This window comes from Magallana gigas, chromosome 9 (genome assembly GCF_963853765.1).
Source record: "Magallana gigas chromosome 9, xbMagGiga1.1, whole genome shotgun sequence".
Taxonomy (NCBI): domain Eukaryota; kingdom Metazoa; phylum Mollusca; class Bivalvia; order Ostreida; family Ostreidae; genus Magallana; species Magallana gigas.
Window position 1 is genome coordinate 39,588,079 of NC_088861.1, and position 69,445 is coordinate 39,657,523.

At 33.1% G+C, this 69,445-nt stretch overlaps 1 protein-coding gene across 1 annotated transcript; it reads right to left on the reverse strand.

Annotated features, from left to right (window-relative positions):
• Positions 1-2,228: 2,228 nt before the first annotated feature.
• On the reverse strand, positions 2,229-55,637 carry LOC136271185 (uncharacterized). The gene is made up of 6 exons (XM_066070612.1): positions 55,420-55,637; positions 54,043-54,141; positions 53,396-53,621; positions 52,260-52,379; positions 23,202-23,265; positions 2,229-2,341 (listed from the first exon to the last, which is right to left on the reverse strand). The coding sequence occupies exons 2-6, from the start codon at positions 54,112-54,114 to the stop codon at positions 2,236-2,238; spliced, it is 588 nt and encodes a 195-aa protein (XP_065926684.1). The 5' UTR covers positions 54,115-54,141; positions 55,420-55,637; the 3' UTR covers positions 2,229-2,235.
• Positions 55,638-69,445: the final 13,808 nt, after the last annotated feature.

The following is a 69,445-nucleotide window of genomic DNA, read 5'->3' on the forward strand; positions in this document are numbered from 1 at the left end:
AAAATAGCAGTCCTTCCATCTTTAAACCATTGTCTCAAACACATGTGGGCCATCAGCAGCATCTCAGAACCTTCTGGTCTCCATCGGAGGTTTTTCCTGCTTGCACACACAATTTAATGACGGACCGGTGCTCCAAGACGTACATTGACCATAACATTTTAAACATAATTTCCAAGCGTTAGGCGTCCATATTCGGCAATAAAACGGCTAGTAGTGCTTCAATTTAATTGAAACTTTCACACAATGACGTTTTGTAGTTATTGTGATGTTATATGAAATATACTCAGAAGTGCATTTTATGCGCATAAACGGTACATTTACTTAATAAATAATAACGCATACAACATATAACACAATAAAAAAACCTGACATGCTCCGTAAAGCATATCTTATCGTATTAATCAACCTGTTTATATTTATGGTGCTTTAAAAAAACAGCAAATCGTTACATACTTATTAAAACATACATCAAGTTTTAATCTGAAAAGTTTTGCTGGTATCATGCAAATAGTCCACTCATAATTAAACTTGTCTTGATTAGCTTTTCTATCAACACTCGTACACCCCTGCAAATGTGTTCGGAATGTTTTCTTTATCGTAGCTAAATATGTAATATATCCAGAGGTACTCGAATGAAAGTTCAAGAGAATTCATCGAGACTTGCTTAGTTCCTGTGAGATTTCGAGTGGAAGTAAAAGTGTTCGGATAATATTACTGTAAATTCCTTATATTACGTGAGTAATTAATTCCGCGACCCGCTGGTTTGTATCAATTGGCGAGAATATAAAATCGCGAACGCTGAACTTTTCTCCTTATTTCTTTTAGTTTTCAACTCTCAGAAAATAATGGCAAGATTTTTAAATCCGCGAAGGATGCTTGTCGCGATTTTACGCAGATATTAATTCCTTGCGTTTAATTAGGAATTTACATTATCAGAATATGTAAGTACTGGTCGTTTTTCCTATCATATCCTACTTTTATTAATGTCAAAACATGAAAATCTATTATGATATATGTCTTATTTTATCATCTAGAGGTGATTAAAACTAAACGATGACATTCAGAGCAGAGTTATCGTTCGTGTTCATCCACTTTACACGTAGATGAAAGTATAAACATTGGATTGCCTAATTAAATCATCGCCATGTTTGAGGATTTTGGCGGGGAAAACCATGCATTTTTATAAAAGGATTGGGTGTCTGTTTTGTACAAAAACTTAGTATATCGAGCTATTTTCAAGGAACATTCTCCATAAAATATTATAGTGTGTTTCGCTACTGATGCTATTACTAGGTCAGGCGCGAAACAAAAATTATTCCTGAAAAGGGAACTGCTACTTAGCATGTTGATGGTTGCAAGAGCAGAAAAAACCCTATAAATTCTATAATTATATTTATTTCTAAAACTCATTTTATCCCCCAATTACTGAAGATAAAGTTTAAAATCAATAAAAGATGTCTTTCTATTTGACTACAAGTACGTATAGATTCTATGAAATAGACTATAAACACGAAGCACGATTTTTACTGCGAAACTCAAAGGGTCAAATAAAACCACGTGGTCTAAATTTAAACAACAATAACATTCGCAGGGGTGTCGTATATTTACACAGGATGAGTCTCTGCCATTCAGTCAATTGAAATATGACTGAATGGTAACTGAAATGTGACTGAAGGGCATAAATATGCCATTCAGTCACCTTTCCAGACCATTCAGCTACCATTCAGTTGACTGAATGGCAGATATTCATCATGTGTTAAGAAAAAATGATAAAAACAAGGTTCCTAAATAACTACAAAAGCAATACCCAAAGCAATTTAACCCCAACAGATGCCTTACTTTTCAAGAGATTGGTAAATTTCTTTTTTTCATCAGTACCTCAGTATTTTTTTCTACTTCTTTTTTTATAGTAAACATACCGATTGAAATTTTTTTTTAGACCAAAATGTTTCGCTTTTGGAACGTAAGTGTCATTAAAAAATAACAATGTATCTGTACCCTTCTCTATAGTTTTAGCATAAATAATCTAGTCATACAGTTATAACAATTAAACTTTTAGGAAATATCTGAAAATGTCCGAATGTTAACGCGGGACGAACGAGGCGGGACGAAGGGCAAAAACAACATAGTCTAGGTAGGTGACTGAGTGTCCAAAGATGACTTAATGTTGGTTTTCAATTTTAAAGACTCACATTTGATTGCTTTAAGTTTTTTATTTTCATATTATTCCTTGTTTTATAATACTACTAAAGTCACAGTCACATCTGCAATTAAAAGTGCCATGACATTAACACTGATTTGTTTTCGAGACGCACTTCTGTCCATAGCTTTTCCGTTTGTCCTACAATTATAAAATACATGTTCACACTATTCAAACGTTTAAAAATAAAAGAGACAATATCTAAACATTACAACTTGTGGTAGAATTTTATAATAAATCTTATTTGTTAAGAGCATGTCTACGAGAAAACCATGCAAATATGGAAAAAAGCTGTGGCAGCAATTATCAAGAATGAATAGGATTTTATCATATATTTGAAGGATACCCATCTAGAGTCAGATATATGATGTTTGTTTTTTCACTGGTTGTTTCTATTTATAGTAACGGCCAGTATTGCATTCTGGTTAATTAGTCTAAAAAAATCCAAAAACGTTAAGAGAAAAATTGTCAAATTCAGTAATTACATGTAATTATAAAATGTATAAACAATATTTTTAAAAAAAATATGACTATATACTTAAAGAAGAAAATTCAAATCTTTAATTGTTGCATTTTTTTTCTTCATAATTTTATATATATCACGAAGTCCCAAGGGTGCAAATTTTGGTAGGATGCCAAGAAATGATAATTATACACTATTGCACATTTCTGAAAAAAGAATTTCTCAGAAAGTGGCGCATTATCTTTTGAAATTTTGTGTTAATAAGAAACTGTCGTATGTTTTGTTTCGCGAGCATGTTAAGGCTTCCCGATTGATTTTACAGCGATATGTAGAAAGTCACTTGTCTGTACTTCATACGTTATGATGTCATAATTAACTTTGACGTCACGACTTGCATTCCTGTCGATAGTTCTCAAGAAATGTATCCATACGTTAAAAGTGAACTACATGTATATCAATCCAGAATAAAAACCGCATGTTTCCGTTACATAGATGCTGCTGTTAATGCTAGACATACACAATTCATTCATATTAAATACTAGTATCAAATAATCTGCAGTTTTAACGCATCATTTTAAGTAAAAGACTTTTTATAAACTAGTGGTTTGGAGACTCTCCCTGCTACGTGTGAAGAAGTGAATGAGGAAATTTTAATGCATGTAAAAACCAGCTTGGAGCAGGTGAAAGATCAACACAATTTTAAAATATTTTACGTAAAATTGGTAGAAAATATAAGTACCAATGTGAATCGTGCTTGGGGAACCTACGAATTTACCCTATTTCTTTTTAAATCGCTTTTGATTAGTAAAAATGTGCAATATTTTGATGCTTTTGTGGAATGTTTCAACAATATCTTCCATAAACAAAATTTCTATTTCGAACCCAAGCAAGAACCTCAAAGGATTTTTCTTAAAATTATTTATGATTCAAAGTCATTAATCACCTGCGCCGAAGCGATTGAAATAGATCATTTGCAAAATTAAAATTCGACCGTTATGTGATTACCAAGTACATATGACGTCACAAAATGCATCAAATACAATGTTTAACATCGTTGTCAATTAATGTAACATACATTTTAAGAAAACCCCCGGACAAAGTATTAGTATTTTAGCGATGATTCAAATAATATAGTTTTCCAGCCGTATTTTAGCACTGGGACGCCTTAAAATTGCTGCAAATATATAAATTCCACCTTTGGACTCTCAAGAACTAAAAAGTAATAAATTAACAAAAACATTCCATTTATAAGTAAAATGAAAATTTGTTTATTTTTAAAATTTTATTTTACAAGCTATATCAATTTACTAAAGTCAATAATTTTATTTTATTTTAAGAAAAAAAAAATAGTTGTTATCATTGTTTCTCAAAGAATTTTTATTCATTACATTTGCATTTCATTACTACTGTTAGAATTGTCTCCCCTGTTCCGCTCTTTTTTTGAGAAGGTCAACTAGTAAAAATGTTGACAAAGCTATAGAAATTCAAGTTGGAGGCAAATATTTGAAAAATGCTGTGAGTTTTGTTAATATATATTATGATATTGAGTGATCTTAATTGCTCAAAAAATGCCCCATCTTGTGAGTGTTATTCAGTATATATAACATATTTTAGTTTGAAGAAGACTTGTATATAGTCTAAACTGCTATTTTCTGTCCCAAGATATTTAAGCAGCACATTTGGACGACCTTTAATCAAATTATACATACCTGTGTTAGAAGTGCAATTAAAATAAATGAAGGGGAAATTTTCCAGGATAATTTCATTCACGCATGGTCATATTTTATTTGAAAAAATCCTCAGAAGCGAGAACTGATTTCTTAAGAAGATTTATCATGGGGTACATGTATGATGACATCATTTCATCATTCGGAATTCACTTGGAATGCCTCGTGCAATTTTTGCTTATCTGAGCTGAGAGCTCAAGTGAGCTATTCTGATCACATTTTGTCCGTCGTCCATCTGTCTGTCCGTCTGTTCGTCTGTCTGTCTGTCTGTCTGTCTGTCTGTCTGTCTGTCTGTCCGTCTGTAAACTTTTTACAAGTTGAACTTCTTCTCTAAAACCACTGGGCCAATTTCAATCAAATTTGGCACTATGCTCCCCTAAAGAAAGGTGATTATAAATTGCAGAAATGAAAGTCAGATCTTTTTTTAAAACGGAGAAAACCTCGAAACAGTAGAAAAAGGGGGTGCATTTTTAAAAATATTCTTCTCAAGAAATACTGAGTCAAATTCAACGTTTTTTTGCAAAAATAATCCTTATGGAAAGGAACATATAAATTGCAAAAATTATTGGCGAATTCTGTTTCAAATTTGAGTAATTTACGAAAATAAAAATAAAGAGATAATCGCGGTCAATCAGTTTATAACTTCGGGTTCGGTATTCCATATCGAAAAAGAAAGTTCTTTGTATAAAGCAGCCATGTTTGAATATTGATGCATGACAAACGGGTCAAACTGACAAAGATGTATTTGCTTGTTTTGCAACAGTTTACGTGCGAAGGGATACTTGAAACATGCTAAACAAATCTGGGCCGATTTCGTGCTTTTACATTTTCACTCGTGACCGTGGCTTTACGTTGTTTTGAATTTCGTTTATGCTTTTTAACTTGAGGGGAAATATCGCCTGTATTTTGAAATTTTTACGTATCGAATCAAATATAGACTTCAGTTAATAAGTTAATTGTTTACCTGCGCAAAATGAGCAAAATCTGATGCACTAACAACATATTATATTATAAATAATATACCTTCTATTGGTAATTCGGTACGATCTCTACGTATAGATTGATTATAATGCAACGTGCTTTGTTAAGATGCTGTGCATTTTCAGTCTAAACGGAGATTGTTTTTGCTGCTAGAAATATAAATGTGTATATTATGAAAAATAAATTGTGCTCTTTTTTTTTGTTTTAGTGCATGTTTCTTCTGTTTTAATTGTTTATAATTCTCTCTTTACAATCCATTTTCAGCGGTGTCAAGTTTCGAATTGTAAGCAAGATACAGAGCTTTACTCACAGAACTGAGGCCATGCTTTTGTTCATTCTGAATAGGAAATACCAAGGTCAAAAATCTTAACTTGAATGTGATTAACTCTTGTAAACAAAAACTGACTCAAACCAAGCAGAATTGTGAGTTCTGTATCTTGTTTATAATTCTGCGATTGACGCTGAAACAATTTATCACTAGAAATGTCTCACTAATCGTTAAATACTTGTACAGAAAAATTAAAAGGATGATATGCTGTAACAACTTTTTTGGGGCCTCTCCTTATACGATGAATCTTCGCAAATTTTGTAGATTTTCAGACACAATTAAATAAAAACGAGTTCTTTAAAACAGTTTAAAACATTACTGTTATAGGGATAAATGTATTGTCGCTATTCTTAAGAAAAAAAATTACAGCGGAAAAGCATTCTGAATTGTATCAATTTCTTAATGTTGATTTTGAATAAAGATGAAAGAAAAGAATGGGCCTTAGTAAAATAGAGCGATATGCCTGTCAATACATTGCAGTCTGAGGCTCATTGAGAGGGGGGGGGGCGCTAGACATTATCAGAAATCTTGACAAGCAAAACAGAAAAAAGATTTTGAATACGGGTATGTCTGCCAAAAAAGTGGGGGGGGGGGGGCCTCCACCTAGTTCCGACGCCTATGCATTGATTATACATGTAATAGCTCTTTAACATATCACATGATTACATTTTTCATACAAGTGTATTCATCTATCAGGTAAGGTTATAAAACGCCGCACGAGTTCACGCCTGGTAAACAACAATCGTTTATAATGTGGAAGACCAATCAAATTTTTGAATATTCTTAATATGAGCGCCTTGAGGTACACTTTTCTTCTTTCACATGTAGGAATTTTTCTTAATAAAATACAATAACTAGCTAGTACAATGTAGTTGAAGATGAATATGTACCTATATATATGCATATTCTCATATACAATTTGATCGTTTTAAAAAGTGAGGGGGCATAACTTAAATAAAGGGAATTTGAGTTAACTGTGTACCCCTACCAAAAATTTAGTTATATATCTTGAATAGGATCTTATATTTGGTAAAAATGGTATTTCATAAGGGTACATAGCAACGATTAAGTATAGGAAAATAAATGTAAAATTAGGATACAGTTTATTTTATGGTATTCTTTTTTATTTTTCTACCGAGTGGCCATATGGCACTATCCTTTGTACACCCATATAAAGCCATTGTTGCTCAGGTGAGCGATGTGGCCCAATGGGCCTCTTGTTCATCGTTATGACCGGGTCCGTTGCAATACAAAATCCCGTAGACATCACATTTCTTAAGTGTATATTTCATTGACCATCTACAAACCACCCTGCAGGTGGTAAGGTGAGACTCCTATAAGCATTAATTTTGACTGTTTGAATATATTAAGTAAACAAATACATGTACATGTAATTGTAAAAGTGACTTTACTTCTCTTGCATACCTTTTGTATATGATTGGCGTTTAAATTTTAAAATCAAAATTCACTTTTATCAGTTATAACTGATAACTGTACGCTGTATCATTGAAAGTTTTGATCTGCCAAAAGAACGAATTTAATGTTAGCTATAGTTCATTTCTCCGATCCTTCTTTTTACATATTTTTTTATAGATCAGACTTAAAAAGAAATTCCAAATATTAAAGCTGCTTGGTCCGATTTGATATCAAATTTTATGCACGCTTTTAAACGATGGTTATGCTAAGTATATGTATTATAATCGACATTGCAGTAGTTTTCCAAGTCAATTTAGCCAACTTTTAATGAAGAAGAATACGTACAAAACTTGCTAACAAAACAACCGACATACCGCGTTATTTCGCCTCATGTTAAATTTAACCCCTGACGAGACGGGTATGGTTGAATTACGATTTTGACATCGATTTAAATTAAGGTCGAAATGATCAGACAAATTACAAATAAACATGTGAACGTTTTGTTTGCTAATATTTCTGAAGTTTGCTTTCTTTAGCATAGCATGCGGGTTGAATAAGCCTAATCATTCGGGGGATGAAACCAAACGGTTTCCTTTTGTAAACATTCCTGTGATGCATTTTGGTTTGTTTTTTGTTTGCCCAAAAAGAAATTATTTTTATTAAGTTTGTATATTTCTATCTTTGAAAGGAGACTGATTCTGCTGGTGTAAATAGGGGAAAGTCCATAACTTTCTAAAATAATTGGTTTGTATGGAAAAAATTGTGATACTCTATTAACAAAAAAATCGGACCAAGTAGCTTTAATATAGAAATTATAACTTGTTTTTGTGGGATTATTATTTGGGATGTTTTTTAATCATAATTCATCATAAAAAGACCTGGTCCCAGAATTATGAAGCAGTTTAATAAAATATGTTTACACTCTCTTATTGTCTTGTGATTAAAACAAAATGAAAAAATGAAATGCTAATAAAATGTGTCTCTATATTACGCTGATAGTATGCTGATATTTACAAATTTAAGGTAAATTTATGATGCATTATATTTTTATTAAGGGTTTTTCAGGCTTGATAGCAGGTGAGGCACCACTCAAACAATAAAAGTTCAATAATTTATACAAAAATAAATACCAATTCTTCCTTATTCTATAATTTCTTAAAAAATTTTTTTGTAATGGACATTCATTGGCAATGGCATGGGTTTCACATCACTTCCTCATTTTAAATCAAAGTACTGAAAGCAATATGAGCTGCAATTTTCATGATTAATTTTTTTTTAAACTAAAATGTTATTTTCTACTAAAATGACAAAAAGGTCATGGTTTTTAAATTTCTTTTCGCCAATTTTTTGTAAAAAGGACCGTTAAGTAGCCTTTATTGGAGCGAAATTGAATTATTGTCATCCTGTACAAAAATGCTTTGATATATGTTCCTTAGAAGATATATCTTTCTTGTTACAAAAAATTAATGATTTTTTTCAACCTTATTTATCATAAAAGTTTAAGTTGCATGCAGACATAGCTCACTAGCTGGTTTTTACAGCAAAATGAAATTCTAAAAAAATACTGACGGGAGTTGATTTGGTCGATTTTTATTTATTTTAGAATCAACGATAATGTTATTTTGCATGGCAAGTGGTTTTTATATGTATTTGATTTACGCTCATTTTTCATAATATAAATACTCGAACTCTTCTGAAAAGAATTTCGAGAAAACCCCATATGAATCATGTCGTGTAATATTTAAAGATACTATTAACTAGTTGGTATTTTTTTTAACAAAAAAAAAACAAAAAAAAAACACGTCTCCCATTCTCACCAAGGATTGTAATATGGGAAAAATTTATTAAGTAAAAAAGCTATGTGTTATATATCATCCATATATGATACAAGTCATTATTGTAAGGAATATTTTCATGATAATTGACCCCGAGATCCAAATAGGTCAAGGTCAAGAAGTTGGGTTTGGTTCACTTTTTCGCTAGATCATCAAACTATGTTTTAAGTTTAAAGTCTCCCTGTCAAAGAATTTTGAAGTAATGGAATGGAAACAAAATTAATTTTTTTCTAAAATTGACCTTTAGTAGGAAAGGAATCACGGTAAAAAAACAGTATGCCTCATGGTATTTTAGTTCTTCGTTTACAGTTCGAAATCCTTCTGTCAACGTATATTCAGAAGATGAACAAAGAAGTTTTTTTTTCCAATTTGACCTTAAAATAAATATTTTAGGTCAAGGTCAAAAATTTGTAAAGTGTTCAGCTAGGTTATATACCATCAATCTATGATACACGTTAAAAGTCTGTATGTTGATGGAGTCTGGTGTTATGGTCCGGAAAATATTTTTCATAAAATCATTGACATTGAGGAACAAACATAGGTCAATGTCAAAAGTTTTGGTGACGTGCACTCCTTCTTAACATTATCTACCGATGTTCCAACAAGGTTGAAGTCTTAATGTCAAAGGGTATTTAAGTTACGACCCAGACAAAATTTTATTATTTTGTCTTAATGTGACATTGAGTAAAATCAAGGTTACATATTAGTCAATAGTACACCTTCGTTTATTAATATTGTTCTTTGTTCAAAGTCAAGGTAAAAAACAGTATGTCTCTTGGTATTTTATTTCTTTGTTTACAGTTTGAAATCATTCTGTCAAAGTTTATTCAGGAGATGAACAAAGAAGTTTTTTTCCAATTTGACCTTGAAATAAATATTCTCGGTCAAGGTCAAAAATGTTGGTATGGTTCAGCTTGCTTATATACCATCTATCTATGACACAAGTTAAAAGTCTGTATGTTGATGGAGTCTTGTGTTATGGTCCGGACAATATTTTTTTAATAAAATGCTCAACCTTAAAAAACAAAATAGAAAGTCAAATTTTTGGTGGCGTTTACTCCTTCTCAATACTATCTACCTATGTTCCAAGTTTGAAGTCTTATGTCAAAGGGTATTTAAGTTACGACCTGGACAAAATTTGGATGAAAAATAAGGTCTTCCGTACGATTTTTCGAAGGAAATATGACATCATCGGCTTTGTTTTTCGACAACAAAACATGTGATGGAAAATGGAGTGAATTGAAGTACTAAGGCTTTTTTGTATCGCTGTTTATAAGTTCTCTGACATTGCTTTTTTTAAATACTTGCATTTCTTCCAATTAAAATAGAAAAGATTAAACTTGTTTACCTCTGGTCCCTAAAAACCCTAATTGGGTAACGCAAGAGAAAATCATTATATCGTTAGGATATATAAACGTATTATACCAAATCTAGCTTTAATAACCTTTCACAAAATGGTTTTTATTAAAGAGCTACAGTAAAAAGATTTTAGAGCTCTTTGATCCCCTAATTTAAGGGGCCAGTCCCTTTTTCTTGGAATCAAATGAAAGGCCTTTTAATTGTAAACACATTTTGTCAACAAGTCTGGAGATATATGAGAAAGAAGGTTTTAGGGACCGATCCCTTATCTCCTTATACGGACCTTTTGACAAAATTTTGAAGGTTGCATATTGTTAAAAGCATGTCTACGAGAAATCCATGCAAAAGGTGGTGGGAGCAAGGTTGAAAAAATAGAAAAATAATAATAACTAGAGCAAAGCTCGTTGCAAAGCAACGAGTGGGTCTTCCTTTAATGTCAAGAGTAACGCTTGATGTTCCTGTAAGAAGCAGAGTTCTTAAACCAATTACAAGAGTAATTAAATCAAACATTTAAAGAAATCGAATAATTCTTGGTACGACTTAACAATTAACGAATGATTTTAAGTAGGAATTAACAAAAACCTTAACAATTTCAAGAACGACTTAACAAAAAAAATTCCGAATGTGTCAAAGTATGACTTAACAGAAATCAAATTATTTTTGGTACAAGTTATTTTCACTTTTCAAGGATGCATGGGTGACTGTATAACATTTGACTGTGTATTGTTTATAGCGTTTATGGTTGAAAACCATTTCGGCATTAGTCATGTTCATCTCTAAATGCAATTCATATACTAGTACCTGTATAAGAATAGATATATATTTAAAAATACGATAATTTAGACACTTACTTGTTGAAACTTATTTTTTGCTCAATATCGTACACGTAAGATATAATACTCAGTACTCCTCAATTGATATTTATCCATAAATAAATAATTAAAATCATTCTTCAAGCCAATTTATACGAAGTTTTACCCGTAATTTAAAATACGCATGTCTTAAAAAGAGCTTTTACTTTTTATGTAGTGTTATTTTACCTGTTTTGTTTGTTTGTTTGTTTGTTTGTTTTTTTTTTTTGGGGGGGGGGGGCTGTTGATGTTTTAGAATATGGAAAAATTATCACCCGCCTTAACAGAAATATGCCTCATAAATTTTGGATAGGACTTAGTCAATAAAAATAAAACTTTTGGGAGCCGAAGCCAATATTTTTCATTATCACAACAAAAAGTGCGTGTGTACAGATCACTGAACTTTAAGTCAAGTACGAGCTAAAGTTTCTTCTTTATTCCGAAAAGATTTTTTTCATGTAATTAATTCCATGTAGCTATATCGATTTATCATGCAATGTATATGTAACTATTGCCATTTATTGCGAAGGTGTTTTAGTGTTGGGTAGTATACATGTACATTGTACTTACTGTACACGTATATACGTATAAATGGTTGGCTAAACTAAACAGCACTTTCATGCTATCGTTATTGTCTCTTATTTTAAATTTAATTCAACTCATTGCTGTTGTAGCTTACGTCAACCCTGTTATTGTTTTCATGTGTATAACCTTCTTGATCGAGTTGCTCAGTATAAAAAATTGAAAAAAACTATTAGCACGCAATGACAATATTTATTTGCGCCATTTTACAAGTGCTTTGATTTTCGGTGGAATGTAACGAACTATAGTTTGCTCAGCAAAACAAGCTGTCAAATAATGATAGCCATTTTATCTGAATCGTTACGAAAAACTCATTATTTATTCGCACGTTTTTATATATCTATGACATCAAACATTTAAACTTTTCTTTCTTATTCTTATTCATAATCAAAATTCTTTCATAACTTAAGAAGTGATTGCATAATCAACTTGACGTCATTTGTCGTACCTCGTTTTTTTTAGCTAAATAAAACATAAATCAAAGTCCAATATTGTTCGCTTTTGAGAAATAATGATAAACATTACAAATTAAGGTTCGAATGAAATTAATACAAAGTTCTTCCGATGAACATGATATTGTAACATCATATTCGCACTATACCCTCGCTACAGAACAAAAATCAACCTCGGGCATTCTACATGTATGTAACATTATAGAAAAAAGAATTACCCATAGTAATACAATTCTTCTATCTGTATTAATTGCCTGCATCAAGTCAACTAACCATCTTTGTATATAAAATTAAATGTTCGTGGCTTAATCACAACCGGAAATATATATCTTTTGTTTTCTATACATAATCGTTGGTTATGCATGCGATCGATTACATGTAGCAGCCGTGATTCAAAGACTTTCAAAATCAGAAAGTTCTTTTTTGTTTTTTCTTACAAATGTTGACGTTGTTTTATTAAATAAAATATGCACCTCTAGATTAAGTCGGACAAGTGTCGTTGCGTTTAATGCATTCATATCAGATAACTATGAGTATATTCCGCCTTCATCAAACTGGAGACAACACTACTGAATTCAAAATCCACTGATATTCCCAAAAATTGACTGATATTGTCTGACATCTACTGTATAACCACTGTACCCTACTGTAAATCCACTGTACACCCACTGTACAGAGCTACTGTACCACACTGTTTCCCATTGTACCCCTCTGTACAGAGCCACTGTACTCCACTGTACTTCACTGGACAGCACAGTACCTACCCACTGACCAGCACTGTACCTCACTGTACACCACTGTACGGGGCACTGACCAGCACTGTACCCCACTGTACACCACTGTACGGGGCACTGACCAGCACTGTACCCCACTGTACACCACTGTACAGGGTACTGACAAATACTGTACACCACTGTAACCCACTGTACCTAGTTTTTATTTTATAAGTTATTATGTTTAAACAATGAATTGAATATTTACTTTATTTGAGACCAAAATCTGGATTTGTTTTGCTTCTTTCCTATTGCTTACAAGAGAGAAAATGGGCTTCTATTTCTTTAAGTTCATATATAATTACATGCGCGGTCAGAATTCTTTCCAGGGAAAGGGCAGGGATACTTGTTTTCTGGGGGAGCTTAGACATATTTTGGATAGTTGTACTATGTAAGTTTAAAAAAATTAAATTATCCTCTGAAACCCCCCCCCCCCATCCTCCGATCCACGCATGTATTTATCTAAAAACTCGGAATCCAATTATCATACAAAATATAGCAACTTATTCAATAAAAAGGGGAAAATATTTTTATATATTTCAAAATCAATGTTTTAGTAACTAAATATCTATTTGATTTTTTTTTCGATGAATTTCATTTAATCAATATTGTCAAATAAATATTAGTATATATGTTACATTAAAGTTTTAAAATTAAGAGAATTTAAAACTATGAATTACAATTTATAGATAGTTTTAAATTATCTGAATCATAAAACGTTAATGTAACATATATGTGGAGGAGGGACAACTTTTTAAACGATAAAAAAAAAATCCACCATATTGCTCAACATACTGAGTTTTTTTTCAAAAGAGGGAAGATAACTGGTCTGGACTTTAAAATGTCTTTGAAGTTTTACTTCACAGGAAGATCAGCGAGTCAGTATCTGTGTATAGTATACATACTTTCAGTAGATCAAAAGGTGTGAATGTCCCAATATTCAACCTTGTAAATTGTCAGTCTGACACCTTGTTCAAGATATTATGTAATTCCCTTATAAGGATATTTGTGGTCTTTAGATTATTAAATCCATTTGAAATATATTTTTTTAAAAACATACCATGTATGAGTAAACGAAATACTCTCTATATTAATCATTTTAGATGCGTTTTTTTTATTATTTAAATCAAGTCGGATATTAAATATGTTAAACATTTATAAATCCCCCCCCCCGCACCAGTCGCTGATATCAAAATAAGTATTGTGTTAAATTAAAAATGAAATATGGTGATAGCGAACAGTGTTCAAATAATATTTCACCCTATTACGGTACTTTTAATTATATACTTTTGAATTTGAACACTGTTCATTATCAACACATGTAATTATACATATACATGTATCTTCTCTTGCACAGCTAAGAATGTTGCCATGATATACATGTAGTAACAGTTTTAATAAGAAAAAATATACCCCCTCCTTCCCTCCCTCCTCTCTCTCTCTCTCTCTCTCTCTCTCGCTCTCATGTTGTAACTATTCTCCTCCAAAGTCAGGAAGGCATACATAAGCCCCCCCCTGCCCCCCCCCCCCCCCGCGCAATATTTTTGCTGCATCACAATTTAATTTTAGCATCTCTTTAATTATAAGCGACACCTTAATTAATAGGCAAACATGTTTATTTTCTCTTTTCGTAATAAGTGAATTGTGTAAAGGTCGGATAAATGAGAAAAATAGTTTTGTTATTCAGTAATTGAAAATACGCAATTTATTTTTGAATCATGTTGAGTGTATATGACCTAATAAATTTCACGACGATGAATGAGCATGCAGCCCAAAACATGCATACACAATTTTCTTTTTTAAAACAAACTTATGAGCTATTAAAGCTGCATTTACTGATTATACACTCAATTGGAACTTGTTGCACGAAAACGTCACTCCATGGAAAACGAACTCCATTTGTTGTCATCGTATAATGGCTGCCTTTACATTCAAGTGAATATTTTTACTGATCGTATGGTTTTCTTATACAATTATATTTGTTAAAATTAACGTCTTTAACAATGTCAAGTGCTAAACACAATGAACTGAGTTAAATCTTTAAAGCAGAATTAGTTTACTGAATTTTTTAGATTGTGCTGTACACACGTGCTCGGACGACATTAAATTTTCCTTATAAAATCGCTTCGTATGGTCATTAAAACAAAAAGATATTCAAACTATGACGAATTCTGACTAATTATTTATATCTTGTGTAATATTTGCTTCCTGTGTATAGTGATTACCAGCGTTCACGATCGCAGGTAGACTTCCAGCCCCGGAGGCTTTCACACCTCTAGAAATTAAGCCCCGCCCTCACCGGAGATTTACCCCCTAAACAATTCGGCCTTTAAAACGATATTTCTTTTTTTCTTCTGTTTTTTTCTTCATTTACTGAAACCAGTATATTGTATCATAGCAAACATTTCAAATCTTCTATATAATCATTATCTCTCTCTCTCTCTCTCTCTCTCTCTCTCTCTCTGCTAACGTACGAATATTTCAGTATTTAAATAAAGTACTACCGGTATCATGTAGTAATGTTGACAGCGGCTAAATCTACATATTGGCATTAAAAAAGTTACAGTATGTATTTATCTTTACTTTTGGGATAATGTCCATGGATTCAAATGGTTTGAAGTTCGTTATTCAATGATTGTCTTAAAAATTATTAATGATTGAAAGTCAACGCTAAAAAGTAATATTTTATATCGACAGAGTACTGTCTCCTTCTTTGTGTATGTCTACAGAAAAAAATCTTTTGTCTGTCTGGGAACAACGAAAAACCCGGAACTAACATAAAGGCTCAGACTATACACACGGCCGGGTGACTGTGTTAAGGTGTGAAAACTGACCACCTGTGTATATGTGTTGGGGCCTAGGAATATGGATGTAAACGTCGGGGAAATACACTGTTAAAAACAAAAAAATCTGAATTTTCACTTTTGATTAAAACAAATCATTATGGTTGCCGGGTGCATTGGGATCATAATCATTTAAAATCTGTCTTAAAAGATTATTATAATTTACTTACATGTAGGACTAGTTTCATGTAATGTTTGCACAAAAGTGGGATTTATTATTTCTATTTAATAGTGATTACACATCGAGGTCAAAATTAAAAAAAATGCATTAATTTTTATAACCGATTGCTTAACATGAATCGTTTCGACATAACACAGTACTGCCAGGGGTATCAAGTGGATTCGGGAAGAAAAAGGGGGGGGGGTGTGATATTATCGATATAATAACATTTCATTTTTCGACTTAAAGTTTGCAGATATTTTTCTAAAACCACGGAGTTGGTTGGCAACAATAAACGTAAAACATACAGAAAAATAATCGATATGTAAAAGAAGCAGATTAATAGACAATCAATTTCTTATTATTCTAATCAATTTCTGATAAATGGATCTCTCTCTCTCTCTCTCTCTCTCTCTCTCTCATGAATTTTCTAGTGCTAAAACTTGAGGCCCGAGTCAGAAAGGTAAAAGCACGTTAAAATCCCCTTACGGCATCACAACCGCCACTTCCAACATAGATTTTATTGTGAACTTTTCTACGCTTGCAAATGACACCAATACAATATTGTCAGAAAGTGATATACCTGAAATCTCTCTCTCTCTCTCTCTCTCTCTCTCTCTCTCTCTCTCTCTCTCTCTCTCTCTCTCTCTCTCTCTCTCATTATACAAAAAAGTGTGTAGCGTAGGGCATTTTATATATCTTATTTCTTAAACATTTAAAAGTAAATCATATATTACGAAAACTATACACTCAGCTACGCATATTACAAGATGTTACAACCTTCCTTGATTTAAATCCTTCCTTTTATTTCTTGCTGAAATTATAATGATACAGTTAATTACCGCTTAATATGTCACTGATGTTTAACATTTATAATGTATTCTGCAGTAGGTGTTATTTTGTAAAATTAAAACCCGACATTTGCAATGTATATTTAAATATTTTAATCAAAAGAAATCAATTAACAAATGAGCTAGAAACTCGCACGCTATCTTCAAAATGTACCTGTGTAGTCAAGCGGGCAGTCTTGATATTTGGACATGTGTACAAAAAAAACAAGCATGGATATATTTTGTGGATTCTGTGTTTAATTGACTGTTTTTAGTGGCTTAAACACAGCTTATGGGACACAGAAAATTAACAACCCGATCATTTAATCGAGGGCTTGTCATATATCATCAATAAGAAATGATTATGTAACCTTGCTGGTGGGGGAGGGGGGGGGGGTATTTTCGAATGACTGGCAGAATGAACATAATGACATGTACTATTTTAATAATCAGATTCAACATGAATCAAAGTACTGATAGTACTGTTAGACGGTGGCGCCGTTTGAAAGTGGCATATTACATGTATGATATTCAGTAATTATTGATGTCGAAAATCCAAAGCCACTATCCCATACATGTACTAATACTTAACGCTTACTCGCACAACTGGTCGTGAGTTTTCTACATGAATAATTCTGTGGAAATTGTAGTTGTGATCACAATCCAAACTTTACAAATGTTGTCGTCTCTCTTTATCGTCATCTTTTGGGGAAAAACCCATAGATTTATCACAGTAGCCTTTGTAGTATAGAAGTTTGTATCTTTATGTTTGTATCTATATCAGTTGACATTAAAACTCCGTTTTAGGTAATACATGTACTACATGTTTGTATTTTGATTGCCCCAGAATGACTCATTAAATATGTGGGTTGCCACCACATATTGAATGAATAATTAAAATCCAATCCAAAGCGATTTCATCACAGTACGCCCAAATATTTGATTGTATAAAGAAGGGGATTTTTGGGGGGTTTTCCCTTTTGACATTTGGGTTGACCCCGTAAAGGGGAACAACTTTTGAAAAGTGTGGATTGGATATAATAAATGGATAAAATACTTATCAGGTTTTTAATGATTATTTGGTAGACATGTAGTATGTTTATTGTCCCTCTCGACAGCGTTTTCCGTTAATTTCTTCACGGGGAAACAGTTGCAGTTTTGTGAACCATCAACTTGCTTTTGTCTTCATAGTCAGTTGATACATTTAGGTGTAAAGAAAACAGAATAGTTTACAAGAACCTGTTTGATAAAACTGGTATTGCTTGTCATCATGAAACAGAAGAGTCAATCAATATTTTATCTTCGACTTTAGTGGATCCATTTGCTCACAGCGAAAGCGAATAAAAAATTGAAAAAAAAATATCATACAATAGACAGTCGCGGCAGTTTTATTAATCATTAATTGTATTTAGCTATAAGATTCATTCAAACCATTTGAATGGATTTGGGAAAGTCACATGTATATTTTATCGCTTCTCATTTGTTCACAGCGAAAGTGAATAAAAATTCAAAAAAAATATCATACAATAGACAGTCGCAGCAGTTTTATTAATCATTAATTGTATTTAGCTATAGATTCATTCAAACCATTTGAATGGATTCGGGAAAGTCACATGTATATTTTATCGCTTCTCATTTGTTCACAGCGAAAGTGAATAAAAATTCAAAAAAAATATCATACAATAGACAGTCGCAGCAGTTTCATTAATGATTAATTGTATTTAGCTATAGATTCATTCAAACCATTTGAATGGATTTGGGAAAGTCACATGTATATTTTATCGCTTCTCATTTGTTCACAGCGAAAGTGAATAAAAATTTGAAAAAAAAATATCATACAATAAACAGTCGCGGCAGTTTCATTAATCATTAATTGTATTTAGCTATAGATTCATTCAAATCATTTGAATGGATTTGGGAAAGTCACAAGTATATTTTATCGCTTCTCAGTACACTTTAACTCGCATAATTTACTTGCTACATTAAACTCTTCTAGTAAACTTACAACAAATATTGATTAATTATTCAAAATTAGTTTTCAAAAAAACCAAACAAACAAAATCCAAGTTGAACGCATGTTTTTCTGACCGTACAGCTGTGTATATAAATATCATTTTATTCTTTGCATGTACTATATATACACTATATCTAGGGTTCGCAAATCCCAGCAATATTTCCGGTAAGCTATAGTTCTGTAGCTCAGCGGAAAACAACAGTCATCTATGAAGCACATTTTTTGCCTTCATGTTTCATTATTTATCGCAAATATAGCATGGATGTATACGCTATGGCTGATGTAGCATTTCGTTGAGTGATGACACTTTCTAACCGTTGTGTATTTCGATTGCAAGTCGCAACAAACTGGCGCATTTATATAGAAGGCCTGCCTATTATGGAAACAAATGTCGAAGAAAGCTCATAATAGAGTTGTACTCGCGAGATAAAAATTATTTGAGAACAAAAGGGGCGATATTTACGTACATGTGTAATAATGTAATCTGTTAGTGAAAAAATCCCCCCAAAACCAAAGAAAAGGTTCTCTAATAGCAGAGACGTCGACGGGCGCATATGGATTAAAGTCACAGAATGAGATTGTACTTCGCTCATCAAATTGCGTTATTCAGTTTATTGCGAAAAAATTCGTCAGAAACTGGTTAGTGAACAAAACTATTATCTCTTACATTACTGTTCACAATGTACAATAAATGTATATGGAATATTGCATGAGTTGAACCGATTGTTTTTTCTCACAAAAAAAGCTAGCGTTTGCTGCAAATTATTTTAATTTAGAGATACACGAGCTGACACGCCGTGAAATCCATAAGACGTTTTCAGGCACGTAGCATCGTTTTTGAAAGTGGGGGGGGGGGGCAGACTCATCCAAAAAATCTTGACAAGCAAATAAAAAACCAAAAAAAAAAAACCGGAAGCTTTTAAGTTTCCCAAAATCTTCAAAATCCTAATCCGTGGGGGGGGGGAGGGGGGGGGAGGGGGGGGGAGGGGGGGGGGACTTTATAACTTCATTTTCACTACTCATTTCCTTATTTTCATATAAATTTTTTACATACTCCCACAAACAAGTGGGGGCCAACTCCATGATTATTCCATTTTTTATATGTAAATTTTAAAAAACTTGCTGCTGCGAAAAAAAGTGGGGGTGGGGGGGGGGGCAGGCCCCCCATGCCCCCCTGATGCTACATGCCTGGTTTTACAGCATATGTCTTCAATCCCTTATTTGCTTACAAAAAATCTGAACTGAAAATCTTTGAAACATCGTAAAATGTGGTTTGTTTATATATGTAAAATTGCAAAATGGCGACTCGATTTGCACGTGAATTTTACAATCTGAGGTCGATCGATTAGCGTGTTTGAGAAAAAGTCAGTAGCAAGTAAAGCGTCAAATTCAGTAGTAAATATTGTCTGATGAATATTGAGGTTCCTGTAATAAAATTGATGTTCCTACAGACTGAGTGGGTTACAAAATAAGGTTCATGTAAATCACAGGTCAGTCCAAAATTAAACACATTTGTATCGTAAATTTCAAGTTTTTTGTATGTTTGAAAACACATGCACACTTGTAGAAGAAAGTGTGTCATTGATCGGTTGAAGTTCAATAAAATGTAATTTATGTAATATTTATTGTCAGTATCTGTTGTGAATTCTTTGGAATAAGCTACAACAAAATAAATATTCTGCCTCAACTAAAATTAATGCGTTGAAAAATTGCTTGTTTAAATAGTGTGTTTCTGACAATTGTTTACATCATAAAAAACAAGAAGCGATTATTGTGAAATCTCTTAGCAAATTATTGCAGTGATATAGTTTATGCAGCCCTGATACAGACTTTAACGTCACAACTGGCAGTTGGTGCATAAATTATCGATACCGCGTAAGCAGACAGGGTAACGGCCAATTTAAAATAAAACACAATTTCATAAATATTATTTAAACATATGTACAAAATAATTAGCAGCTATAATGCTTAAAATATCTGATAAGATTAAAATTAGTTCTCATACTGAAATCGACACATAGATAAAACATTGTCTGTAACAGAGTTATCGTTCCTTATCCGCTAGGGTCCCTGTGAGAAATACTCTTCCGGTCAGGACGGTAGCAATAGACCGTGGCTATTTATAGCCACCGTCTAAAAATTCAATACTTTCACCTTATAGCTAGGGAAATTATCATAATTTTATGATCGTAACATTCAATAATAATAGACATTTATTGATAAAGAAAACATATTAAATACATTTAACGACCTGTTGCATTCTTCTGTCAAGTTATCTGTATACATAATGATAATGCTATATACAGCATGATAAAAAAATATCGAAGAAAAAAAATATACTGAAGATTTAAAAATCTGATATTTTTCTCAAATTAATAGTACAGTGCCGTACAGTGGGGTACAGTGCTGGTCAGTGCCCGGTACAGTGGCGTACAGTGGGGTACAGTGCTGGTCAGTGCCCTGTACAGTGGCGTACAGTGGGGTACAGTGGAAGTCAGTAGGACTGTACAGTGGTGTACAGTGGGATACAGTGCTGTTCAGTAGCAATGTACAGTGGGGTACAGTGGGATACAGTGGAAGTCAGTGAAATGTACAGTGAGGTACAGTCAATGTACAGTGGATGTCAGACAATGTCAGTCAATATTTGGGAATATCAGTGGATTTTGAATTCAGTAGTGCAAATTGCTCACAGTCCAAGCTCTTGTTAAACGGCTTTATATGAACAATTTGATAAATGATCATTAAGTACAAGAAAAATGCTTTGGTAAGAAAAATGATTGAACTATATTTTCTTTTCAAAGTTAAATTTTCAAAACCCAATAAGAAGGTACATATACACCAGAAAACATTTGCGTTTTTCATTTTAAATTTACTTATACTATTAAATTTTTTTTAAAAAAAATTCTTTTAGAATACGATGAGTTAGACAGGTGCGCTAAACGTCAATAAGTCGATTTGACGCGAAAAGCCCCGCATTATATTATAACGGCAAAAATTTCGTAACGTCATATACCAGTGACGTTACATATTTGGCAATTCAAACATTTACGTTGGCAGCGAAAGGGTTAAAGCAACCCATCAGGTCAGTAAAATATTGTTTGGCTAGCAAATATGTCTGTTTTTTTTTCTTCACAAAAACATAAAACTGGAAGTTTTCGATGTCGCACATTGCGCCGCCTGACAAAACATGTTATGATTTATTCATTTTCTCGAGTTCATAAATAAAGTACAGATTCATTTCAGTATTTTTCGCCAAAGAGCCATTGAAGAAAACAGAGAAGTTTAATGAAATTGCAGTGAACAAATTATGAATTATGTGTCCCGTCTACGCTATTTTGGGACAACCCTCGTACCTGTGACAATATAAATCTAAAGCTTAAGTACAGGTTCTGGAGAGTTTTAAAAGTAGAAAAATGTCCAACTTTAAGACAACATATTTGCGATATTATTGAGAGTCTAAAGATAGATTTTTGATATATAGTAAAAAATGATATTCCTTTACAACTAAAAACAAATTTAGTGAATTCAAAGTGCAACTTTCTGACTTTTAAGCATTTAAAAAATGTATACTTTTACAATTTTACAAAAGGTTGAAAACATGCCAAATCCATGGCCTGTCTGCACTTAACAAAAAGAATACTTGGGAATTTTTACAAAATGATTTAACTAGTGTATCTTGTTAATACTAACTCTGAACGACTTTTTGAAATTATATTTAAACTTAATTCAGAATTCATAAAAAGAATTTGGTGAATCATGCACAATTTTATTCTAAAAAGGGGCAAAATGCTATTTTTAGTAACAGAGCTGCAGAACCTAGTTTAGACTGACCACATCAAAAAAAATATGGCAAATTAATTCATATACATGCACATTGTAACACATAAAATCTGAAGTTGATCAGAGAATCTTGCCCCAACCATTTGCATGGTTTTCTCGTAGACATGCTCTTAAAGACTTATTCATTAAACCTATATTTTACATGTATGTGTTTTTATACAAAAACAATATATATATATGTATATAAAGCACTAAAAAAGGCTAACGAAAATAACAATAGAAATTGTCAAATCTTCGGGACAACAAGTCCCTTCTTCATTAAAAAATAAATAAATTACATGAATATGAAACAAAGTAAACAATACCTTAAGCTACTACTAAACTACTTAAGAAACTATGCCGCCGATCGCTCTAAAGATTGTGCATATATATATATATATATATATATATATATATATATATATATATATATATATATATATATATATATATATATATATATATATATATATATATTTTTTTTTTTTTTTTTTTTTTTTTTTTTTTTTTTCCAGACAGGTTCATAAAAGTTAATGATGGTAAGAAAAAGAACAAAAGTGTTACTTACCTATATACAGTTGTATATTTAGGCTGTTTTGTGTCGGTTTGTGTCAAATTATAGCAACCTGAGTCTGGAATTAAAAAAAATAGGCAATGTTAATTTAAGCGTATTACCTCTTGAGCTTGTTATACCTGCAGTTTTTGTTGTCAATATAAATGTCCGCTCGTCTGTCACGTGTTTTTTTTTAAACTGGTTTTTCTTTTCACACACTAAATTTATCATATTTGAGAGTATGATTCAGGGTTTTATGTTGATTTGTAATATGGTTTTGAAGATATTTTTGAAATCAAATTGAATTCTAATAAGAATGTATAATTTCCTTTTAAACGAATGTCTGTGAAAATTTTGAGTTACACGCAAAATCTAATATGTGCATGTAAACCCCATCAATATTTAACCAGCAACTCTTTATATCTAGCTCGCTCTGTAATCTTAAAACATATTGATACAACTTATAATGCATTATACTTTTCTTTGTAGATTGTAGGTGTATGTTTTTAAAAAGAAATAGCCCCAGAAGATTTGGAAAATGTAAAATATCTTAGCTGGCACTACATCTAGTCACTGTCACAATTTGTCAAAGAACATGCTATTTATATTTAAAACATCTCTGTTATGCAATACTTTGTTCCTTTTAGTTTTTATACAAGATAAAATACTTCTAAATATAAAAACAATCCAATACCTGTATGTATTCATTCTTAAAAATAATGGACAGAGACAGGTAAAACTGTAAACTTATTGGACTGCTACAGGTAAGTTGAAAACAAGAATAAAGGCATCATATTTGCAATTAAAGAAATAGATTTACTGTTTAACACTCATTATAATGAGACAGGTACCAGCATGATACAGCGAAGAAACATTAAAAACTAGTAAAAATTATCCAGTATGATATATGTCTACTCCATTTTTCAGAATCACGAATCAAAATCAATCCACTCATATGTGTAACCTGTTACCACAAAACACAACAGATATGACCAGAACGTAGGCTGAGACAAATTTCACTGCAGTATATATTCTTTACATATGCAAAGTTAATTCTTGATCATCCAGACTACATTCTTCTTGGGGAAAGGTTCATGAAACTAAACCTTGACCATCAACCTCCTCCACACCCCTGGAAAAATTTTTGCATCTCAGCCGGTCAATACATTCTATGTTTTGGTTGGCTGAATCATTTTGTCAAAGGATTTTGTAAGTCATATTATTTAAATAGTGCCTGTTTGGGAGGGTAACAGTTGAAATTAACACCCCGAGGAAACCATTGTTATCCTCCCAAAAAGGCACTATTTATTTCAATATACTGAATGTCTTAATTTTAGAGATTTTTTAATGCTTTTATATAGAAATGACGTTAATTGCACGGCGAACCGTAAGCGCAAAATTTACGCGCATGTAACAATTCGTTGTGTTACCCGTTGCTAAGTGTGTTGCTAACGCTGAGGGTAATAGAACGGATTATCAACTGCGTCTAGACCAATCATATTTCAGTATTTAACATGAAAGTATAATAACAAAATTTGGCACAGCATTCCCACCCTCCATATCCAGAATATCACTTAGAACAGTGTCAATATTATGTAGTTCCCTCTTGTACATCCTTAAAAATTGTTAAATAAGAAATGCTCTCCCCAAAAGACGATGAGATGGTGTTGCTCATCAAAAGAGTGAACTGATATTATATAAAATGTTCAAAGCACAGCTTTATAAACCCCTTGCACATACCTGAAACTGTCCATTAAAGGGACTTGGACACGATTTGACTTAAAATTTATAATTTTATTTTTCCATTGTCGATGTTTATAATGATAAATACAGAAGTTTATAATGCTTTGTCAAAATTTGAAAGTCAAATATTGAGTTATAAGCAAGATACAGAGTTCATAATTCTTTGTTTTGTAAACAAAGCCAGAGAGTTGTCATTTTTACATATGTGTTGTGTCGGTGTAAGTTTAAATGAAATGTATCTTTCTTTCGTTGATAATAGTATTTTCGAAGATACTGGATTAGTTTAAATTGTTTTTACATGTCATTTTGTCAAAGAAATGGTAATTCTCTACAATACACTTTTTGTAAGCAACTATAAGACTCGAGCTTTGTTTACATAACAACTAATTCTTACCTCTGTATCTCGCTTGTAAGTTGACTTAAACATTCAATATTTTTTTTTAACAACTGTTTTTATTACCCCAGAACATGTAGAGGTATTCTTATAGCCGAGGTAGGGGAGCCTTGGAATCTATAAGTTGACATTATATATACTGAAAAATTTGATACAGGGTATTTTTACAAATAACATCATTCATACACCCACTCATTCAGTTGCATGTATATGCACATTACTCTGCATCATAATCAAGTACAAAAAATCAGCATTTTACAATGAAACAAAAATAAAGTACTTTGTAATATCTAAGATCATAGGGGCAAAAGGCTTAAAATCAACAATCATTATTAAAGGACAGCCTCGCCCATCTTACATGAAATTTCTCTAATTCACAATTTTTCGTGTAAATAAATTTTTCACATTTGTAATAATAAAGTATTTCACGTTTGATTCCAGTAAAGGAAGGTAATTCTTTTCTACTCCTTTTTCTATATATATGTCTCTTTACAATACATATTTTTATATTGAAAATGTTATAATATTTATAGTATTTACCTAATATAAGATCAATTTTGTTCAATGGTATATCTAATTCAAATTCTTCCTTCATCCAAACTAGTAAATTATCCCAGATTTCACTTACATATTCACATTCCCAAAAAAAGATGACAAAGAGTTTCTACATTACATCTACAAAATGTACATAACTCTGATTCAACTATTCCTATCTTACGTAAATAAGTATTAGTTGCAATAATTCGATGTCCAATCCTGTATTGAACCATCTTAATTGTACGTCGTTAGTTATTTTGAAAAATAATAAATTTTGTCTTTTCCACCATATGTTATTTACATTTATGTCTAGTTCCTTTTCCCATTTCAATTCTGATTTTGGTTTTTTCCATTTCTCATCAATAAAAAAATCATAAAAGTCTCTTGAGCCTTGTTTATTTTTCCTAATTATCCGTAAAAATTATGGATAATATGGAATATTTTAAGAATAATTTCTGTATCATAGTTTAACCGTAACTTTTTAATACAATCTACAATTCCTAAAAAAAGTGTAAACGGAGGTTTAATATCATATTGGTTACAGAATTGTTCGTATTTCATTATTGTACCATCATTGTTGAAAAAATGTAGTACATGTATTTGATGAACACCTTTTCAAAACCATTGCTTATAAAAGACGTGTTTGTTATTAATACATATAGACTCATTAAACCATATCGGGCTTAAAACATAATTCACTGTCAGTACATTTTCTAAGTTCAAAGAATGACAAAAAAAACATCTTTCCAAAATAGATTTTTACAAGTTTTTGACAGTTGATATAGTATTTGTCTTCCAACAATTGTCATATTTAAAATATTTGGAAAAGTACTTATTATCAAGTCTTTCCAACTTGACTGACAAGCATCATTAAAAATTCTACGTACTCAAGTGATTTTCAAGCTTTTGCAAAAAGAATCAAGGCATATCATTCTTAGCCCACCCTTTTCATAACTTTGAATAATGCTACTTTTGGCTACTCTTGATGTTTTTGAATTCCATATGTAATTATAAAACATTGTTTCAATTTCCTTTATATGTTTTCTTGGAGGATTAAGAAGACTAAGAGATGCGTAATTTTTGGAAGAATCAAATTTTTAATTACTGGGATACGTCCTGCTGTAGATAGCATTCTTCTAGAACATGCGCTTATTGATAGTTTCATTTCATTGATATTTGGTTTAAAGTTTAACTCGTACATATATGTAATATGTTTTACGGTGTGACCGTTGGGGCGAGCGCAGAAGGAACCACACATCTGTCATCATTGTTAAATGCAACCCGTGGACTTGCCCTAACCAAAAAACTTGGGCTTTGTTTGAAAACTTTTACCGCCACAAGAAACCCAAAGTTATTAAACTTTTATTCCAATGGTCCCCTCCTAGGCTTATACACTTAAACAAACTACAAATGAGCATTAATAAAATGTTAAACAGACTTATCAAAATATTTAGATTAACACAAAGCCGTTTGGTTTTTTGTTAATGTAAATACAATTATGGTTTATCATTCCTTTACCTTTTAATAATGATCATTAAAATCAGTAAACAATAAATTGTGTGTCTGTGTTATTTCTCATTTTGTTCCTTGTTGTTATCAGTGTTTTAATTGTTTTCCTCCATGACATCAATTTTGTCTTTAATCTTTTTAATTTTTGTACGTTATATAAGCGTTGTAGACATGTGCCCTCACCCTTTTTTAGTGTGTTATCCAATATTATTTAAAGGTTTGACCACATATGCAACTATAACAAATACATGTAGATATTTTAACAGTTTAATTTATTTCTTTTATTTATTCATTACAAAATGACGTGGCTGCACGTAGATCTAATAATGATTGGACTTTTTTTTTCTCTTTTTTAATAATTTTTGTCACCTACCTAATGTATGCATAATTATGTGTTTGGATCATGATGACAGTAAATTTAGCATGGAACTTGCATGCGTATTAACTGAGCAAAAAAAATTTTCAAAACAAAACTAATCGGCCAAAGAGTCACCGTTAACACTGAAACTGAGTACTTTCTACACGTTACATCCAGTACAGATGCTTGATCTACCTCTAAATTTATTGCTGGAATATATAGCCCGAGATCACTGTGACGTCATACTTAACTTTGGCGCCCGACAGTTTTCGTAAATTGTCGGACAAATTCGGGGAAGGAAATGACGTCATATGTCAGCAAAAATTTTACGTAAGCATATGTGTTGTTTACTTTAATGTTTTTAAAAGGATTTTCTATTGTTAAATGAAAATGATGTATGCGATTTATAGGTAAGAATTTTCCGTAGAAACTCTTCCTGTTCCACCATGTTGCTATGCACCGCAAAGGATCACTGGGATAGTAGAACGTTTTCACGTGGCCTCATAAAAATTTCTTTGAACAATGTGCAGATTTCACTCGAATTTTCTCCGCTCGTACACGTTGTCTATGGAGCTCGCTACGCGAGCGGCGCTTCGCGCCGCCTCGCTGCGCTCGCTATTATCTAAGTTTACACAATAAGTAATGCCTAAAACTGTAAATGGTTCCTGAGACCAGTTAACTTTTTTCAAAATCCTTGAAATATTCATTTGATTTGTTTGATAAGGGTCCTATTTTTACACACTTAGTTTTATCATAATTAGGTTTTAATCCCGAGTATTTTGCATATTCATTAACCAAAGAAAGTGCTGACTTAATTGAATGTTTCGAACCTTTTAATAATAACACTGTGTCATCTGCGTATTGTAGTAATTTATATTCTTTGTTCTTTACACTAATCCCTTCAATTAATATATTGTTTCTTATCATAAGGTCCATTATTTCCGCACAAAGTATAAAAATATTTGGTGAGATAGGGTCTCCTTGTCTACATCCCCTGCCCATATTAAAACATTCTGAAAATATACCATTTTGTATCACACAGAGTTTTGCATTATTAAATAAAGTTCTTATCGCATTTTGGAAATTCTCACCAAAATTAAAAAATGTTAAAACTTTAAAAATAAATTTCCATGAGACTGAATCAAATGCCTTTTCAAAATCAAGTAAGAGAATTAGACCTGGGGTATCAGTTTCATTGCAGTATTGTATAATATCATAAAGTACTCTGGAATTCTCCCCGATATATCTCCCTGCTAAAAAACCTTTTTGATTTTCGTGAATTATATCAACAAGAATGGGCTTCATACGGCTAGCCAGGACACTTGATAATAACTTATAGGTTACATTAAGAAGTGAAATTGGCCTCCAATTATTAAGATATTCTCTGGGTTTTTGTCCTTTTGGAAGTATTGAAATGATTCCTTGTGTTTGTGAGTGAGAAAGGATACCAGAATCAAGACTGCATTTGAAGGAATTAAATATATAAGATCCAATATCAGACCAACATTTTTTAAAAAATTCTGCTGTAAATCCATCTGTTCCTGGTGATTTATCATTTTTTAATAGTTTTAATGCCTCTAATATTTCCTTTTTAGTTATTTCTAATTCTAATTGATTTCTCACACTTTCTGTAACTTTTTTTACATCCTTTTCCATTATTAATTCTTGAAGATTTACCTCATCAAGTAAATGATCTTTATTCTCATACAATGACTTATATAAAAATTTGTTACTTCAAGTAGAATTTCATTTTGATTATTGATCTCTACTCCCTGGTCATTTATTAGCCTAGATATGTTAACTTTTTATTTATATAGTTTCTTTTTTCAAGTGCAGCAAAATATTTAGTAGGTTTGTCTCCTTCCTCTATCCATTTGCAATGACTTCTTATAAGTAGTCCATTAAGTTCATATTTTCTTATATCTTCTAACTCTGAAGTTCATTTAATAAATCTGAATAAAGTTGTGAAGGACACATGTCATACATTTCTTGTAGAGTTTTAATCTGAATGATAAAATCTGTTTTCCTATTTTTTCTTTCTTTAGCTTTAAGTGATGAGTAATATATGGATAAGCTTCTGAATTTCATTAGCAATACATTTAAGAATAAATCCTTGCGGATATATAATTCCGCATCAGGCCCTGGCATGTATGGAGGCCTTGTATATTCAAAAACTGTGTCATTAATAATTTCTTTGATTTTCAATATATATTCTTTGTCTCTTAACAAAGAGTTATTGAATCTCCAGAATCCTCTACCTCGTTCGAAATCATTAATCTTAAATTCAATATTAATTATTGAGTGATCTGTTCTATAACCTGGAATAATCTTAACATTTCCTAAAATTGACATTAACTCTTCAGATATGAGAAAATAGTCTAATCGAGCTTGTTTGGTGGGATTTCGACGAGTCCAGGTAATTTTTTTTAAGTCAGGTTATTTACTCTCCAGGGGTCTACCAGATTGAATTTATTTTTAAGATTTTGTATTTCTATCCTATGTTTTGGGTTGTTTTCTTTGACATAATTATGACAGTCTAGCTTAAAATCTTGAACTACATTCCAGTCTCCACATAAAATAACAAATTCGTTACCAAATTCTTCTATAATATTTCCAACATTTGAGTAAAAATCTTGATCATCTCTATTTGGTCCATATACATTAACCAAAGTTATATTGTATTTATTATCTCCTAACATATTAGTAATAATAAAGTTTCCATTGGAATCAGATTTTGTTGAAGATATTTTAACTTCTACATTATTGTTCATAAGTATTAGTGTTCCCCTAGCATCTGTTCTACCTGCACTCATCAAAATATCCTGTCCCCACTGGGCATATACTGAACTCTTTTCATTCTCTGTACAATGGGTATCTTGGAGACAATAAATGGAAGATTTTAAATCTCTAAGGTAATTAAAAACATCCTTTCTTTTCTTACTATCATTTAGCCCCCTGCAGTTTACAGACGTTATACTAAAGTATGACATAATATAAAGTTGTTAAGTTTGTTTTTGAACATGCTACATATACACACACAACAGTCATGCTTAAAAAAACCAAAAGCTTCTGGGTTGTGCATCTACTTACACCAACACAAAAAAAAAACAAACAAGAAAGATTGAAAAGTTTCAAACAAGAATGTGAGGTAGGTTTATAATAAGCTTTGAATAGCCACAAAAACCCCTGTGTTACATATATGGAAAATAGGCAAATAAGGCTACCTGTAGGACTCATTAATAATAATGATCAACTATCACTATGATAACTATAATCAGTCATCCTTGGTAGGGCATTCATTTGTCTTCACTCTTTCTACGGCACTGGAGAATTACATCATCTTTTGTTTCTATGATCCGAGTCTTCAAGTTTTTTTCCCTTCTCAGTTTGTATGCTTTGCTGGCTAGCTCGCTACGTTTTTTTTCAGGTGATTTACGAGGTCTGTCCGAATTGCCATACCTTTCGGAAGGGTTGTAACCCTGGCGAGATGAAGGATCAGGTTTCGGTCTGCCATTTTTGCGAATTTCACAATGATTGCCTCCGGTGCTCTCGGTTCATACGTATTAGATGGGTTCTTTGGAATCCTATGCGAATTCTGTATTATGATATCCTTGGCTTCCGAAACTGCAAGAGTTGACTCCAGACAATTGAGGACAACTTCAGATGTGTCTTCTTTATCCACTTTGGGTAGGCCATAGAACAGCAAGTTATACTTCTTAGACCGATTTTCTTGTTGGTCTATATATCTTTGCAGCTCTTCTACTTGGTTCTCTAACTCTGTAATTTTTTTCTCTTGTGGCCCTATTTTCTCTGACTTCATTTGCTCGAGGTCAGTGATTCTCAGGTTCTGGTCATCTAAGGCTTTCTCTTCTTCTGACAATTTCGTACTTACATTTGATATCTTTCCCCCTAGAGACTCGAGGTTTGCATTCATGGACGTTTCCAACTTCTTAATCAGCTTCGTAAACAGCGTTTTTAACTCCTTGTTAGACACCTCCTCACTGTCATCTACCTCCTGTGCTGCCTTAGGACTAACGTCTTTCTCTTTCTCTTTATCACTCTTCGTGCGTCCCATTTCGAATTTCCTCTGCCAGTTTCGAATATACTATATACTTTTACGCTTTGGAACCCCCAAGACCATGAATTATCACTGGAATGTCATTTATGATTGCTTAGCAAAGTTTCTGTTGAGTCCCACACGCTTTAAACATATTTGTCATCGAAATAATCCTCACCTTTCTTCCTCCGAAAATTTCATGCCATTTTCGGCGCGCACCAAACCAGAAGTCCTAAACATTCAATATTTTGGTCCATCATTTAAAATTCATGAGAAAACCAATTTATAAACAGATAAGTGTAAAGCTGTCAATGTGATAGCAAACCGGATTTTCTTTTACCGGTATGTGAACTGTATCCATAATCCATGTCAACCCTTATCCAGTGAAATGGAGTACGCTATATGCAATATTTTGCCAAAGAATGACTAAGTTCAAAAGCTGATATTTTTTTTTAGAAATAATTAGAAATCAAAATTCTAGCAATATGCACATCTCTAATGTATGTACAATTGATCTGCAAAAGGACAACTTCCTATCTTGAAAACTTTAGGAGGAGTTATCCGTACAATTAGGGTCCCCTATATGCAATATTTTGCCAAAAAATGACTAAGTTCAAAAGCTGGTATTTTTCCCCATAAATTATCGTAAATCAAAATCCTAGTAATATGCACACCTCTGATATATGTACAATTGATCTGCAAAGAACAACTTCTTATCTTGAAAACTGTAGGAGGAGTTATCTGTACAATGAGGGTACCCTTTTGGCAGCCTCCCGCCCTCCATTTTTACCATTTTAATAACCGGATTTTTCCTTTGTAAACCCGGTTAAAAATAAACATGATTTTTTTTTTTTAATCGTGTCCAATCCCTTTAAGTGAACAACAGAAAGTTCTATGGAAGACTGGTTTTATTGTTTAAAGTTAAGGTTTACCTGATACTCTCCATTCTTAAAACAAAGAAGGTAATGTTTTAAGGAGGATTCTGGCCTCAAACTGTCCATTCTGTGAGAGAAAGAACTACGGGCCTCGATCAGTTCTTTTTTTTTCACAGAATGGACAGTTTTCGGCTTATATTCTTTATATAGTATATTTTAACAAGGGGAAATTAAACATAGGGTTTACACAGTTTTTATCAAAATGATTTTAATACTCTACCATTTCATGTAAGGAACATATAACTAAGTCTTTCTAAATTATAAGAAAATAACTAATCTAAAAACATCTATTTAGGCCATTGCACTTATACCTCGAGAGCAGAAAGAAACAGCTTTTTGATTTATTATCGGTCTAACTTAATACTCTGATACCAATGCATCATGTCAGTCATGTAGTAGGCTGACTATGTCGTAAATGTACTTTGTTATCATCTCCAGTATGCAGTTTTATAATGAGTGCTAACATCGTCCATCTATGTAAAGATCCAGCCAACGAAATGTTGCGCTTTTTGTGTATCGACTACTTGTTATAAAACGTACAGTTAAATAAATTTATTAGATACAAGGAAGTATTTTCTAGTGCATGTTTTGAATAATAATAAATTTGATATAAAATCATTTCACCGTGAAAACGAATAAATGCGATAGATTAACACGGCTTGCACAAATTCATTACCTTTATTTTTATTGTATGCTATATCAATTGCTATTAGGATTTCTATTTTATATGAATATTACTTTGGTTTTGTCTTCTCTATTTGATAATAATGAGAAAACTGAACAGATAATTCTTTAACTGTTTTTCAACTAATGATGCAAGGACAGTTCAAGTATACATACAGTATTTTAAAGTTTTATATTTCATGCTATGGTTTTATTTACCTGTTCTCTCTCTAAAATGTAACTGGTTTTAGTAAAAAAAAAGAAAAGAAAATGGGAGAAGGAAAGGAACCAACTTTTTAATCAAAATAAAAACGATGTAATCATATACCTCATCATAAATAATCTTGGTAAATGTATCGGGGACCATTGTGATGTTAACAATTTACAACAACCCGATCGCTTACATTTTATTAAAATATTTTCCTGCAATATATAATATGTAATCATAGGATTGTTAATCATACGAGGAAGTAAGGGTCATTACGCTATAAATATACTACTTATTTGATATAGCAAATCAATATTCAAATGTTTGAAATGATAACTGAGTTTGTCATTTATATTCATTCCCCCTTTTGCAAGTTTTGATTTGCTATCCGTCGTGATTGTGGACTTATTCCATATAAGGGTTGTTTAAAGTTTGCTAATGCTTATGCCCGTAGGGGAGCTTTTTGCCTCAATCGGGCGCGCGTCTCGCAGGCATAGTTGTTCAGAGTACCCCGACCCAACTGATAGGCTTAGCGACAATGAGGCCGTGAACTTTGCCATCCCTAACCCTTATGGGAAGGCTCTTAAGATCAATTCTATGTAAGAATCGATGATTTATAAAAGGGTCTGGCCACGCATAGTCACCAATTTTCCTTATATTTCATACATAGACACACCTAGGTGTAAAACGCAAAAACCACTAAAAGATGGTTGCTGGGGGTAACCGTTGCCATGGTAATGGAGGCTAAAGATGGGAAAATCGCAAAACTTACCTACTTTGAAGCCATTTTAGAAGGTTTTGCCCACTAATGTAAACTATCAAAGACAGAAAACAGCCTTAGTCCTATTTTCAATTATTTAATTATATAAGAAAATTGATGGAGAAACCAATACTTTTAAAATGTTACCATGGAAACCGTTACAAATTTTTGAAATCAGTTTTCTGCGGTTTTTTAATAAGCCCAAATGGGAAACTGTTAAATTTTAACTTCCATATCAATGTCCATGCAGTATGTTTTTTATCATGAAAATTGACATCCGTTGCTATGGCAACAAGGCCAAAAATTAAGAAAAACTGAGAAATTTAAGATTATTTTAATATGCTTTCATTCCTGATTCTAGAATTTATTTGCAATTGTTATAGTTGGAACTTGTAAAACTATATCTAAATTTTCATTATACACCACAAAAACCGTTGTTATGCAACAAAGAAGTGTTGTTGCTATGGAAAATTAAGTTGCGTAAAAAATCACACAGAAATTTTTACTTTTTGAAAAGTCCATAGCAACGGCAGTTATTTTTAGAAAATTTCAGATTTTTTTCAAGTGTCATTCAAGTTAAGGACATACTTTATTTTTTCTCAACATTTGATTTTATATATTTATTCATTATAAGTGAAATATATCCATTTAAAGATGCCTAAAAATATTATAATTTTCCTTATTTTTAAGCTTGTTACCATAGCAACGGTTCTCAGTTTTCATATTTAAATTTTCAATTGCACAATCATAATAGTTTTTACCAAAAAATCCAAGATTTGCACTTTTTATTCAAATTAGATGAAGAAAACATATTTTAAAATTCCTGTTTAGTAACCATGGAAAGCTCTAAATATATGCGTTTCTCCATGAATTTTTTTCTTTCTTTTGAAATATGACAACTTTTTTTAATAATATATTCTACCCTGGAATCCCCAAGCTCTGCACATTACTCACAATATGCATTAAAATGCCATTTTTACATCTTTACCCTCTGTTACCATGGCAACGGGGCCACATAGCAACAAACAAATGGTGTTAGGCTATTTTACTCACCAAAGTCTATCAAATTGTCAAGTATGAAGAAAATCCGTTACTATGCGTGGCCACCGAATTGTTATTCTTACATAGAATTGATCTTAAGTATGATGACCTTGACGCAGAAGGCTATCTCCCCATTGGTAGAAAGGGGTATCCTCAGGGTGAGACCGAGTTCCCCAGCAGTTATAAGAGGTGGGTTAGCAGTGCTTATGGTAGCAATTATATTACACCGGCACGGTTGTAGGACAGTCAGTCATTATACTCGGGTGTTAGTCAGCTCAATTGGTAGTAATATGTATCTTCGCAGCACTGTTAAGGTTTACTTTGTGGTCGCGCTGACTAGAAAGTACGGGAATTGTTAACTATGACATTACAAAAAAGAACAAGTCATCAAAAAAAAAAAAATGCTAATAAATCAAGTGATTTCCGATTGTTATGGGTACGAAAACAATAAACTACATTAAACATTACCTATGCGTGCAACTTTGTAGTCAAAGTCCAACAACGATAGCAATAAACAACAGACTGATCGCGGTGCACTTGTGATGTGACGTCATATTGTAAATACTAGGTGCGTTCAGAGTTCACCAGATTGTTACCAACGGCAAGTTCGGTCACCAATGTCTATAAATGGTTCCAAGAGGCTACCAATGTTGACCATTGGTGTACTGTCAATTTCAAATGAGGTCACCAAATCTACCAGCAGCCTAGAGCTTGGGCAAGTTTGGTAGGTGACGCTATTATGCTAATTCAATATGGCGGGGTATAAGATGACTAAAGATACTGATGTAAATAAAGACTTTAGAATAAGATATATGCATATCTTATTGAATGAGTATTTTGAAGACAATCTAAGACAACTGAGGTCTACTAGAACCCGATTCTATACCCAGAAACATTTTAGTATTATAGAAAGTATGTAATTGAGAACCGGCATTTTGATATTCGAGATTGGACTTTCGGTAAGACGTTACCATTGCATCAAATCAAGTTAAAAGGATGTTGATATCGAGTGAAATATGCACAGCTTGCGTAGAAATTGCTTTATAGATTTCAAAGATCCATGGCTAACAAAGAAATTAGTGATAGGTCTATGTCACATTGCTGTTTTGGACAACTACCCAAAGTCCAAGCTCTTGTTAAAGAATTCATTCTATTTATATACATTTTTGCTGGCGTTAAATGTTTATTATTAATTTTGCCATTAATCTTTACTTTCTTGGTATAAATGATGAATTGGTAGTGATTTTGTAGACTTCTTTATATAATTGGGAATTTAACAAAATTGTCATCAAAGCTGTGTATTATAATAATTTTTTTAGCATAATAAATCACCTAATGAAGCTGTTTAAAAGGGAAAGAGTCACACTTCATAGAGGGAATGTATTTTGTTTTGTTTTCAACTGTTTTATATGTTCAAATTGTTACAATTGGTAACATTGTTACAATAACCAAGTGTAACCAAAGGCTACAATTTGTTTGAATTAGACCAAAAATCGTTCCTGGTACTACCTTTACAAATTGCTACAAATGGCAGCACTTGGTGACCATTGACGACCATAGTTCACCGATGGCAACCAAATGCCAGCGGTAAATCTCAATTTCACCAACGGTACAACTCTGATCGCACCTACTGACGCAAATTATGTGTAGTGAGAGGCGGATTAATCAATTTTTTTTAACATGAGAAAATTCATTTTGTAAATAAACGGAGCATAATCATAAAACAAGTATTTTACTATTTAATCCTATCTATAATGCTTGTTTTGATTTTTCAAAGCGTATGTTATTTCGTTTAAGTGTTTAATGTACCAGTTTACATGTTCGATGTGTTTGACATGGGGAAGCCTATCTAAATCCGCTTTTTACAAGGGCATACACTTAACAGATCATTTCGATTTTTTGGATATAAATTAAGGGAGTATTAAATTTATTAAAAAGTGCTGCTGCTTCAATGAAATCTACAGAATGGATTAATAAATACGTAAAATATTAAACAAAGGTCATATAAATTCCAACCTTAGCTCATTTCTTTGTTATTTATTCTAATAAGAAAGAATTCTATACAAAGCAGCAGCACTTTTCCGAATCTACCAGAAAAGTAGGATTTAATCATCATTTAAAATCTTAATTGAAATAAGGGTATGCCCTTGAAATATGGAATATCATTTATGACCTCCATTTGGAAGAATTATCAACACTTATCACGTGACTATCAATTCAGGGGACCACATTAGGTGTCATACAAAGTAGCATTTACTGTACTGTTTCGTTTAATATCGCATTATATCATGATAAAAAACTTTACATTAATTTTTAGCAATAATAGAAGCATCGTTTAATGAACGTTTAAATCCGCTGATATTTTCATAGTAAACCTTAACAGTTCTCCGTCGCCAGTTGAGTGTCATGACTTTCAACCCCATAACACACAGTTCTTGTGTGGCACCTTACCCTTGGAGACTCAACAGTTAAGAGTGCTAGTACTACTTCTTAATCCAAGGGTCACGTTGTTGATACCCCACAACCCCTACCCATGACCAGTGGTGTACTGGGACCCCAGATCCTTTCCCCACCCATCCAAGGTCAGCTGCCCCACCCGTAGTGTCCGTACCTTAACCTGCAGGAGGTCTAAATGCCAGATCAAGCTGGGGGGGGGGGGATAGGATCTGTGCATCCAGACCGGTGAATGCTAATGTTGCTCCACGCGCTGCCCAGTCGTCTGATTTGCAGTCACAGGGCGGTGCGACCCAGACCCCCACACCATTCATGGACATAAGGTTACAGCAGCATCAGGGGGGGGGGGGGGGCACTTTGCAGCACATTTGTGCACATGTATTCCTAAGCCATGCCCAGACCACACATTACTCCTGCCCCCCCCCCCCTTCCCCCCGCGGGCTATCAACCCGTGGTTAGTCCGTATGTAACCGTGCTAAGTTTGTTCGTACCTTAAGCCAGTAACTTTCGTTGCCATGCACCTTTTGTGCTACCCCAACCTTACCATGTTAGAGAGGATGGGGGAGGGAAAGTAACTCAAATTCAACCACAAATGCACGAGCCCAGTGATCCCCCAGTTTCTGTCATCTTGCAGAGCCAACTCAGGAGGATTTTACACAGTCATGGTAGGGACCCATCCGCACCTCGTGCATAATGTAGCAAGCCGAAGTACACAGACATGCGATATGATGGCAACACCAGTTAGAATTCATTTCTGCACAAGATCGTGAGGATAGGTGGACCGAGGCGGAACAACAAGTTTTGCTTTTTTACTTGAAGGCCTGGCCAATGAATACTTAACTCTTTTTTAAGAAGTATGTTCCCGTCTACGTATCAGTGACGTCCTGATAAAGTTTAACAAGCGATTAGGCACTTCGGCGCCTGACCTGTCCCACCAGATTTACTTCCAGTCAGCATCACAGAACAATGACGAGTCCCTGAGGAAGTGGGCAGATCGCGTACTTGTATAAGCCACCTGTGCTTTCCCTCAGCTGCCAGATATTCACACCCAGACCATTACCCCCTTTGTTATGATGCAGAGTATGTGGACGCCGGCTTGTACGCCTTGGACGGAAACCTGAAGACTGTGGAGGAGGCACTAGACCAGTTGCAGTTTTACCAGCAATCGCGGCGGAGAAGGCCCTCTCAGCATAAGACAGTAAGGGAGTTGGTGAAAGACTATGACCAGACAGTGAAATCTAGGAGAGAAACACACACGGAAAGTAGGAAAATGCAAGAGTTGAAGAGACGCATTAGTCAGTTAGAGAAAGCTCTTGAAGAGAGAAGAACCCCAGCTAAGCCGGATAATAGTGAGATACAGGACTTGTGGAGCCGGATCTGTGAATTAGAGATGGCTCTCAAAGAGACAAGCAGGGAACTCTCCGCCTTCTACCAGAGAGGAAGCGGGCCTTTACCTCCAGTGCAGTAAAACGGAACACTTCTGCAGGGATTGCCCTAAAGATGCCAGAAAGAAGTCGGAAGGAAGCGTTACTGGGGACTGGAAGAGTCCCTGTCTAACCGAAATGCGTGTCCGGCGGAGGGATATAGCAAAGAACCCCATTTTAGGAACAGAGTCAGCTGATTAGGACGGTAAGCATGCTGACATCCGATATGAGTGCCAGAACAGAAACACTCCCAGAGGATGTTTGTACCACGGAACAGACTACTCCGAAGTCAGGTTCCCTTTCACACGGAAGGTGGAGCTGCGTTCCAGGATGAAAAGCAAGAGGAAACATGTGGACTTAAGGTGCGATTTGAGAGGTCAACTTCGCCTATTAGGCTCCGATTTCACAAAAAAAACCATAAGTTTAATCTCAAATCCTGAGAATTTACTCAGCTGAGATTTTTCTCAAATTGCATTTCACAAATCAAACTTAGTCATTTCTCAGCTTAGAATTTTTTACTTCGCTGAGTCAAGAATTTTCATTGTCACAAGTGGCCCCTTATAACTTCTCAGGTTTTTTAAAATTTATTCTCAATAAAAACAACTGTCTGCTCATGTTTTCAACAGTGGAAAATCGGACTAAATTAACAGGAGTCATAAAATGTTAATCAGTCATGAAATGTACTCTTTGTTATGCTAAGTATAGATGACATATCTACATGATCTTAAATATTATATAGCAAACAAAAGACCACATAAAATACATCATGGTTACCTTAACATCATTAGAAAGTAGAATCACTGCACAGTTATTCCATTTAACACAAACACATGAATTAGTTCCCTTTGTTTACATTTTTGTCAAGGGAGATAACTCCGCCAAAATTATTATTTTTTAATGAAAAAAAATATTTATCAAACCTGTACGAAATATTGCATATTCGCTGATCATTGACTGGAATAGATCGAAGAAATGAACATTACAGACAATATAATACTGTATTATTGATGTTAATGACATATTCATATTTGAGATTTGACTTATTTCTGCTATGGAGGTAACTTAAGTTTTTTCTCAAATTGAGTAAAAGCCACAACAACATTTTTTTTGGGAAAATGCAAAGATTTGAGTTTTCTCAAATTTGAGAAAAAACTTAGACTTAAGTCTGAGATTTGACTTAAGTTCTTTTTTTGTGAAATCCGAGCCTGTTCTGCAATGAAGAACCTGCGATTCTAGGGAACGGAATATCAGCCCCTGCAGACGTAGTGCAGAGCGCAAGGTGTGGCCAAATGAGGAACTTCCTGTCAAGTCTGGGTGCCCTGGGGTCATGGTAATGGATGACAATTGAGAGGACTTAATGAGGGTTGTTGAAAGTGAGGGTATTTTTAAAGCTGAGAGCGAGATATGTGAGTTGAGGGACAGAATGCAGCAGCTGGAGAAGACTCTCAAGGAAGTACTTGACTCAACTTGGCTTGGGAATTAGATGCCTAGCCTCCCTAGAAGGCACCCTGGCCCAAGGACGAGCAACTGTTGTAAGTGTGGGAAGACTAACCATCTCTGGAAAGAATGTCGCATTTGTGCGCATTGTGAAGACAGTATTCTGATACAGAAGACACAAATTGGCAGTCTGCAGCCCATGGAGAGCGGGGAGCTTCGCACTGTGTGACTGATGACCAGGGATGAGAAGAACAGTTTGAGGAAGCACACTGCAGATGACCCGTGTGCGGATCAGGAGTTGGAAACCCCTTGTTCCGTCATCAGGTTCAAGAGGAAGCTTGGTAGGCGAAGGGTGCGGCGAAAGAGGCCAACTTTGCTGAAAGCATTGTCAAGGCAACCTGTGCTCCTTGAAAATGGAGAAGTTACCCCAGTAGATAGATAGTGTTCTGAGGCATCATGTTCAGCGCAGTAAGGGGATCCCTACAGTAGTACAGTTAAGCTGAAAATTCAGGAGAGCAGCACTGTGACAGCTGAGGAGTTCCTGCCGGAGGACAGCATTCAGGAGCAGAAACAAAGTCGGAGTATCCCAGCTTTGGTGTCCTGACAGAAGCAATGGATGTACCGCCGACAACATCATTGCCCTCGGGATTGCGTACGGCATTGCTTAGGGCATGTCTCGTTGACCAGACGCAGTGGGGCTGCCCTGCCCGGAGCAAACTTGCAACCCGGGACACTGACTTGGACTGTCCCTGATTTCCCTTTGTGTGTGTGAAGACCTTTGCCATTTGGACGGGACCTGCCGTAGTGACTTGGTGTCCCGGCCGTTGCAGGTATGACATTACCACATTTTAGTTATTCAGTGGTCCTACTAGTACCAGACGTGGACTTACTCCTCTCAAAGAAAATGGAGGGGAGTGTAGTGGACTTGTTCCACGTACGGATGGTTTGTAGCCAGTTTGTCACCAGCATGGTGTCATATTTTAATCTGAAGCATGTCGATTTTAAATTTATCTATGGTTTTTAATTATAAAAACTACAGCCGTAAAATATCACTAAAATCTCTTCTAATTCGATTTCTCTGTATAACGTATATTTATCATTGATGACGTCACAAGCATAATTGATAAAGAAAATCAAGTCGGGAGACACATTTTATACAGTTACCTATATAAGATTTCGATGAGTGCCAGTTAGGATATAATCAGGATAATACCGGCATAGATATTTTGTTTTATCAGCGAGGGTTTTAAAGTAAGCAGATCGACATTTATACGGCTTGACCAACCTTTCCTCTGTAAGTGTGTACAAAAAGGGCAGAAGTGTCACACTACCCCGGATATAATGAAAGATGACTTTGGTAGATATCAACATTATATGACCTAAACTACTTGAAAAGTGCTGCTAGAATCCTGTGCTTCGTTATTGTAAATAAAAAATACTTAGTATTATGTCTCCCCTTTAAAAGGGGAGACATATTGTTTTTGTCGACTTTCATTTTCTTCTTATTAAGGTCTTCCGTTTTCCAACGGAAGACCTTATTGTTTTCGTTCGGTTTCTTTTTCCCTATTATTATTATTTTTTTTCTTTTTTTTCCAACCAATTTTGTGTACGCGATTTCTCTAAAACTACTCCACCGATTTACATGAAACTTTCAGGTCTGATTGATAATGATCTGAACCTTATTGGAAATTTTTTTTAATGATGACGTCACTTCCAGTTTTGAGTTATTTACAATTTAACGATTTTCAGAGGGTCGGCTTGTCCAGGGGTAAACTCCTAAACGAATTAAAATATTAAGTTCAAAATTTCAGGGATTGTAGACAAAAGGTTGTAGATCTGACATGTGGTATATATATTTTCCTGTGACCAAAAGCGCCGAAGCTCACCTGAGCTCGAAAATTACAGTTAAAAAAGCGTCGTGATTTTTCGTGGTTTTCTTTCAATATCTTTTTCCTCGATTGTTTTTTGTTATAACATGTAGAACAAAAAATCTTTGTAAAGTCACGAGCTTTTATGTGACATCAAGAGAAAGGGCCTGGCTCTTCAAATAAGGGGCTGACGGTGCTTTAAAGTTTTTTAATGATAACTTTTCACTGTGAAATATTTTGTGATATGTTATGAAGCAATTATATTCATTCTAACGTTATCCACCTACACATGGCAATAATTTACTCCTATGTTACGTAATTAGGGGTTTTAAGGGGCCAGGAGTCTAAAACTTTGATACTCAATATCTCAAAATGGAGGAAAATTTTGAAAAGCAATATTGAACAAAAGATGCTCAAAATATTGAGCTTAACAATCTGCAACCATAATTTTTTTGTTATGCAGTCCCTAAAGGAGTTACAGGGTCGGCCCCTAAAACGACCCTCTCAAGATATCTCGAGAACGGTACAAAATTTGTAAATACTTGTTGAACAAAAAGTGTTTGAATTGATAAGAGCTTTCATTTGAAATCATTAAAAAGGGGCTGACCCTTCAAATAAGGGGCTGACGGGGCTCTAAAGTCTTTTAATGATAACTTTTCACTGTGAAATATTTTGTGATATGTTATAGAAGCAATTATGTTCATTCTAACGTTATCCACCTACATATGGCAATAATTTACTCCTATGTTACGTAATTAGGGGTTTTAAGGGACCAGGAGTCCAAAACTCTGATGCTCAATATCTCAAAATGGAGGAAAATTTTGAAAAGCAATATTGAACAAAAGATACTCAAAATATTGAGCTTAACAATCTGCAACCATTATTTCTTTGTTATGCAGTCCCTAAAAGGAGTTACAGGGTCGGCCCCTAAAACGACCCTCTCAAGATATCTCGAGAACGGTACAAAATTTGTAAACACTTGTTGAACAAAAAGTGTTTGAATTTACAAGAACATTCTTATGAAATCAAGAAAAAGGGGCTGGCCCTTCAAATAAGGGGCTGAGGGAACTGTAAAGTCTTTTAATGATAACTTTTTACTGTTGAATATTTTGTGATACGTTATAGAAGCAGTTATGTTCATTCTAAGGTTATTTACCTATAAATGGTAATCATTTCCTCCTATGTTATGTAACTAGGGATTTTAAGGGGCCAGAAGTCCAACACTTTGATCTTCAATATCTCGAAATAGAGGAAAATTCTGGAAAGCAGTATTTAACAAAAGATGCTCAAAATAATGTGCTTAACAATGTACAACCATATATTGTTTCTTATCTGGACCCTAAAAGGAGTTTTAGGACCGGATATCAAAACGATTTTTCCCAGATATCTCAAAAACAGTAACCAATTTCTAAACACTTATTAGCGGTACACAAAAATACCTTTTAACTAAAATAAATGAAAAGGGGCTGATCCCTCAAATAAGGGACACCAAAGGGATAGATAGTCTTTCACCCATTACACTCATAGATTCCACCTCCTTTTCCGGATAAGTTTAGTTGACAAAGATCAAGAGTAAGGTCATTCCTTATTCTAAAAATCGGACGGAAGACCTCCTCGTTGCTCGCAACGAGATCGTGTCTAGTTAAGGTCTTCCGTTTTCCAACGGAAGACCTTATTGTTAACGTTCGGTTTCTTTTTCCCTATTATTATTTTTTTTTTTCTTACAAAATTTGTGCAGGCGATTTCTCGGAAATGGCTGAACCGATTTTCGTGAAACTTTCAGATCTAATAGATATTAGTCCGAACTTAATATACATTTTTTTTATTTTGATGACGTCTTTTCCGTTCTTGAGAAAATGACGTTTTAGCGATTTTCAGAGGGTCGGCTTGTCCAGGGATCTCCTCCTAAACGTTAAAAGATATTGAGTTCAAACTTTTAGGGATTGTAGACAAGAGATCGTAGATGTGCAATTTGGCATTTATATTTGTCATGCTCAAAAGGCGTTAGAGCTCGCCTGCTCCCAAAAATTGAGACTAAAAAAATGTCGTAATTTTTCATGGTTTTCTTAGTTTATCTCTTTTCTGAAAAATATTTTGTTAACACATGTAATGCAAAAAAAGGTTTATATTTACAAGACCTTTCATTTGATATCGAGAAAAAGGGGCTGGCCCCGAAAATTAGGGGACCAAAGGGCTCTAAAGTCTTTCATCTGTAGCCCTTTACAGAGGGATATTTTGTGAACAGTTATAGAAGCAAATATGTTGATTTTACAGTTATGTATCCAAGCAGTGTAATGATTTTATCATGTGTTACGTAATTAAGGGTTTATAGGGGCCAAAAGTCCAGAATTTTGATCACATATATCTCAGAAAGGAAAATTATTTTGAAATGCAGTATAGAAGAAAAGATGCTCAGAATGATGAACTAAATCATATGCAATTTTCAAAATTTCGTTAAACGGCCCCTATAAGGAGTTAAGGGATCGGCCCCTAAAATGTTCTTTCCCATATATCTCAAGAACGGTAACGAATTTCTAAACAGTTGTTGAACAAAATGTATTGAAATTTAAATGACCTTTTATTTGATATCATGTAAAAAGGGGCTGGCCCCTAAAATTAGGGGACCAAAGGGCTCTAAAGTCTTTTATTTGTAGCCCTTAACTGAGGGATATTTTGTGAACGGTTATAGAAGCAAATATGATTATCTCACCTCATTATCTGTATCCAAGCAATGTAATGATTTTATCATGTGTTACGTAATTAGGGGTTTTTAGGGGCCAAAAGTCCAGAATTTCGATCACATATATCTCAGAAAGGAAAAATATTTTGAAATGCAGTAAAGAAGAAAAGATGCTCAAAATGATGTATTAAATCATATGCAATTTTCAAAATTTCGTTAAACGGCCCCTATAAGGAGTTAAGGGATCGGCCCCTAAAATGTTCTTTCCCATATATCTCAAGAACGGTACCGAATTTCTAAACAGTTGTTGAACAAAATGCATTGAAATTTAAATGACCTTTTATTTGATATCATGTAAAAAGGGGCTGGCCCCTAAAATTAGGGGACCAAAGGGCTCTAAAGTCTTTCATCTGTAGCCCTTTACTGAGAGATATTTTTTGAATGGTTATAGAAACAAATATGTTTATCTTACAATTATGTATCCAAGCAATGTAATGATTTTATCATGTGTTACATAATAAGGGGGTTTTAGGGGCCAAAATTACAGAATTTTGATCACCAATATCTCAGAAAGGAAAAATATTTTGAAATGCAGTAAAGAAGAAAAGATACTCAGAATGATGTACTAAATAATATGCAATTTTCAAAATTTCGTTAAACGCCCCCTATAAGGAGTTAAGGGATCAGCCCCTGAAACGTTCTTTCCCATATCTCTCAAGTACGGTAACGAACAGTTGTTGAACAAAATGTGTTTAGATTTAAATGACCTTTTATTTGATATATAAAAAAGGGGCTGGCCCCTAGAATTAATGAACTAAAGGGCTCTAAAAATTTTCAACTGTATCTCTTTACTGAGGGAAATTTAATGAAAGGCTATAGAAGCAAATATGTTTATCTTACAGTTCTGTATACAAGTAATGTAATGATTTATTCATGTGCTATGGAATAAGGATTTTTTAGGGGTGATGAGTCCATAAATTATGACCAGCTATATCTCAAAAAGGAAAATATTTTGAAATGCAGGGTAGAAGAGCAGATGCTCAAAATGATGTAATTTACAAAATGCAACCTTCAAAATGTGGTTCAGCGGCTCCAATAAGGAGGTAAGGGTCTGGCCCCTAAACAATTTTTTTCTCAGATATCTCAAGAACGGTAACGAATTTCTAAACCCTTGTTGAACAAAGCTTTTATCCCTGATATAGTATCTGGCACTAAGAATGTAGACCCCATTTTTCTATTCTAAATCATGTTTAGCTGTTAAATAGCAAAATCAAGATCGAACATGTATCTCAAATTCTAAAATCAGACGGAAGACCTCCTCGTTGCTCGCAACGAGATCGTGTCTAGTTCTTCTTATTCTTCTTCATCCAAATTTGTCCAGGCCGTAACTTAAATACCCTTTGACATTAAGACTTCAAACTTGGAACATAGGAAGATGGTATTTAGAAGGAGTGCACGCCGCCCAAAAGTTTTGACCTTCACCTATTTTGTTCTTCAAGGTCAAGCTTTTCATAAAAAATATTGTTCAGACCATAACACAAAACTACATTAACATACAGACTTTTAACTTGTATCATGGATGGATGGTATATAATCTAGTTTTATATTACTAAAATTTTTGACCTTGACCTAGAATTTTTATTTCAAGATCATATTAGAAAAAACTTCAATGTTCAAATTCTGAATATACTTTGACAGAAGGACTTCAAACTTTAAACAAAGAACAATAATAATACACTTAGGTGTACTATTGAATAATATTTGACCTTGACCTTATTTTACTCAAGGTCAAATAAAGAAAAATAAAATAAAATTTTGTATGGGTCATAACTTTAATACCCTTTGACATTAAGACTTTAAACTTGGAACATAGGTAAATGGTATTAAGAAGGAGTGCACGCCACCAAAAGTTTTGACCTTGACCTATTTTGTTCTTCAAGGTCAAGCTTTTTACAAAAAATATAATGTCCGGACCATAACACAAGACTCCTTTAACATACAGACTTTTAACTTGTATCATGGATTTATGGTATATAACCTAGTTGAACCTTACCAAAATTTTTGACCTTGACCTAAAAATTTTATTTCAAGGTCAAATTAGAAAAAAACTTCATTGTTCAACTCCTGAATATACTTTGACAGAAGGACTTCAAACTTTAAACAAAGAACAATAATAATACACTTAGGTGTACTATTGATTTATATATGACCTTGACCATGTTTTACTGAAGGTCAAATTAAGAAAAAGATAATAAAATTTTGTCTGGGTCAGGGTAACATATAGCTGACATTATTCTTTTTTCAATTGTTAAATTTGCCCCATATTACAATACTTGGGGAGAAGGGGAGACATGTGTTTTTTGTTAAAAAAAACAATACCCACTAGTTTTCGATGAAATTGAAGAAATTGAGAGGGTTTCCGATAAATATTGACAATATTTATCGTATGCAATTAACAAAAGGGTTCTTAACTCAGTCCCGATTTTTGCTTTCACCGCTTTTTGCTTGATATTTCGATAATCATAAATACCTCTGTGCTCAAAGTACGTTCATCCACTAAGATGAAAAATGTCCAGATTATCTGTTTAGAAATGCCCTCTCTACCGTTTCAGGTTTCAATACACATTCTAAAATAGAAAGTCTACGGGGATTTTGCATTGCATCAGCCTTAATAGGCCTGGTTGATAACATTGCGCGAGGTATTCCGAGTACTTCCGAATGGAGGAAAGATGTAAACATTTTCTATTATAAATCTCCGTAAGAAATTTGTTTTCGTTCCTTTGAACTTTTATGGGTGAAAAATTATAATTGCTCAATGAAGATATCTTGGATAAAATTAAATGAAAATAAATAAATAAAATTAAGAAAAAAATGATTTACAAATAAAAGGTAGTAAAGAAACTAATACATGAATGGAAGAGGCGCAGTTGACAGATTTCATGAAATTATTAGGTGGGTGTCAGGTGATGTATGGCTATGAGACGTTCATTTTAGTGAAGTCCATTTGTTTGTTCATGCCATCAGGTCTGAATGATTTGAGTCTGTGCATCCAGAACTTTTCCTTGCTCTTCCTCTCCGCGTCTGTCCAATGAGGATTATGGTCAATAACCAATACTGTCATGTCTTCCCATTTGTGGCCACTTGTATTGAAATGTTCTCCGACGGGCTCCTTGACTTTTTTGGTCTTCATGGTAGAGCGGTGGTTGTTGATCCTTCTGCGGAGGTCACCTGTTTCGCCAACGTATTGCTTAGAACAGACTTTACAACTGATGAGATATATGCAGTTGTCTGTGCAGCAAGAAGTGTTCCCAAATATCTTGTAGGTGCAACCCATGATGGGGCTTTTAAAACTGTCTGCTGTGTTTGCACAACAGGCATCTGGTATCGGAACATGTTTTAAAACCACCATTTGGCAACGGGTTGTCTAATCTTGCCCTCACTACCATGTCATTTAAGTTCCTCGGGCGTTTAAACGCAGCCATTGGTGGATCCTTGAAAAGATCAGCCATTCTTTCGTTAGTGTAAAGAATGGGCAGATTATTTCTAAGGATGCTGTTGAGGTTCTTAAGGGCGGGGTGATATGTAGTGACAAGTGGAACCCTGCTTTTGTCTGTTTTCTCTTTGTATTGTAAAAGGGTTTAGGAATTCCTCTAAAAGTATGGGGAGGGTGGCAACTCGATGGCTTGAGGTAGAGGTGAGAATCAGTGTAATAATTTTATACCATTTCCAAGCCTTTGCAATTGTCATGTAATGAATAGGATAGATCTTCTCATAACGTTAAATTTATCATCTGCTCAGTATATCTAACTAGAATAAAAAATCTATGCAGCTAATTATCCGTGTAGCATTGACATCATGCAGTTGAATGACTTAAAGAGGTTGGCACCTGTTATACAAGTAATGTCAACCATATGCATACTATTTAGATATGAAGATGATTACTTAAGATGCTCATTTTTTTTTATTTGTGACCGCTGTCACATGACATTTTTTTAAAGGTTTTCCTGAAATTACTGCTGAAATTAGACAAGACAAAAGTCGAAACTATATACATTGCATAGGTACCATATTAAAATTTCATAAAACAATAGCTAAAAATATAACAAAATAGTTAAAAACCCCAAAAAGTGAATGGTTTATTGACCACATTAACTTTAAGTACGAACCCAAAGGTTATTTAAATAATACTAATATTTGTACTGTTTTATATTTAAATACATTTGTAGAATATATCAAAGGTTGTTTTAAAAAACATCATACGGGCAAGGAAGGTAATGCTTTTTTGAGACATTTTACACAATATATTTTAAGACGTTTACATATCAGGGAAAACTTATTAATAAAAGATTCTGCACCCAAATATTGATGTCATTTCGGTATGCATAATTATCCATCCACAATATTTATGTTTATGTTATATCCAATAGATTGGAGTTAGTAAATAATTAAGATTTACCTTTGAAATTTAAAAAAAAGAAAATTAAAAAATTAACAGATTCGTCACATATTGAGGCTAATTTTAAGTCAATGAAAATAATGCATTTTTAAACATACTTTTTTATACAAGTATTTTTGTTACAAATATTTTGGAAAAAAGTTGCATGCAAAAGCTTTCCCTTTCTTACCCCCCCCCCCCCCCAAAAAAAAAAATAAAAATAAAAATAAAAAATAAAACATAATTTACCGACATATATTGAGAAAATAATTTTTTCCCCTAATTTTTGTAAAGGGCAGACAATATCGATAACTTTCTCTTCAGCTTTGGTTGAGGGATTTTGTGGGGAACCTCCGCCAGTCAGTTTCGAGTGCTTTCGTGCAGCATTGAAACTTTTTTTGGCACTTTGCTGTAGGTTGCAATTTTATCTGGTCAACCATGCGCCGCTAAACATTCTTTGCACTAATCATTTTGGTCAACTATGCCAATTTTGCATTCTTACGTGAAATTGTAAATTATGTTGCTTTGCTACGCACTAAATATATTCATTCTTCTCAAAACATTCTATCAAAATCAAGATTTCTGACAGTGACAAAGTACGCAGGTATAATGAGGCAACTCCCAGCGTAAAAGTAAAAATTCCTCTGATAGATATGACGTCACAATAAGCAGAATGGTGTCATATTTTAATCAGAAACATGTCAATTTTTACATTATCTCTGATTTAAATCATAAAAGATACTGGCGTAAAATGTCACTTGAAACTTTTAACTGCATATATCTTCGATTTCTCTGTATTACGTATATTTATCATTGATGACGTCACATGCATGTTTAGTATAGAAAATCAATGTCGGGAGACAAATCATCGGAATGCAGTGTAAACAATGCCGAAATATGACTGTTTTAATGCTGATACGCAAGAATTAGATGAATGTTAGTTTGGATATAATCAGGATGATAGGGGCATGATTATTTTGTTTTATTAGCAAGTGTTATCAGGTTAGCAGATAGACATTTATGTGGCTTTACCGGCCTTTCCCCTAGCCATCCACCCCCTCGCCCGGAAAAATGGCTATTTAGACGTTTTCCCCGGAAAATGTCTATATAGAAGAATTTTTAACACAAGAAGCTAGTTATTTAGTTGTGTTAACTCCTTTTAAGGCTCATTTACCCCCTTAAAAGGACTACTTTATGGCAGAATTTCCCTATTTCATCTATTCCTATACTGCTTATTGCAGACTATTCTTGACAATATTTTGCAACTCCTGAAATGGCATTGATTACTCGTTGCATTAACTATGTCAGTGATAAGGGAATGCGGACCCATCACTACTGCAAGCACTGCTGTTTAAAGAGTTATGCAATTTTACCATGCTGCTCTATGTCAGATTGACCGCTAAAGACACTAGTGGTGAACAAAGAAAGTAAGTTCTAACGTACACTTCTTGCAGTCATTACACGAATTTTATGTTCAGTAAACTGCTGAATTTCTAGCTTTTGGGTTATTGTGACTATTTTATTTTTACAGTGCAGTATCTTGAAAGCATTTATGTAGAATATACTGTGCAGAATGCAAATGAAAAACTGTTATGGATTCTACAATTTTGTTCTTTGTTTCCATATCATGAAAAGCAAGCATGACTACCTGCGGAATGCACATGGTCTCTTTGGTCATTCTCCTAAGCCGTATTAACATTTTGAAAAGCTCAACATTTTTAACAAGGATTTTATAAACAGGCTGTTAAGCAAATGATGTTTACTACCAGGATTTTTTTTTTTTTTGGGGGGGGGGGAGGGGTTAAAAATATTACATATATATTATACCTTTATTGAACTTATCTGCACAACTTGGGGTTTCATGGTTGATCACGTATGAAATACTTTCGATAAGCATTACTCATGGCTGTATGCCAAGTAATATTTTAAATCTCATAACAATTAGTATTACCCAATACATTTTCCCCTAATCCAATTGATGACATTACAGTACTGCATAGTAACTTATATAGACAGAGATGCAAGTTCGTTCAACGAACTGGTGTTTACATTACGGGTTACTAAATTTATAATAGACAAAGTGTGACATTTGTATTAAAAACTATTTTTTTTCTTCATATTTTTCGTTGTAGAAAATTCGTAAAACTTTGGGGAAAAATCTTTCTTGTAAAATTTACATATTTTAGGCACTTTCTCCATCAAAGAACTTGACACATTTGTGTGGGACCCTTCATTGTTAAAATGTTAAAATTTACATTACATTAATCAATGCACTTTTACGGAAAGACGGGTGGACGGAATTTCGCCGGACGAGTGTAATTCTAAAAATGACTTTCGTAAGCTAACCTAAACCTACGTATGCTGTTTCTTTTAATTTTCACCTGCAAGGCAATTTAGCCATCAAGTTCAACATTCGGACTATCCGTTGTCGATAAAATACTACTGACTAGGTTGTATCACTGTTCACTGTGTTAACTGTAATAAACTGAGGCAATTTAAACGAAGAAAACATCAGTGTCTATAGTAATTTGAAGCTATGAACATTAAACATTAATACACATATAACTCACACTTGTAGGCATCTGTTGACGGGTAAACGTCTGGACATGGACTCTGCAAAAATGATGAACAATTTGCCTTGCGACTTGATTGTATCAAATTTCCCCCTATATTGTACTCTGTGCAATGTCCTGTAAATATATAAACACATAACAATATCACCAAAACGCTTATTTTTTCTATTTTTTTTTTTTAAATACTGTGCTAAAATTTACGATTATAAGGATATCCTACAGGATTTAAGAAATGATAATAAGTGGTACATTGCCAGCTCATATTATACTGTATTTATTCGAAATTATTCGCAGAACTTTCATGCAAAGTACAAGTTAACGAAGCGAGTTTTTAAGTGTATATAATTATGAACAAAAATTGCAGTATTGAAAAAGTATAAATACAAATGTTGTCCATTATTCCAATTTTTATTTGAAAATATTCTACACATTATTTAGACTCGTCTCGTAATCAGTATGATGAGAAAATAACACATTTCAAGTAGTGAAACTTTGCCAATTATTTCATCTTTAAAACACTTTGAACATTTATTAATCCCTGTGAGGGAATAAAAAAAAAACGTGTCAAGATCTTTCATAAACATACCTAACAACTTTTTATTTTTTGTCCAATTCTATAAATCATATCATTCTGATCATGTTATAATTATGTACATGTTCTATAAAATGAAACATAAAATTGTATTATGTAACACCTCTATTCAGCAGTTATTCTCATTTGAATGCTTGTCTAATTCATAATGTTCATAAGATGTCAATGAATCAGAAATTATAGTTATAATGGTTAGTAAAATGTGCGTGACTGAAAATGAATTTAAAATGGAATTATAACAAAACGATAACCGTTATAAAAAGGTAAAACGAAACTTAAAGTTAATGTTATAAAGCTTTTACCATTCATATATCGTTTGACATATTTAAGTTACTTGTATCATGTAAGTAAGAATAAAACAATAAGTGTTGATATTATCATAAGCTAATTGTATCAAATAATGTGGATCCAACGGATTTTTTGTAAATTTAATGACCATTTGTTAATGACACTAGTACTAAATCCTCTTTTTTCTGAAGAAAATGATATATCAATCTTACATATTTAATTATTTGAATAATGATTTAAAGATTAGATTTACCTCCTAAAATGTTTTGTTTGTAAGCGCATACTTCCAGTTTCTGGGTGACATATGGGTCAAGGACACAATGGTACTCAAGTTTATCGGGTTCACTACACCGATTGGAATAGGCTGCACAGTTCTTCCTCGCTGCTGCCTCCCTAATTTTTTCCTCACTGTCTGGACAGTTATCCACATTCTCGAAGGTTGTTTTTGATACGTCACATGAATCACTAGCTTCTGATGTCTGTGAAACATGAATATAGTAAATCAAAAGATAGACAAGTCCACGATTTCAAAAAATATTTTATGGTGATATAAATATTGTTGATATGTGTGAATTACAGAAATAAAGAAAAAACCTGAAAGATAAATGGAACATTTTAATTAATAAAAATTAAGTATGCCATAGTTGTATATTTAGGATGCCCTACTTTAATTGCATATGTAATTTACAATACAAGTACTAGCTAACATAGTGTACGGCAGGCACGTATCATCGATTTCACTGTTATTTTCAGTTCAATTTTTTACATGCTCCCAAAAAATGCGGGGCAACTCCAAAACTAATTTCCTTTTAATAAGTATTTCTTTTAAAATGTTTGCTCCGATATTTTTTTTTTTTTGGGGGGGGGGGGTACCCTGATGCTACGTGCCTGTACAATTACCTTCATTAAATCATGGAGAACAAAGAACAGCAAACACAAATTCAACACTGTAAGCTGACTAAATATATACATATCTTTATCTCTGGCGGGTAATGAAACCTGAAAAAGAAATGACACTATGACTGCTCGTATATAATCGTATATACCACTTTAGGGATTCCCCTAAAATTTTCCTGATATTATTCAATCGAAATGCTATCCACCAGTACGATTGCCACATGCGCCAAATATATAAATACCGTATTCTTTTCAACGCAAAGGCATGGTATCAATTCCTCTTATCAGCTTTTGAATTTAAATTTAAGAGTAAAAGAATAAATTTAATCGGGAGATATTAGCTTTCTTCATAAAGCGGAAAAGAGTACAATTGATTAAAAAGGTAACTGGCAAACAACCAAACACTATATTAAAGTAATCAATGTGTACAACTCTAGTATGAATTGATTGAAGACACTTCTTGGTGGAGTAAAGAAATAAGCAGAAGATTCAAACCTCTCCCCCATTGGTTTGAGATATACAATGACATTGTAAGATATTAAGATATTATAATTATTACGTAAATTGCTAATATATATATATATATATATATATATATATATATATATATATATATATATATATATATATATATATATATATACATACATACATACATACATATATATATATATATATATATATATATATATATATATATATATATATATATATATATATATATATATATATATATATATATATATTTTTTTTTTTTTTTTTTTTTATTTATTTATATATATAAAGCTCTAACAAACCAACAACACCCGTTATCTATAGTGTCGGATCAAAAGATACACGGTTATAAGATGATATATAAAAAAACACTAAAAATAACCAACGACACGAACAATAAAGTAAAATATTGTCAAATTTTCGGGACAACTCGTCCCTTTTACAGGACACAAAATAAAAACAACATATGAAAGAAGAAAAACATCTACAAAACTAGCACTAAACTAAACATGAGGACATGATGGTTTTGGTTATTGATCACAACCCAGACTGGACAGATGCGGAGAAAAAAAATAAAGAAAAAAGAAAAATTTTGGATGCATAGAATGAAGTTATTCCGCCCTGACGGCATAAACAAATGAAGTGACTTCACCAAAATGAACATCAACTAAGTACTGATTTGTTTTCGTAGCAATATCACCATCATCATCTTTTTGGGTCCAAGTACAAACTATCATTCATGTTAATTATTCAACTTATTAGCTCGTTCCTTAATCGGTTTTGTTATTTTTCATTGTTTTTATCCATTCTATTTTCTTTATTTAACTCCCAATAGTTTTTATACTCTTATGTATATTTATGAGCCGAAGAGGAATATTTTCTTACCGCTGCTGTTATTTTTAAATTCACAACAAACAAGTCCTCGTATGAAAAGCCAAACACAGAAGACTAAGCACGAAGATCTACATCCATGACAAAAACAATAGTATGATTCCATCGTATTACAGTCTTTGCATATTATTTAAATTGCCTAACGTCAACAAGAATTTTACATATTATGGCTGAAGCATATTTATTGTTACTAAGTTTCTGAAATCAACTGAACGAAGGACATTCAGTTAAATTTCCGTATGACTGAAAGTACAGTTTACATCTACGCAATAATTTATATTAAACACAGGTAGGTTTTGACTTAAGTCAGGAAAAAAAAACATTTTATCTAAATGGTTTAATTGAAAACTGTATTGTAGTTTCCTCGTCAGCTTTTTTTTCCTGTTAAGGTCAGACGACACGTTCCTCGAGAATCTTTTTTCTATCTCCTCGTAATAAAGAGTTCTTATAAAAAATATTAATTTTATAATTACTTTAAAAATGTTCAAAATTGACTTAGATTTGGTTACTTGTCTAGATGGTCGAGTGGTTAGAACCGTGGCCGCACACTAACAGAAGTGTATACATATATAGGTTCTAGAGGTCGTGAGTTCAAAACCTCGCCCCGGCGGAGATATAATTCTTATTTAGTGAAATTCGCTGTGCTGTACATGTATTTATTTTTATATCAGCAATTCAAGTGTATTTTCAAGAAGATTATATAGGAAATTGCATACTCAAGTATTTTGCAGAAATGCCTGGTAAGGTACCCTAATTTTTTGCTAGAAAGCTTGTCAAAGTAGATGTAAACCATTAACAAATTCCTGGAAAAAGTTATATAAAATTGAGGAACGTGTCGTCTGACCTTAAGACCTTAAAAAATACGACACTTAATTCAATTTGACGACAAAAAACACATCTTTTATAATGATTAGATGTATCAGAAATAAAATACAAATAACACTGTACAAAATTACTCGACCGAGCCCAAAATCGAACTCGACATAGATATTCATATGATAAATCTGTATCATTTCATTTTAGTAGGTGCAACCTCTGTAAAGAAAATTAACGGAAATTGATGATGGACAAGGCAAAAAATCGTGATGGCGATATTGTGCGGACCATGTTTATTTTTAAAAAGCCGTATTCTGATAACGTCATTATATCGTGTATCAATAACGTTAGATGAATAAATCGGATAAGTATAAATCATACTCAAAATGCATATAACATGTAAACTATAATAAAGCATATGTATTAACAACAATAAATATGATAGGAAGACTAACTACATGTCCTAAAATCTTGTCTTATTGCATGTGCAATTTACTTCCGCGTCTTCGTAGCCTAGCGACTTTAGACATTATACTGACTGAAAATGTCGGAAAATGTTATGACACGTATCTTCCGCTGTCTACTTTTACATGTACATGTAACACTGAAGTATTGCAATTATTATATCGTTTACAGATGTAATCAAAGTATTGTCATAAATGCTGTACATTCTGGCGATTTGGAATGTCACCAGCTGACGATATGTGAAATAAGATTAATGGGTAATGTATTAATTATAACAACCTTCATATTGTTTATTTCTAAAATGTTTATGCTACGGTTGTGAATATTTAAACACTTAAATGCTCTTTCTTTGGTGATTCGGGATATGAAGTTAGCGACATTCCAGAAAAATACATAACGCGCGTTAGTTTTATTGACTAATAATGAATTGTTTAATGCACATCGTAATCTCACCGAAAGAGAAACATAAAACGCGAATTATACGTAAAACCTAGAAGGACTGAATGCATCACAAGTTAGAATACATGTACATGTGATCCTTGACTGTGTTTGTGTACATTTGTATAAACTGATTTTGAACCCCAAAATACCAGTGAACTGGTCTTGAGTGAATAAAAGAATTGAAAATCTTAGGCCATTTTTTTTTCCATTTTAAATGCTGAATAGGAAATACCAAGTTCAAAATCTTAAGCTGAATGTAATAAACTCATGTGAAGAAAATATGACTCAAACCTAGGCGAACTGTGAGCTCTGTATCTTGCTTATAATTCTGCGATTGACGCTGAAATTTTGGTTGAACATTAGAAATTTTATATGAATTAAAGTACGTTAAATACTTGTACAAACAAAATAAAAGAATGATATTCTGTATATACCTATCCTCTGGGGCCCCCTCTTTTTACGATAAATAATGTGAAATCTACATCAATTTTGATAGTTTTTCAGACACGGGTAAATAAAAACGACATCTTTAAAACAGTTTCCATAGTTCTGACACATTTCTGTTGCGGGGATAAAGTATTTATCGCTATTCCTAAGAAAATATCACAGCGGAAAATTATCCTGGTTTGTACGCGAGGTAAATAACAGTCATCTGATTATAATGGAGAAGACAAATTAAATTTTTGAATGTTTTTTAATTTGAGGAATTGAGCACATTGAGGTCATGTAGGATTTTTTAAATAAAAAACAGTACTTATTATATATTTTTTTTTATAATACAATAACTAGTAAGTAGTTGATGACAAAAATGTACCTATATGCTCTCATATATCGCTTTACAAAGTGGGGGGGGGGGGGGGGCAGAACGAAAATATAGGGAATTGGAAGTTAACAACTTAACAGTGTACCCCTACCAAATGTTTAGGTTTATATCTTGCGTAGGATTTTCTTATTCTGGTAAAATAGTATTTCATGAAGGTACAATGTCAAAGATTACGTGTATGCAAAAATAAGTGTAATATTCGAATACTTTACAATATTTATTTTTTGTTATTCTACAGAAGGACCATATGACACAATATCTTTTGAACCCCTATTGTTGCTCAGGTGAGCGATGCGGCCCCATGGGCCTCTTGTTTCAAAAATTCTGTCCCACTTAGATAACAAATAGCGCGGAAACTGTATATCAGGGATCGGCTGCTTTCACCCTGGCCATGGCACCCCGCTGTGACATTCAATTCACTCGCAATAAACACATTGCCCTGCACTCTAAATATTTTCAAATATTTTCTGCAGTTAGATGCATGTTTAATCAAACTGAATGTTTATCATGTTTTATCTTTTTAATATTTTAAAATTAAAAAAAATACAACAAACAATATAAATATGAAAATCAATTAATCTGGGTTTTATTAAATAATGATATTTAATATACAATGTTCTTTAATGTGATTATTGCTTAACTTTAATTTTGTCCGTAGCATGCATAACTGAGGTATGCCAATCTTTAGCATTTAGAAGAGAAAAACAATTCGATTATTTAGATGTTTTAAAAACGTTCTGCAAACATTGCCGGTGAATGTTTTTATCATGCTGTCTTATAACTTTTTCATTCAGTATGATAAGCAGTTTTCTGAAAAAGTTAATAAATGCTTTCACAGGAACTATAAATATCACTGATCTCCTCTTAACACGGTGTAGTCTGTCAACTCCTACAATCAGATTACCTACTTTTTACCATAATATTATTACTTCATTGAAAATATAAAGAAATTGTATGAATAAAAACAGTCTAAATCCTCCCATTTTCACAGAGTGTCTATGGTTTAACAATTATATATGTATTGAAAACAAACCAATCTTTTTCTCAGTGGTATAAACATGGAATAATGTTTTTAGAGGATATTTTAAACAACATTGGTACTTTCTTAACTTTAAATGAGTTTAATGAAAGGTTCAGATTTAAACCATCCTTTTTGCAATATACAAGCCTTCTTTCGTCAATTCCAATTAAATGGAAAAAAAAACCGTCAAAAAGGAAACACATATTCTCTCAAGTGAACGGGACCAAAACTACACTTTGAATATTCAGGACAAGCTTGTACCTTTTATGTAAGCTAACTTGCAAAGATATTTACTGAATTTTGCTCAACAGCTGCAAGGACTCAACCCCCTGTATTCAAAAATGGTCGGAAATTTTGAATTTAGAAATTCCTACTTCTGATTATAAAAAAAATATTCAAATTACCCTTCCAGTGCTTCACACAAACTAGTATACAATCTCATCAGTTAAAAATATGACACAGAATAATAGTACATAACAAGTCTCTTTGTAATATGAAACTGATACCAAGTCCTAATTGTAATATTTGTAACGAAATAACAGCATAGATTTTACCTATGCAACAGCATTCAAGTATTTTGGAAATATTTAATATATTGGTGGCAACAACATATAGAAATTGTTAATCATTTGACAATGAAAGATGTTATTTTTGGTTGGTATGATATCAACAATATTCCACTAAATGTTTGTATTTTGCTTGGAAAATGTTTTATCCATTTAACTCGTACAAAATCACCTGGCAGACAAGTTCAGTTTACTGTTTTCAAAAACTTTCTGAAAAATAAAATTCATGCCAAAGAAAGTTACCTATGTTCAACAAACCAAATGCACATTTTTTTAAGAAATCTGGCAACCATTATTAGCCGGATTGTAACATTCATAAAAATGAGTAATTGTGAATTTAGATTTTGAATGTACCGAAAATTATAGTTTAAGATTTGAAGTTTATTAGGTCAGATTACTTCCCATATTGTTGATCAGTCTGTGTCTTGTTTCCCTTTTTTTCCTTCTCTCTTCATTCTAAATCAAGGAGCAATCTTTTTTTCTTGTGTTTCTTTTTTGTATTTTTTTTGTGTTTTTATTTGAAAAAGTTCTGTGCAATGATTTTTATTATATAAATTGCATATATACATGGGTGACGTATGAACTAATCCCTTCTATTGTACAATGTCTAATATTATTGTCATGTACCATATTGTGAGCCAATAAAATTATTGAATAAAAAGAAAAAAAAAGAAACCACCCGGATTCTATTTACCTCGGTACACAGGTCAATTCGATACCTAACCAACTCGACCACCATCCTCGACACCTACTATTCCGTACCTCTGATCAGTTCCAAGAAGTATAAATTCGAAACTTGAACTACAACTGCATCTGTTAAATGTTTACATATTACTCTTAAACTGGAACCGTTTCAGTTTTAGCTTGATATTGTTTACCTCCTTTCTTTTTCTTTTCTTTTTTTAGAAAATCTATTAAGTCATGACAAAGTCCTGTTTTTGAACAATTAAAAGCAAAACTGCAATTTAAAATCAAATTAATAATAAAAAATGATATGATTACATGCATCTTTTGTTAAAAAAAAAAGGAAAATAAGACAACGTGTAACGATATCTTGTTACGTCTCAACGCAGATTTTGATAACTGTTGCAAAACTTTGACCACACAGAACGATATACATTTAGAGGGGTTTTTTTTATTTAAATAAAATAACAGAACAGGAAAAAATAATATAACACTTAAACAAGATTTTCAAAGATATCACTGACAAAGATGGGTAGATACTGACATATGGACATATTTTAACTAAATTCAATATCACATGCTTAAATCTTTTTTATATTTTGTTTAACTGTCATTCCAAACGGTTTGAATATTGAAAACAAATAATATGTTTTACGGTGCTACCGTTCTGGCGAGCGCAGCAAGAATAACACATAGACACTGTACCTTGCATCATTGTCAACTTATAGTTTTATTTAGGTATCAACGAACGTCAAAGAATTTTTGAGAGAGTATTGCTTTACAATAAGTATGCCAAAGGTACTAATGTTAATGGTTATGATACACACAGCCCAACCCCCTACCTAGAGAGAGAGAGAGAGGAGAGAGAGCCCGGTACCTGTTTGTAGGTGTGTAATTTCCCACTTCTAAATTTAGTGGTCTGACTATATGCAATATCTACATAATTTATATAAATATATATATATATATATATATATATATATATATATATATATATATATATATATATATATATATATATATATATATATATATATATATTAACTGTTTACTTTTTCATTTTAATCCCTTTTATTTAGTTAAAAATGTCCAATTGTTTATTTTCTCCCTACTCATATACTTACCTGCCTACTGTACATACATGCACAATTAGTTTAAAAATGGATCGATATGACAGTAAAGTATGGCTCTTGCTAGTATATATATAAATATAAAATCTCTATATTAAAAACAGATTAAAAACAAATCATATGTCAATGGGGCAGGTATCGCAGTATATACTGAAATAGCCAGTACACTCATTACAGATGTTTAATCCACCTCTAAATTTATCGCGGGAAATATAGCGCGAGTGCACTGTGACGTCATCCATGACTTTGTTCGTCTTTGTTTCCGTTTCTCGACTCAATACGAAGGTATGGAAGCAGGTAACAAATCTTTTGAGTCTCGCCAAAGCATATGCGGTACTCAAAACGTGTCTTCAAACTTTAAGTCACCGTAAATTACGAGTTAAAAGTCGGCCATTTTTGGCATAGCACCACGGGTGAAAACATTAGAGAGCATTATGGGACGTAGACAAACAATTTTGTTTGATGAACTGTAGGTTTAGCTCGTTCTTTTTCCCGCGCACACTGGTTCTTAGAGCTCGCTTCGCTAGCCGGCGCTGCGCGCCGGCGAGCTGCGCTCGCTATAAATGATCAAGTAATTAAGCAACGAACACATACATGCATGATGTGCACAACTATTTCTAAATAAATAAATTATGTGTGATTTGTACCACAACTACAAAGTAATATGAAAATAAAATTTAATTCCAATTAATGATTGAGAGTCTGTTTAATATGCTAGGAGACAGAGTATTTCATGTTTTGGGTTTTTAAGACGGGTTTTGTATTTTCATGTATCCATCATTTCTTTTCTTGTTTTTTTTAAGAGAAAGAATACTTTTTGAAAAGTAAAATAATGGTACTTAAAGCAATAAACAGGCGTATCCATAGAATGTAGATATAATCTTTTATTCATAAGATCGGTACATAGTTGATGCAAACAAATGCGTGGAATAGTTTTAAAAATAAGTCAAATCATTAAATCAACTGTATACGCAAAGTAGGTCTGGAATCATGTTTTTAAATGCACAAGGACCATACAGACAGTGTCCTTTCTAATATACTTCATTTTATCAAATACATGTAGTTATGTTGTAATATGATATAAAAAATGCATATTTATAAAATAAAGTATTAATATCAGGAAAGATAACAGGACATTCTCATCGGCTATTCCTGTTTTTATCAGTATTGAAACATGTGTTTATGATTTCGAACTTTTTTGTATACTACAGCTATACTTAGGAACTTTTCCAAATTGTAAATGCTGTCGCTATTTCAATACTTGGTGGATCCACCAATATAAAATTGTGCGAAATGTGAAATGAAACTAGAGTTCCAAATTGGTGGACTCACCAAGAATTTTTAAAAGATTAAAAGCTGTTAATAAATCGCTGTGTTAAATAGAGCAGGTTTGGCAACCAAAAAAGATGAAATTTTTTTGCTTCTATACAAGACAAGAAAGTTGGTGAATCCACCAGAAAGATCACATTAACATATTTTTAGTTTTCGCTGATGCAGACTAGTGGAATGAATTTACCTTGTTGGACTCACCAAAACAAGCACTTTCACTTTAGATTTACATACTTGGTGGATCTACGGTGACTTATTATCCAAAATAGATTACATAGCTGGTGCATGCACACACACACAAAAAAAAAATCCCTCAAAAACACTTTGTTTATCAGTCAAATAAAAATATAGTTTTGTCGGAGTCTGCTCTTTCTGTGGGTCAAAATACGTTTTCCTTTTTAACGGGATTATCAATGACAGAAAAGAATTATATTATAAAAGATAAAAGCAACAATTATCATCACTAACTCCTAGGTGCAACTTATAAGGATTTCCACCGATGGTAGGTGTTGTAAATAAACTAGTCACCGTCACTATTCATCATTTCAATAATTCGTTGATTATTATCCCTTAGAAAATCACCAATACTAATCTCTGGTCATGTTTTAAAGAGTTCTCGAATTATCGACATACGCATAGTGTGTCTTTCCTCCTCAGGCTTCTAGATGGAGGTGGTGCCACAGGGATTTTATGTGTAAACCAACACAGCGATCTGTAAAAAAGTACAAAACTAATTACTTTACTGAATAATTATGAAAATGGAAAGAAATTTTCAACTTTCTTCTTGATATGATAAACTTTCACAAAGATGATTCTACTTGATTTTGTCAGCTCAAGTACAGAGAAAATGAAAGAAAATATAACCACATAAAGTCAATGTAGAGGTCATGCGTTGAAGTTTAAAATAATCAAAAAAATGTTGATATCACGAACAAAATTGCATAAAGAAAACTAGGTACTCAGTTTCAGTTTCGTATATAAATAATGACAATAAATAATAATCAATATGTAATCAATAAATGTTTTAAAAATTGCTAGTCTCTCATGATTGTAAATAATATTTCCTAATTTCTTTGCTGTAAAGATAGTTTTACATAGGTATTGTTTCATTAAGATGGCTATAGAATACATATTTTAACTAAACAACCCCTCCAATTATCCAGGGGCCGGAGAGCAATTGTACCGGATTAAATGAAAATAAAAAAATATAATGCTTCATATTTCAGTTAATTTGCACTACTTCTCGTATCAACATATCTAAGAACAGAATTCGGCTCTTCCTTAGCACATTGTATTGTATTGTATTAGACCATGACCAGGCGTCTCAGTCCGTACCCGCTTCACCCGAATTTTATACGAAATGCGAAAAAGAATTACGTAATAATGGCAGCTACCAAGTGCCCTTTGGACAAACGAAAAAGCTTTTATTCAATACATACAAATATTCCGTTTGCCTCGTGGTTTTTTTAACGTCAATCGACCTTGCAACCGACAAGGCAAATTGTCATCTAACGCCTGGCTATTCTACTTGGCGATGTCACTTATTTAAACAAAAAGATATTGCAACTTATCACTGCACAGTTCTCTACCTAATGTTAAATTGTAATCAAATTATACAGATTCTACCACAGTGATATTCTTTTTCTGCGTACATGTACTTCTTCTGCATCTTATATTCAGTTTATTGAATATTAGACAACATAGCTTAAGCTTTCAGTATTCATTCTTACACTTTAATAGAAATACAAACAACCATATATGTATATTGGTGAAAATATCTGGCATTTTAGTCCAAAAATCTTTTTATAACATATTATGCAGTGTTTTGGGGTAGGAAATTGTTAATTTTCTATATTTACACCCACCAAGTATGATTACCTCAAATTTTAACAGAAAGGATGACTGCACTTAAGGAAATGCGATATTTGCGAGAAAATAAACTTTTAAAACAAGAAGTTTCTTTAAATTGCAGAAATGGTCAACATATAAACTGCAACTTTACGTAATTGCGTTAAATAAATGTATGTGTTAACAAGTACGAATTTTTTTTATAGGCGGGGGTCATCACGATTTCTTGAATATCCTTATGATAATGAGGACATCCACTTTTACACTGACTTCATACAAAATCAGTGCATGTTTGTCTATTGTATTACGTTTAACAGTAGTTGTATATTTGCATCATCAATTTCCTAAACCCGATAACGCGAATTCTAGCCACACCCTGCGATAAGAAACCCTACCCTGTGGTTGTTGAATTCATAATTTTGGACTTTATAGTCTTTCTTTCTTAAAATTCATTCAGTTTCAGTAGAGAAAAAGAAGAAGAGTTTCAACCATTTTACGTGTATATTAACACTGCATGACCATATTGGCCTACTGAGTGCATCAGGTGACAAAACAAAATCATATTTGCGCGTATGTTAATTGTAAATCTGTTAAAGAAAGTGGGCGCTAAAGATGTACATTCGGCGGGAATCTGGGCGCACACGGAGAATGAAAATTCCATCGATCAATTTTGCACATTTTCCAAATTATAACGGTTATTTGGTTTTTGTTGGACGTGAAATGGGTAGAAAAATGTTTGTAATGCAAAGGTTTTATTATAATACGGGTCTACATGTTAATATAGCAACACGATTCAATTCATGCAAAATCCTACTTATTTACTGCTGTCTTTGAATGATTTTGTCGTCTCTGGGTCTTTTCTTTTAGTAATAATAGTTATGGTTGTTTACGTGATGAAAAGTTGCAATTCACGTGGCTTAATAGCTAAAGCTAATTTTTGAACTCATTAATCTGAAGCTTACTTTCACAAGGTCTGTGGATATGATTAGTACCATCGATATCTCTGGACAAGTTTTTGCTTTAAAAGCCTCGTAATATCTCTAAAAACTACGAAAGCCGAGAAGGATCATTCGAGATTCGAGATTCGAAATACGAGATTCGAAATACGAGATTCGAGATTCGAAATTCGAGATTCAATATCTAAATTAACCAATCAAATCAAGGATCTGAAAATATGTATCCTAGCGACATCAAACTGTTCTAAATAAAATTCATACGTACATGCTCTTATATACAAATAAATGCTATGTTCACTTCTCCCTACCTAACTAAATAATTATTTGTATTTACTTTTACACAGAATATCTAAGTAGACTAGTAATAATGCAGTGTGCTTCGCGGATCTAAGTGATTTTGTTTGCCCTGGTGCATTTCCACCTGATGCGTTTGAACCCAAAGGTATTTCACCACCAGTAATAGTTTAAAACCCGGGTTTATTCACCCCTTTTGTGTAAAAATGCGGTTATGGTAGAGAACTTCATAAGCGTAGCTAATTTTTTCTGTAGGGGATCCTAGGCCAATTTTAAAAAAATTTACTATGTAAATTTAATAAGTTCCAATTTTCCCGAGGAGGGGGTCCAGATCCCCTGACCCCCTCCTTTCTAGATCCCCGTATGAAGATTAGTACATGTATCTGAATAATCTAAATATAAATAATCTGTCCTGTTTCACTAATAAATATAAGCATTACTTATCGTTTTTATGTATGCATACAGTGATACACTAGTACTATGATTATAAACAAATCATTGAGATATTATCACATCATACGGAATTATTGATAAATACAATTTTTTTTCCTTTTCCTCAGTAAACAACTTATTATGAGTCTTACTTTTGGAATTGTTTTCAATATAGAAGGATACCTACTCTCTACAATTAAAGGTAGGGATGATAGGGTGCCAATTTGTTCATATTGCCGATTTCTTGTGCAGAGAACAGTACCTTTTATTTGATTGTGCATGAATATTTCAAAATTAATTGTTGTACATATATTTTGTTATAATTCATTCATTGATATATCAACAAGAAAGAATAAAAGCATATGTTTCACAGCCAAGTTAAGTTTCTCTGTATTTTCCTACCCCCCCCCCCCCCACCACAACAAAATTGACAATAATTACATCTATCTATACTACTATATTAAAATAATAGACTCGATTTTTTTAAGCTTTAATACCGATAAATTGGAAGAGTACTGTCTATTGTTTTATATATTTTAAACATCATGGGTACTTGAAGATTACCATTTTGTTTTTATTTTTTCTTAATCAAGTTTCGCTAATTAATAATCAACGAAAATGCCTTTAAAAATTCCGGAAATCATCTGATTTTTTTTTAATTTTACAATCTTGCGCATGCGCATTACATTCACGTTAAATCATGGGAAGCTCTTCTAGTTTATGTTTCCACAATATCACATTTGCATGGATAAACTCAAATACATGTACATTTTCTTTGAAATTGTGTCATATATTCTGTTCATTAAAGGAAATACGGGAGATAACTCTAATATGAAAAATCCTGAGAGTTTCAAGGAGTAAAAAACGTTGGTGAAAAAATGTTGAATTTTTCATTCTAAATTTTTAGATGAAAGATATTAACAGCCTCAAAATGGTTTGTTATGAATAATTTAACTATTATTTTCAATGCAGCTTTAATTTTCTCTAAAATCGTTTCGGAGCGATTCTGCAATTGTTTGCTACATTACGGATATATGGGAGGCATTTTAACTGGGGCGAGACACAGTTGGATTATTCCAACTAATTTAAGCAGAGTGTGATGAAATTTAAAGCATTATTGCAGGCTTAAGCTTGGTTATTCTATTTCGTAAATGTCCGATATCATATCCAATGTCAACCCGTGCACGCACGGGTCAAAGTCTAGTATAAGTTATATAAATGTTTACTTTTTTTGTAAGTAAATCTCTAAAGATGTAAATAAGCACTGCAAACAAAGATGTGTGTATTTAAAATACTACTACATTACACTTAGCCAGATAAAATGTAATCAGGATGAAGCTACAAGGGGTGAGTGGTGCAAATTTACCAATTTGTCGCCATACACACAGAACACCAAATAAAGAAACTGTGAGTGGTGTGTGGAATGCATAAAAGATGGCGGCAAATTATCTCAAATAATCAGTGCAAAAACCCACAAATAGGCTGTTATCCTGCAAAAACATTGATAAAAAATGTTATCTTCCCATAACATAGCCGATTAAGTTAATGTGTACATATGGTCAACGTACATGTAATTCTAATGTCCATGGAGGCGGACGTATCAGGCGGGGATCCAGAAAATTAAATTTCAAAAATGATCGGTTGAATTACATTAAATGCTTTGAAAATTGTTTTAAACTATCGCACGGGTCAAAATACGTGATAGAAGCTATGTACAGTGTAATTGGAAACTTTCATTTTATATCAATATGTAGTATTACCTATTATAACAAATGAGAGTATAGCACAACTGCCACAAGCAATACATGTCCTTCACCGGCACCACCTCCCTCCCCATAAAAAAATGAAACAATTGTCGTTTTATTTGCTAAAATGTGTGTGGTTCAAGATTTTTCTAAAGGACATACCCGATTAGAATTGAAAAAGAGTCGTACGTTTAAAACTAATTTTGTCAAAATTTTTAGATTCATTTGGTTATATTTTGGTCCATTTGAGTAAATATATGCACCAGCGCAGCTCTAATTTATATATAATCAGGCCATAAATTCAAAATATTTTAAAAAATTAATAGCTTTTAATCCAGTAGATAAAAAAAGGAAAGCAAGTCGAACTCGATGAGTGCTAATACCTGTGTTGAATGAATGGTACAGTAGGATATGCGCAAAAAAGTCCCGTCTACTCTTTCCTACCCTATAATTATTGGAATATTAAATCCGATTATAAGAGTCAAATTAAAAATCAAGTACGTATATGTACCTGTTTATCAAAAGTAAAACTACTCATAATTTATCTACAGTGCATCGTTATGGAGCTACACAGAAAGTTTTCTATTAATTTGCCGAGCCAAATAAAAAAAACCTGGAAAACGAAGAGAAAACAAAGTGGGGACAGAATAACTGACAAATTAATTAGGACTATATAGTCCCCCCCCCCCCCCCTCCCCTCTTGAAATGTATATACTGAAAACAGATTATTGGCGTACAACATCCGCACACAATTTAAAGAAAATTTCATGTTTTTTTTATTATTTTCGCTAGCTAATGTAAGACATCACAAATACCCCAAACCCTCTCACGGAAAAGGAAATGCTAGGTGATGAGAGAGAGAGAGAGAGAGAGAGAGAGAGAGAGAGAGAGAGAGAGAGAGAGTCGATGTAAATCACAGGTGCGCTAACACCGTTAAAATTAAAGCTTGCTAGTTGGTCTGCCCTACCCTAGCTACCTCCTCTCTTTTCTCGTTTTAGAGGCTTAATTATTGTCTATATATGCTTGTAACACATCAAATCAATTTCAAATTCTAAATCAAAACTGAATTTATTTGACACTACAAAACTCTCTCTGTGTCTGTCTATCTGTCTGTCTGTCTGTCTGTCTCTCTCTCTCTCTCTCTCTCTCTCTCTCTCTCTCTCTCTCTCTCTCTCTCTCTCTCTCTCTCTCATATCGACAATGGCATTGCAATACACTATTCTTATCTGGATTTTTGTCTTTGAGGTTGTAAATCATTATATCTTCTATGGTTTAAAACTTTATCATAACCTATATTTTGACATGTCGATTATTTCATTGAGTTTCGTTTCATAGCTAAAACATTTAGATTAAACAGATCTTTCTTCGCGAGCCGATTTTTACACAGTTGGGGCGAATACACTTCGGGTTAAAATTGTTCGGGGGGAAATACATACAGGGCAAACAAAACCACTTAGATTCGCAAAGCCA

Coding starts and splice junctions, on each gene's coding strand:
- LOC136271185 (XM_066070612.1), bottom strand. CDS start 54,114: ATGTATATATTTAGTCAGCTTACAGTGTTGAATTTGTGTTTGCTGTTC. Junction 53,622..54,042: donor TTCTCCATGATTTAATGAAG/GTAATTGTACAG, acceptor CATGTTTCACAG/ACATCAGAAGCTAGTGATTC. Junction 23,266..52,259: donor GTCAACAGATGCCTACAAGT/GTGAGTTATATG, acceptor TTTTAATTCCAG/ACTCAGGTTGCTATAATTTG.